The following is a 72,089-nucleotide window of genomic DNA, read 5'->3' as shown; positions in this document are numbered from 1 at the left end:
ATAAGGTTATGATCCCCTTGTTTTGTGCCTCCTCTGCTATCTCTGAACATGAGCCACCTGTGCCAAATCCTAACCCGAACTTATTAATAGGGATTTTAGGGTGTGCCCCCCCCTCTGTAAGGTCTAGCAGTATTTTGATCCTCTTTATAATCGAGTCCTTTCTTTGCTCCAACTTGAAATCATCATCTATAACTTTTGTTTGCTATGTAGGGCTTTAATCGATTTTGCACCCTATCTATTCATAGAGCTAATTTAGCCCTACATTTATGAGTCACGCCACTCTCTGGTCCATCCCAGCCATGTCACTTCTAGTATTCAGTTCACTATATCTTCAATTTTCTTTAAACCTCTTTCATATTGACACTTCTTTGGCACAGGCCAAAATGCTCATTTACAAAAGGGGATGGCAGGGCCAACTGTAAAAACTAGAGCAAAGCAACTTATTATTTTAAAAGAAATGCAACCTCTCCTTAGTTATATTGGATGCAAGACCTTGTGCCTCAAAATGCTGAAATATCCGCACTCTAAAAATCTACATCGGTACCCAACATGGAGAGGTTGGTACGTGACAAGAATGGATAGATAGATTCTCTTTTGCTGCACTGCTTTAAAAAAAAAACAGTTTTGCACTATGCAGATGTGTGTGGTTAGTGGAATCACTCAATGATAAGCAATTTTAATATTTAATGCAGTCACAATGCACAAAGGGATGTGTGTACTTAAAGGAGAACTAAACCCTATAAATGAATATGGCTAGAAATGCCATATTTTATATACTAAACTGATTGAACTCAGCCAAAGTCCAACATGCACTATACAGGCGAGCAGATTATCTACTGTATATGTCACAGGGATACAGGGAGGTAAAACAAATATTGGAGGTCATGTAGCTGTAGCTAATATTAAGGTGGGTATGGGACGAAGACTGTGGCAACTTTGAATGTTGGCTTTAAACATAAAGGATTAGAAAGAGTGTTGATAACTGGAGCTTTTTCTGGTTGGACCAATGTTGTTAGTGTTATATTGAACCCCAGGGGTCTACTCTTGACTGAAATACACAATTGACTACTGGTGACCAGTGGTTGCCATTTAACCCATATGCAGGAATAGCGATTAAGGTCTCTATAAAGTGTCAACATGATAAAAAGGCACTGGCCTATACATTTTTATAAATATACTATAAGCTTTAGAACTAGGAGAAAATTAGAATGAAAATCACATTTCTCTAGTCTATAAATAGGGCCAGGATGGTTTCTTGTTGAGCTCACTTGCAAATGCTCACGCCAAGAGGTGAGTAAAGCTTCTTCTCCAGTGACAATACTGGAGAGCTGCACTCATGGCTGACTTCACCTACAACATTTTGGACCCTGAAAATTCTGAGAGATCTAGGAATATCTTATTCCATGTTAGACAATTAAGGAAAGTATAGCTTTGTTATAGCCAGGGGTCAGGGCAGGTAATTAATCCATGTCCAGGCAAGGGAAGGGCTTTTGCAGGGTCTAACATAAAAAAGGAAATAAACTCAAGGGATGAAAACATAATTATGACTCTTTATAGGTCCCTGGTGAGGCCTCATCTGGAGTATGCAGTGCAGTTTTGGACTCCAGTCCTTAAGAGGGATATAAATGAGCTGGAGAGAGTGCAGAGATTAAGTGCAACTAAATTGGTTAGAGGGAGGGAAGACTTAAATTATGAGCGGAGACTGTCAAGGTTGGGGTTGTTTTCTGTGGAAAAAAGGCGCTTGCGAGGGGACATGATTACACTTTACAAGTACATTAGAGGACATTATAGACAAATAGCAGGGGACCTTTTTACCCATAAAGTGGATCACCGTACCTTTAGACTAGAAGAAAAGAACTTTCATTTGAAGCAACGTAGAGGGTTCTTCACAGTCAGGACACTGAGGTTGTGGAATGCACTGCCGGGTGATGTTGTGATGCTGATTCAGTTAATGCCTTTAAGAATGGCTTGGATGATTTCTTGGACAGACATAATATCAAAGACTATTGTGATACTAAACTCTATAGTTAGTATAGATATGGGTATATAGAATTTATGTGAAAGTAAGGAGGGGTGTGTGTATGGATGCTGGGTTTTATTTGGAGGGGTTGAACTTCATGGACTTTGGTCGTTTTTCAACCAGATTTAAATATGTAACTATGTAACTGTGCAGGGTCACCACAAATGTGAATGCCAGCATTGGTATGAGATTGTCAGGGTGGTCCATGCATAGGATTTGACAAGAGACCTGGATCTTGGGGTTGCAAAGGTTGTGATTAATGTTAACTTCATTTTGGTAAAGTATGTGATGCAGAACATCTGAGAATGTTACTGACTTGTACTGTTTGATTGAGTGGTGATTAATGGAGCATTTTCTTGTTAGTTTCTGATGTTGTTAGTGTTGCGTTGTACCTCAGAGAAATTACCTTGAGGTTGGCATTATAAGCAACGAGTACTCCAGTAAGCATAATACAGATGTGCCTGCCATCTTGGCAGGAAATTATACTCCTTGAAACAGTTTTGCCAAGTTGGGCTGCGTTATAGGTTGATAGAAGACAGGACAGTGAAGCAGAGTCGCAGGAATGCTAACAGGTTTGTGCAGTAAGTTCAGGCAGCAGGCATAAACATAGTCAGTTTAATGCAATAGACTGGGGCGTTTAGCAGGCAGCACATTAGGTCAGAAAGAGAGTTTGGTCAGCAAAAAGTAAATAAAAAGCAAATCAAGACTTTGGCCTACAATCAAGCACTGAATGCATCATTTTAACCTTATTTCACACAATATACTGTACTGGAAGTGCATCAGGAGAGTTATTAATGTGCACGAAAGAATGGTCTGATCAGGGTAGTACTGCCCTAGCTGTGCTTTAAAACCCAGTGGATGAGATTTAGCCTTGCATCCCATCTTTAGCCAAATCTTAGTAGCAATCTAGAACCATTTTCCCAGAATTCATTTTGCTTTGCAAGTTTTGATGAATCATGTCACACCAAGTCACACCACAAAGTAACTCTTGATTGATCAATTTACTAAGCATGTGTAATTTTATATATATATATATATATATATATCTGAGCTATTTCAAGCAGTGTTAAAAAAGTTGTGTAACACTAAGGCAGCACCCTGATATTTATATGTCATAAACTAAAAGATTGTTACGTTCGGTATCCAAAACCCAGAACTAACTCCAAGGTTCCAGTCTCAGCTTGCTCTTCTGCCGTTAGCAGCCGCTTTTAGCTTTGGGTGGAGCCCTCTGCTACTTGGATGCTGCCAGGTCTTAATGCAGGAGAACAAGGGAGAGATTTCTGGGCAAGCAAGGGAACCAAATGTGAAGTATTGGAACGGAGAATAGGGAACGTAGACAGGGTCACAGGCGAGGTCAATACCTGTAGGACAGCAGTACAGAATTGTGAGATAAGAGGATAGTCGAGGTCACAGGCCAAGTTCAAACACACAAAAACACAGTACAAATAGAGTCAGAATAGGCAGCAATCAGGACAAGAATCAGTGTCAGGCAGGGTCAAACACGGATTATTAACAAGAATTGGCACCCAGGAAACTATCAAAATAGACATACGTTGGGCAATGAATTTCAGGACAAGGACCCTTTAAATATTTGAATTTTCATGCCATGCTTGATGACATCAGACACACTGCTGTCAGAAACCCAGACGAATGTGGACACGCAGAAAGGCGCATATTGGCGCACAAAGAGAGAGGCGGGCGTCCCTGCCGGGCATCCCCGACAGCCCCCCACTAGACCACCAGGGGTGAGTTTACTTACAAAGATAACCTAAACCCAAACATTTTAAAACATATACTGCAGTTTATTGTGAACTTTTAATGTTAAAAACCAGTGGGTTCATCTGAAAATTACAAAATGAGGTTTGTAATGTTGTAGTGTAAATGTATAAAGCAACTTCCCGTTTAGCTGGTTGGCAATGGAGCGGTCACAGAGAGACAAGATCTATATCTGTCTATTATCAGCTGAACATTTCCTTATATAGTATAAACAAAGAAATGACAGACAGTAAAGACACATCAAGTGCCTGCTATAGCCATGTAACCACACTGCTCCTTTTCTCACCATTACTGCCTGAATTTACAGAAGTGGCTTTTCTTTCCTAGTTAGATGTCTCAAGCTAATTAAGTCATCTTTCTACAAAAAGGTTTATTTTCACATGATCACTCAGATATTTGTGAAGGTTCATTGGAGAACTTGCTGTGTTTTGAGGAAGTATTTGGTAGTTAATAATTGGCAGCAAACTTGTATGGGAGACAGATGTCTTGAAACAAAATTAATTCATGCAGTCAATGTCTATAATGTCATTCATGCAGTCAATGTCTATAATGTCTACAGTGATGCCATGCCACATACCCTTCTATTTTATATAGTTTTATAAATGCTTTGATCAAGACAATTCTACAAATTTATGGGTAGAAGATTTCTTGCCAGTAGAATGCACAGAGCAGTTGGCAGGTAGTTCATTCCTTACTTGGACATTATAAGAATTGTGGTTTTTCAAACAATTGTTGATATAAAGAACATTTCTTGAGTCCACTAGAGATGATTCTTACTTGCTCAGTGATCTATATTTCAGTAGCAGGCTAATGTAAAGGTTAATGTAAATAGAAGATGATGCATTTGGGACTTAAACGTTTGCATTAAACGTGCACCCCAAGAATATTTACTATATAGGCACTCATGGACCTATTCCTAGGGTGGCAACTATAGTGGGGTGGACTTGGATGCCTACTGTATATAGTTGGGGGAAAAAATATTTTCCCTGCTACTGAATGTGGCTGCAGAGGAGAGGGGTCAACTCAGCGGCGTGCAACAGAAGTGACGTCACATATACACACATTGTACAGTGACATCACTTCCTCTAGCATCAAATGTGGGTGCTTGCAGGTCTGGTGCTTAGGACAGCACCGGATCTAAATAGGCTCTCAAACGTTTGTCTTGTACCATACATGGTTTTATCATTGTATGTGTGTAGAGTCTTGTACCGTACATACAATTATTCATTATCTGTCCATTTATTTATTATTATCAACTATCTTATCTTATGTATTACCTATATATCTTCATCAGCTTGTATGTCTATTTATTTATGTTTATTATCTGTTTATTACACTAAACATATAATATCTGTTTATTACAGTACCTAAAAGAACTTAGGTTACACTTTAACAATAGCAAAGGTTCTTTACATTATGGAATGCTTTTGTCTTTAGGTTTAGGTTGTTGTTTTAGACGCACCAGATAGTAGAGTGGTTTTGAAACCTTTTTAAACAGCCAGGATCTACAAAGCTACAGGTAGGATGGGTAAGTTGACCAAGAGAAATGTATCATTGCAAATTATCTGGATCCGTAAAAAGGATTAAATATATAAGAAAACTTGACCTTTTATATTGTTACTGCTTACACTAATATCATAATTCTGTAGGGCTGTGCAATAAGGAGAGAAGTATAAGGACACATCAACCCAATAAACGGCTTACCCCATTGATGCTGTGGGTTAAATCAACCTGCTTCCTGAATAGCAAAAAGGTCCTGGTCTTCACACATATAAATATGCCTGTTCTTATCTCCTTAATGCCAAGGTTTGCCTTTAATGTAAGAAGAACTGTGGTGCTGTAGAGGATAAGTGCATTTATGGTGCCCTAGGTTTGTACTGTATGTATGTATATATGCTCAGAGCAAATCAGGACCTATATTTTCTAATGGAAGAAACGCACCCAGGTGCCGGATATGCACAGACTACTGAGAAAAGAGGCATGAGCTGGTTTGGTACAAATCTGTTAAGGGAAAGTTAAAGAAACAAAACAAATTAAGAAAAAGAGTGAACAGAGCAAGACTGAAAACGAAAAGTGTGAAGAGTGAAGAGTGAAGAAAAAACCTTGGGAAAAAGAGGACAGAAAAGGATAAGTAAATGAAAGTGAAAGAGAACTAGAGGCAACAGAACAAGTCTGACAGGAAAATTGAATGGTGTTAGAATAATAGTGGGCAAAAGCAAAGTAACAGCAAAGTCAAGACTTAGAAAATAAAGACCAGAGTGAAAATAAAAGAGAAAGGAGGGTCTATAAAAAAAAGAAAGCAATGGGAAAAATAGTATCATGCACTTTGAGGGCAAAGGGTTAATTCTTCATCTCCAGGTGTTATTACAGCTCCAACTCTATCTGCTATCTACAGTAGTTTGTTTGGAGTGGCTGGTGTACATAACTATCTTCTGAGAAAACATTTCACTCCTAATTGTGGCCCACACTGTTTTCTAAAATACGTGAAATGTGGGCACAACAGCAGATCATCTGGTACACCAGCAGGCCAGTCCAGTGTTCATACTTTAACATTGCCCAACCCTTTCATTTCTTTCATAAGAAAGAAACTTGTAAATATTGAACCGTTGTATTTTCCTTACGAGCAAAGAGGGAGTAATTGCTCACGGCAGCAGAGATTAGAATAATACTCATATATGTATGGATAACTACAGATACTTTAAGAGAAGTAGATATGTTTTATGGGTTATCATGGAAACATTATTAAATCACTGGTATGGAATTTGAAGAGTTTATTTGCTAGCTATTAGCCCTTTGCACATCTTCACAATACCACATTAGGAGCTCTGGAGTGGCACATAAAGACCCAAAATCAAATATACAGCTACTAGAGTCCATGACAATGGGGGTCATTTATAAACACTGGGCAAATTTGCACCTGGGCAGTAACCCATGGCAACCAATCCGATGATTGTTTTCAATGCTCAACCTGCAGCTGTCTGAAAAAGCTAATCACTGATTGGTTGTCATGGGTTATTGCCCATGTGCAAATTTGCCCAGTGCTTATAAATGAGACCCAATGTGCCTTATTCCAATCTTTGGGATAAACCTTAAAACCAGTTTGATAAAGCTCTAGAACTGTAGAACAAAGGAATACATATACAGTGCATAGGCAGGGAAGCTCCAGCTCTCAGATACTTATAAAAGGATACTTTTGCATATCGCTAAGGGATGGAATTGGGCTGATAGATACTAGGGAATATTCCTCCAGAAAGAACAAAGCAATATATGGAAGTTACCCAATATTGAGCCAGATTCAATTCAGTAAGGAAAAAGGTTTATCACGTGAAAACTCATGAACGAGATTCAATTCGAGTAACAATTCAATTGAGAAAAACGTATTTCACAGCGTATCATGTGAAAACTCTATTGAAGTCTATGGGGGATAAAATGGAACTGAATTTTGAGAAAAGTTTTTTCTCCTTGAATTGAATCTCGTCCATGTGATAAACCATGAGATAACTTTTTCTCACTGAGCTGAATCTGGCCCATTGAGTTTGGATTCATCATAACATGGAAATGAACATTTCCATCAAAACAGAAGCAAATATAAGAAAATTTGAATTCTGGGAAGAACTGCTTGGCAGCATGCAAACCAGCACAGGCTTGGATCAATGGTTCTATTCACATTAGAAAACAAATCGTAAGTAAGCAGTTTAGAGTTATGAGCTAAGAAGAGAATGCATCTATACCATTAATGATCTTGTTACACAATAAATGTAACTGTAATTGTAACTGTAGGAACTCTGCAACACATTGTGACTTCCTAAATATATATTTAGCCATCTTCCAAGGTGCCATGGTTATGCCTTTATATAGGAAGGGTGATAGAGTACAAAGACAGATACTTTATCAATATCAGGGGTCCCAAACTTTTTTTTTCCATGAGCCACACTCAAAATTAAACAGAGATGAGGAGCAACACAAGCATGAAAAATGTTCCTGGGTGGTACCAAATAGGGCTGTGATTGGCTATTTGTTAGTCTTTATGTAAACTGGCAGCCTCCAAGCCTGGGATTCAAAAATAAGCACCTGCTTTGAGGCTACAGGGAGCAACATCCAAGGGGTTAGTGAGCAACATTTTGCTTGTGAGTCACTGGTTGGGCATCACTGATCAAGATCAACTGATATTGTATAACCATATAAATGCACAAAAGTGGATTATGGTAGCTTTTTAATATGGAGTAGTGGACATAGGTACAAAGCATACAAGTAGGTAATAGTGGACATAACAGATGGTTTCTGGTCTTGTGCTGAGAGCAGACCTGGATTTGTAGCAAGGCAACAAAGGCCTGGGCCTAAGATGGCAGGATTTCAGGGGCGGCATCCCGCCCAGCTTATCTTCTTCCTAACACACTAAGGACTGGATGCACAACAAATTTCTAATTTTCTTAAGGTGGCCATACACGGCCAAATTAAAGCTGCCGATATCGGTCCTTTAGATCGGCAACTTGTCTGCCCGTGTATGGGGCTTCAGACGTATCTTCTCTAGGGCCGAACGTTTGGAATATAGCCCTGCATTGGTGGGCATATTGGGGAAAGATAGTGTATAGTGTATGGCCAGCTTTAAAAACCTGGGATGGAGTGGGCAGACAATGGCCAGCATAGGGGTGCCAGAAATAGAAATCCGATTTTTTGTGACCAGGGTTGAACCTCACATGAGAAGACACACTTCCCTGAATTTGTCCCTACCTTTTATGTTGCTTTTCACATTTTTTTCCTGCAAGTCCCGCTGTGCGCACTGGGTTTTATCCATTTTACTGAAACTGAATTATGTTTCATAGGATCCCCCTTATCTGGTATGAACTGATTATCTGCATGACAAATATGTGAATTTTTGACTTAAAATAACTAAATATACTGTATTTAAAGCACGTGGAGCCAAATATTTGGAAATCACAAGAGAAAGGGAAGCAATGAGCAATTCTGTTAAAATTCACAAAGAATTGTTCTCCATAGTTTCTGAGAATTAATTTACTTAGCATGAGAAACCTGGTTTAAGAAGAAATCATAGCACACAATAAGTATTGTACATAAAAATACACAATGATGGACAAATCCAAAACTTGATGCTAGTATAAAAATTATTCTCAAAGACATTCCTAGTAAAGCAAACAAACTCAAGGCAGCTCAGTCATGTAAGGCACAAGGTTTCCCAAACACTATAGTAGGATTAGTAGCAGTATAAAAAATAATAAATTGGAGAGTGCAGATTATAATGAAACAGGATAATATTGATTCCAATCAAATACACTCACAAACTAAGCAGTATAACCCACATACTTTTTTTGTTTCATTTAGTAGTTAGATGGATACTAGTCTGTGCCAAAACATTAAAGCAATGTTAGCATTTAGCATAGACTGTCAGTAATACTTTGCGGTATTATTGTTATTAACATTCCATTGCACTTAATCTTCTTTTCATTAGTTCCTGTTCGACCTCTTCTTGTGGGATTCCCCTGCTGTACCCACCGGTTTCCATGAACATTTTCCATAGCAATGTTTGCATGAAGTATTAATAACAAAAGTTCATTGTTCTCACTTCAATGAATAAGAAAAGATGAGCAACGTGAGACACAGTGGGAGGAGGCTACACCTAGAATTAAAGTGTAAAATGTCAGATAAAGAGTTTTTTTTTGCCAGGAGGGGGGTTCCTTTTATATAAAGCTTGTTTTATTCTATTTGGTTTTAAATAATTGTTACTTTATGCCCGGAAGCCTTCCATGACCATGGCCCTTTACTTGCCTTTTTTGTTTGTCTTACTATAGGCTGATCCTCCTTTTGTAGTGTAAAGGGTATGGAATGATGTACCGTAATTGATGTATAGGATTTACTGTTCAACTCTATGGCAGTGAATATTCATGCCTCTACACATTTCTGTGAATTTCAGCCGGTGGCATTGCATATGCCTAATGTGCTTTGGAGTTCTGTGCCCTGAGAATGCTTAGAGATGCCATAGCTGGGGACCCAAGCAAATACATGGGCAGTATAACCTCTTGTTCAACATGTGTGCAATAAATATGACTTGAGTCAAACATACTTTTTGCCTATTGTTTTCATTACAAAAGATGTATGGTTTTCTATGGTCGAACTTAACAGGGTAAATAGGAAAATTAAAGTTTTTCCACTGAAGCTTGTTAAATGGGACTGACTCTTACAACAATGGAACCTGAGTCAATTCTCCTCTCCATGGAGATTTAGATTTACTAAAGGGCGAAAATTCGCAAGAATTCCCATCCGCAGGGACATTGCCAATTTACTAACAGGCGTAGGGGACAATCCACGTCCTATAGCCAGGTGAATTTTCGCTCAGGCGAACAATCTCTACTCTGCAAATTCACTGAAGTGCGAATTTTACAGAACGTTATCTCTTTTGCCAGAGTTTCCTTCATCAGCTTAGACCTGGCGAACTGATAAGATAAAGCTACATCCTCCTCAATCTTATGGCAGTGATGTCATATCCTGTATGCCGAAGAGTTATACATTTTTTTTTCTTTTAAAACTTTTTTATTAGACAACATTACAGCATTCATTTTCGTCATAGTTGTTTTTTGTACATTTTTACTTTCAGATGAGTTATACATTTTTTTTAAAAAACGAGTTTTTTTTGTATTTTAAAGTGGGATTGTGATTAAAATTTGTAACTGTTAAAAATGTTTGTTTTAACATTTTTTAACCATTTGAGGGGCATGCCACATTTGTTTTAGGGTGGGCTCATGTCTAGGGCATTAGAGGATCTCTTTTATCTTTATTTTGCTTCCTTGAACGTTTTTAATAAGAGGCCACTTCAAGCATTTACACCAACTTCTCTAATATATATATATGACCTACTGTATATGTACCCGCTCTATTCAAACTGACCTAAGTATAAGTGTACTAACGAAGTTCCATTAGGCAAAAATTAATGTTGGTGAAATTTTAATGAATTAGCACAGTTGTAGCAAATTAACAGGTGGCAAAGTGTGGCAAAGCCTTCACAGTCGAAAATGTGCTTTTATGTGATTTTGCCCCATATTTTAATCAGGTTTAATACGCTGGATTACAGCATTTTTTCAAGAGTCAGAGGCAATAGTGCAGAGAATTCAAACAGACATATACTGTTTTTATTAAAATTTACATTACAAATAACTTAAAAAACGGAAAACGTTTCTTTTGGTTGGGTGATCTGTTTTTAAAGATGAAAAAAAACTGAACAGGAAGACAAAATGAATGAAGAAGGATTAAAGTTCTTTCTGTTTCTTATTAGACTTTCCTACATGCCCTCTGCTCTTGCAAATACTCACTGGCAGTGGATGACTTACCAGCAAAGCAAAACAGCATTAGAAATGTAACCACATCTGTCAACTTGATGAAGTTTTAAACCATAATAAATCAAAGTGCTTTAAATCCTTAGTTTGCTATTTTACTAATCTGGGTTGCAATTAGATCAAACAGGTAAAACCTGATATAAACTATAGGGTTGGGGGCGAAGTGAATATTTTGTCTTTTAAAGGAACAGGGTTGCAAGATCATCCCTCAAAAAAACCTTAGACCAGGGGCTCACTCAGTACTAGTTTTCGTCCTCTCCTGGCTCACCCTCTGTTCTATTCTCTTTTCTTTACATACTATAAACTATTTATTGCATCTATTTAGCCTCTTTGTTCTCATAGAAATAGCGAATGGCCATGAAATAGGTAAAATGTTTTGAAGCAGGAGGGCCATTGACACCAGGGCCCACTGGGAGTTTTGCTGGTATTCCGATGGGCCAGTCCAACACTGCTAGTGAAACCTATGAAGGTATTCTTGCAAGAATCCAAAAAGGGGTGTGGTGTAGCAGTTGGGTGGTGTCATCTCATTTCATGGAGAGTGTGCCTATCAAAAAAAGGCCTTTGAAAAGCCCCTACATTTTTTCATATGCTGATTCAGAGACAAATACAGGTAGAACTATACCAGCACTTGCAGACATACTCAAAAACTCAGTATAATTCAGTGTCCCTTAAAGCAACAGCACATACCATTTCAAATATACTGTATCCAGTCCTGCATATTACTATATATCATTTTTTTTCTTTCTTTTCTGCTGAGAAATGTTTCTGTATATTTCACAATAAGTCAAGTGTAAAAGTAGAATAATTCATTGTTGACACAGCGAGGCGGATGCAAAATGTTGCTATTACAAATCCAGTTGCTTTTACAATGACTTGACATGAAATATGAATTTAAGCTCTTAAATCAAGCATGCAGAACTGGGTCTGAATACTCATTGTACTCAACAAACAGGTAAAAGCCTGTCTAGTGAATGTTTACTGTAAGGAACCAAAGCATTACAGAACCCCCGGAATGATGGGGTTAAGGTTGTTCATCGGGCCCTTCCCTGAAGGCAGTTGTAGCCAATCGGAATGCAGGACAGTGGTAACTAGCAGACAACAATGTGTTAGTGCTGCACCTCACTCCTGAACTACATTGAAGATGAGGACGGTCGCAGCCTTTATATTTCTGGCAGCAATCACCCTATGTCACTGCTGGACACCTGAAAGCCAGGACAGTGCAGGTAAATGGCACACGCTGTGGCCATATATGATAATTGTTATAGGGATTATTGGAATTTTTAGTTCACAAATGGACAGTGGGGTAATGTCATAACAGGAGCAAAGTTTGTTCCAGTTCTAGTAACTCCCACCAGCAGCTAATTGTCAGGCATCATATGCTGATCTGCTGTTTGAATACAAATATTTGATTGGTTGCCATGGGTTACCAGAACTGCAACAAACATTGATTATATTATGACCTTCTATAAAGTTGTCTAAAATAAGTGCAGTACAAAATGATTAAGGGGTAAATGTACTGCTGGATGAAGAAGAAAGTGAAAGTAATCTCTCCCCATACAGCCAACATTATGGCTAGACAACAGTGTTGCCAGGCAATTGCTGGGTAGGACAGTACAGGCAGTAGAGACACCTATGACCATATATTGAAATGGACAGAGGAGTGATAAAACAATATGATAATGATAAAACAATATATCTAAAAATGACATAAGTACTTACAATAAATGAGCAATGTTAATACTTGACATTATTTTTGGAATTACAGCATGTCATGAATATATAATATTGCGCCCTGCATGTATACTCAGCACCTTTGCAATAAAAGAAAAGGTGTAAATCACTGAATGTTGACAGTAGTATGAGAGGTATGCTGGGGAACTAGAACACCTGGAGAAATTACTTATTTTCATTTAAAAGCAAAAGAGTATAAAGCAAAGGGTTGGGTAGTGTGTGAGCATGCATTCATGCTGGTGGTGGGAAGTTTCTTCAGTGACAGAGTTAGAGGAGTCGGGCTGTTATTAGGAACCCAATTGGCCCTCTTTGGTCACAATGGTGAAAATTTATTTTCGTGGCCCAGTTATGATGGGCCCCATAGACTTTGACCTCTATGTCAGTGACCTCACCTGCTTAGGGAAAGGCATGCCATGAAACATGGTCAATGAATGCATTAAATAAGGCTGTTACGCCAGCCCATAGGTACAGCCCCTTTTCATAGATAATTATCTCAACTGTTATTGGTATTGAGAATGTGCAAGTGCCAACAACTATACCCTGTGCATGGTTAATGACGTTGCCATCAGGGCAGTGACTCTTGCCGTCTTTGTGATTCAGTGACAGTCAATAATAGATTTGTAAATATAGGCAAGGCAAGGGCAAAAACTATTCAGGTTGTAATTTGAACATTAGCATTCACCATTGTAAAAGAGGGAAGGACTTGCAATACAAATAATAGTCCAAGACTACATATAAGAGGAAACTAGGACCTTTCCTGTATGCCCAGGAAAACATTTACCAAATAAGTAAATTCAAGTATTTTTCAGATTTTAAAACACTTTGAATTTGATTTGTGTAAAACCATGAAAACCATGAAAACAAAAACAACTCAAATACAGTGAAATCATATTTCACCCTTCATGTTCAATGAATTCAACTAAAAAACCCAGATTAAAAATTACAGTAGTTTGGATAAAGAATTTACAACTTCCAATGACTTCTACATGAACTTCCCAGCTTTTAGGTGGCAATGTATATTATTGGAGTATTCTAGTTTTTTGTGCTTAATGAAATCTTTAATAATTACATTTTGGAAATGCACAATTTTGGCCTCCAAAAAAAAACAAATTGGGTTAAAAAGTTGAAATTTAAATGTTGCTGAATCTGACTGTATGTTGCAAGGTTGCAGTTTTATAGAATTCTTTGTTCCAGGTGCAGAATGCAATTGTATTGTTTTATTTTTGCAGGGAGGACTGATGAAGACAGATCTCTGCCCAAGAGGAGTGTGCGCAAAGGTAATGCTACAGGGAAAAAGAAGAAGTCCTGCTTAATGGGGAATAAAAACATGTTTGACTTGGTTGAACTCATTGTACTTCTATTTTCTTGCAGCTTTGAGAGAGAGACAGTATATCAAAATAAACAGTGTTTAGCTGAAAAAATATTTACATGCTTAAGTGAATGAAAAAAAAATCTGAATTGCTTTAAAAAAAGTTATAGCTACTTTTCTGCTTTAATATTTTATGCTATACATGGGTTTAACAAATTTCTTTTTGTCGTGTGATTCTAGTTCAGTCCTTTTCAGAAAAGAGTCAGTGGTCTTAACACAAGAAAAGTGGTAATTTACACAATAAAAGAGAAAGAAAGAAAGAAAGAAAGAAAGAAAGAAAGAAAGAAAGAAAGAAAGAAAGAAAAGAAAGAAAGAAAGAAAAGCAGAAAAAGCCCTTAAATTGTTGAGATTGCTTTTTAAAATGAACTTGAGCACATGACTAACTTAAAATCACAAGCCACTATTTGTTGATGTACACCATATTAAATTATATAATAACAATGGAAATGGCTGCATATGATAATTGAAACCCCTTATCCATTTTTTAAATAAATTTAAATTCGTTTTTTTTAAAAATTATTGTAATACAGGTATAGGACCTGTTATCCCGAATGCTCAGGACTCAAGGGTTTTCCGGATAACGGATCTTTCTGTAATTTATATTGCCATACCATAGTTCTAAAAATCATTTAAACATAAATAAACCAAATAGGATTGTTTTGCCTCCAAAATGTAACTTAGTTACCATCAAGTACAAGCAACTGTTTTATTATTAAAGAGAAAACAACCATTTCTAAAGGTTAAAATTGTTTGATTAAGATATAGTGAATGCTAGATGAACTTCCTGTAATTCTAATTCTGGATAATGGGTTTGTGGATAAGAGATTACAAACTACATACAATATTAATTAACCAAAGAATCGCATTAAAGAAAGAGAAACATGGAGGACTTTTTACAGATTTTGGAATTCTCCAGTTTTATTCAGTTTCAAAACAACTCAAATTAACTTCACTGTGGTTAATTCTTGATCACACAAAAAAAACCCCAGAAAATTGCCTTTGTTTCATTAATTTTAATGAGTCTTTAACATTGGAAATTGTTTAAAAAAATTTCAAATAAAATAACTGGACATTGGAAACTACAACTCACCAGTGTTTAGTTGCCAAATTTTTAGATTTGAGTTTGATTGATAAATCTCAAAAATTAAAGACTGGAAAGCTCTAATTTGGAAAAAAATGTAATTCTTGTTTTTCTTGTTGAGAAATTCTCAAACCATGACCTCAGATTTTAGAAAATCAGCCCCCAAAAGAATGAAAAATCCCTGTTTATTTTCTAAAAAACAAATCGAATGAACTGTTGTGTTATGTAGACGAGAGGAAAAGTCCTATGACATAAAGTCTTTTTTTAAAGCAAAAATAAAATATTTATCTTAATTTTTTTGACAAATTAACATTTTTCTAAAAAGTTAGAGGTGCAGCTATTCTCACTTGTTTTTGTTCTAACATTAAGGAGGGTCATAGCCAGCTTATATTGCAGTATTATAAAGGGGTCTGATACCATTGGTTTAACCAGCTAAATAGTGCCATGCAGAGAAACCACTCACTAAGGGTATAACCGTTTTAAACTTTGCTCAAATGTAGTAACTTAAAAAAACTAATTAAAAGTGTATTTTATCTTATTCAGATGCTCTGGGATCACCAAATCGTCCTGAAAGACACCACCTGAAATGTTGTGAAAGGCTGAGACCTCAGCACCCACAACGTAAGATTTATTTGTGTTAAAAGCGGTAAACATTGTAGCCTTTCAAATTGAACTTTTCTTGAAAGAGGTGGTTCACCTTTAAGTAAACTTTTGGTATGTTATAGAATGGCATCTAAGAAACTAAGCAATTGGTCTTCATTATTTAGTTTGTATAGTATTTTAATTATTTGCCTTTTTCTTCGTAGACTTTTCAGCTTTCAAATGGGGGTCACTGACCCCATCTAAAAAACAAATGCTCTGTAAGGCTACATATGAATTGTTATTGCTACTTTTTATTACTCATCTTTCTAGTTTGGCCCTCTCCTATTCCTAATCCAGTCTCTTTTTTAAATCAATTCATAAATGCTAGGGTAATTTGGACCCAAGCAACCATATAGCCAAAGTTGCACACTTGAGAAATGCTGAATAAAAAGCTAAATAACTCAAAAACTACAAATAATAAAAAATGAAAACCAATTGCACATTGTCTCAGAATATCATTCTCTATATCATGCTAAACGTTAACTCAAAGGTGAACAACCCCTTTTACAGCATTTTGTGTTAATGACTGGTTGGTTGGTCTTCTTCTGAAAAACTAGCTTTAATGCTGGAGGAAGAGTGGCATTAAGTGAGGGTTGGCTTGGTGAGGCCAATATTCAGAGTTTCATACACAAGTGTTGCTAAATAATAAAAATATACAGACACATACAGTATTTAAACTCTAGATTAGATTATGTGTGCTGGGAAGGCACAATATACTTGCATTCGTACAGTTAGTACTAGCAATGATACCATTAAGTAACAAATGCAATAAAATATGGTTGAGGGAAAAAAAGAGATTGGAAGCAATTTTGAGTCGTAAGGTAGGTAGGCATATACCCATTAAATATTGTCCATCCAACCAATTAGAGGCTTGAGAATACATTGAGATAAACAGTGTCATATAATACATTAGTATAAGCAACAAAAATGTTCCCTGTTTCCATGGGTTGCTTTCTTCAAAGTAACAAAAAGTTCCCATTTGTTATGCAAGCTAGGTTAATGGAATGTTCTCTCTGGTTTCTGGCTGAATATCGCTAGAGAATCCCTGACCAACATAACATAGAATAACATAAGACAATGATGATACAGGTATGGGATCTGTTATCTGGAAACCTATTATCCTTCCAGAAAGCTCCAGATTACAGAAAGGCTGTTTCCCATAGACTCCATTAAAATCAAATAATCCAATTTTTAAAAATTGATTTCCTATTTCTCTGTAATAATAAAACAGTAGCTTGTACTTGATCCCAACTAAGATATAATTAATCCTTATTGGAAGCAAAACCAGCCTATTGGGTTTATTTAAAGTTTACTTGATTTTCTAACAGACCTAAGGTATGAAGATCCAAATTATGGAAAGATCCATTATACAGAAAACCCCAGGTCCAAAGTATTTTGGATAAAAAGTCCCATACCTGTATAGCAAATTAGAAGATGGATGTTGCATTTGTGGGAATAAGGAAGGTATTTATTAAAGGATCACATGGTAAAATTAGGAAATGATATACCAATTAAACATAAGAAGGTACAGATCATATAATAATACTTACCTTGTTAAATCTCAACCTTTAGCTGCACCATTACAGGCTTTTGACAGGGACAAACCTCAAGGAGATAAATGGCATACAATGCTTTCATAATAATATGGGTATTAGCACAATAATATCCAAACCCCACACACTTTTAAGTCTTTGAATGCAATGGAGTAATGTGGCCCTAGTTTATCATCACATAGATTTGTAATTCATCATTATGATTTTCAGAGTCTTGGGGACAGATTTATCAAGGGGCGAATTTCGAAGTGCTAAAAACATCGAAATTCGACCGTCGATTGGGTTAATTCGATATTTGAAGCCACATTCGTAGGAATTTTTGCATCCTACGATCATACTCCGATCATATGATCGTACTCCGATCGTACTTCGAATCGTACGATTCGAACGATTTTATGGTACGATCATACGATTTTACTTCAATTTCTAAAGACTTGGAAAAATGTTGCCAATAGGTTGTAGAAGGTCCCCATAGGCTAACATAGCAATTCAACAGGTTTAAGTTGGTGAAGTATTGAAGTCAAAGTTTTTTAAAGAGACAGTACTTTGATGGTTGAAGTTGAATGATTTTACTTTGAATCGAAGTCAAAGTCATAGTAGCCTATTCGATGGTCGAAGTACCCAAAAAATTACTTTGAATTTCTAATTTTTTTACTTTGAAAATTCCATCTAATTCACTTCGACCTTTGATAAATCTGCCCCTAAATTTACAATGTACTAAATAGTCCCTTATTGCATTTTGAAGGACCTCACTTAAAATTAAGAGCAGTGTGCTATGTTCTTGTACATGTATCCGGAATGCTTGGGACCCAATAATAATAAATAACCAATCTTTCCATAATTTGGATCTTCACATGCTAAGTCTAATAGAAACGCATATAAACATTAAATAAACCCAATAGGCTGGTTTTGCTTCCAATAAGGATTAATTATATCTTAGTTTGGATCAAGTACAAGCTACTGTTTTATTATTACATAGAAAAAGGAAATCATTTTAAAAAATTTAGATTATTTGATTTAAATGGAGTATATGGAATATACTTTCCATAATTGGGAGCTTTCTGCACTACAAGTTTCCAGACAGACTCCATACGTGTACTATCAATTTGCCTTTGACCAGAAGCTCAGCATAGGACAATTGCACCTCTTTGATCCTTGTATTCCTTTATTTTTCATATGAAGTGGTAAGAATTATTGCATTATTTTGCAACCACCTCCATTTGCACCGAGGTTGCCCAAAAGCACAAGGGAGCCCTGTGCTTTATGCCGGCCCTTGAGCAAACATAAAAAGCCACACACTTTTTTTGTGTGTGTTCTATCTCAATTAACAATAGAACATATGCAACTCGTATGCTAAAAAAATCTAACTCCATGTATACCACCAGCTCCAACACCAAGCAAACACATACAAACTTCTCTCCTAAGAGAATGTACCTGTTTACTGTATGCTAATTATTGCTTGACTGTGTTGTGCTCATGTTACAGGAAAGAGACGTCATATGAAAGCACCAAGGGCACAATCAATTCATCATCGCCGTCGATGCAACACTCTTTGCAGAGGCAAAAAGCCCCCGAAAGTCATGGTCTCCCTTCCACTTTCATAAGGCAGAGTTTGGACACACAGTGATCACTGAGACCAGATTGTAACTATACAGTAATTGATATCTAAGACCTGACCATCATTACAGTATATACTTTATATTTTTGTACTTTATCTCAATTCTAGATTTTTTTTCTGTGCTCTAACTTTTCCAAATACAAGCTTATCAAAAAGTCATATAAAATTAAGCTGCATTAATGTTGTTTGTCTGACAATATTGCTTTTTTGTTGTATGTTATTATGATTATGATTATAGGACACATTTTTAATAAAATTGTACCCTGTGAGATATATGTCTCTCAAGGCTCCCAACAATATACAGGGCAAATATATTATCTGCCAACAAACAATTTGTTGATGTGGTGGTTGTACAGACCCTCATTCCTTAAAGGACATGTAAAGCCTACATTTTCCGACCATGGGGTAAATTTATCAAAGAGTGAAGTTCCGCCACTAGAGTGAAATTCCGCAGCTCTCAATTCATTTCTATGGGATTTTGAAAGGCGTATTTATCAATGGGTGAAAGTGAAAGTTCACCCTTTGATAAATACGCCTATAAAAATCCCATAGAAATGAGAGTGGCGGAATTTCGCTCTAGTGGTGGAACTTTACTATTAACTTCACTCTTTGATAAATATACCCCTATATATATATGTTGGGCATTTATTCCCCACTCAAGCCACATCAGTTGTACTGCATATAGCCCCTCCATTTGCCAGCGCCATCACATTTTCCTAAAACCAATAGCATTTTTCATCTGGCGGCCATTTTCCCTCTGACATCATCAGTAACATTGACATGTGAAAACAGGACATGAATGCTGTAAAGTTCATGCAATGCAGAATGCAGGTTTGCACAGGCATAACATACTTTGATCAAAAAAGTTCTGCTGGGGTGAAGCACTGTAATGGTTAAGCTGAGCACAAGAGAGGTGGTTAAGAGAAAAAAATAGGATCAGACAGGTAGAGTTTGTATGGGAACCAGCAATGTTATATCTTCATTGGCTGTTAGACTGGAGGGTGTGTTTAGTAATCTGAGCTGAGAAGAACTGAGCATGCTCATGAGCCAACAGCCAAAGCAAATTAGAGGATTGGGTTAGAGTAGTAGAAGTGATCATGGGGATGCTGCAGCCTTACTGTTAACCTTAAACAACCAGAGTGGCAAGTATCTTAAAATTTCAAAGAGGCTGTTCACTGTCCACTTTTTGTGGGGCTGGTTTACATGTCCTTTAAAGGGGTTTTCACCTTCAAAACACTTCTTTCAGTTTATTTGGTTTCAGATATATCACCAAATATAAAGACTTTATCCAATTGCTTTCTATTTTTTCCAAAATTTAAAGTTTTATGTTCCTGTCTCTGGTGTTTTTCCATCTGGCACATCAGTAACTCAGGTGCAGACTCTGAACTGTTGAAATTTGCTCCATAAGAAGGTGAAAAATGAAACGTTACACTTGAATATAAGAACATCAATCACAAAAAAAGATACAAAGCAATTGAAAAAAGCCTTTATTTATCTAAAACCAACTGAACTGAAAAAAAAGTGTTGGAAGGTGGACAATAAATTTAAAGGCTCTTAAAGGGCATATAAAGAGAATACAGTTAACTACAAATAAAGTAACTTGACAAACAAACAAGCAATTGGAAGGAGCATTTTTGCTGGTGAAAAAACACAGTGTGGTATTACAGCCTACCTGGCTTTGAAACTGCTCAGGTACTTCCAGGTGTCATGGAAGGACCCAAATGTAATAAATTGAGGAATTATTTTTAATAGATATAAATATTGAAATATTTACACAAAATCAGAATAGTAGATCGAATTTAATTACTTGTCCCTTAAACCTTCAGCTAAGTGCTCGAGTTACTGTGCAGAATAGGTTCTCCTATCAGTAACACAGACACAACAACATTTTGGGGTACTGTAATAAAAGTTGGAAGGTTTGCACAGTAATTATCCTATAGCTGTAATGTTGTCCAAACGCTGGTTGATAATACCAGTTCTTGGTCAGTCTATAGGACAAATTTTCCCCATCAGGTATGTGCCAAATCAGACCCGGTCACTGTCAGACCAATGACATGCCATAACTTAATTATATGATGCCAAATCAGAACCACATTAATAGACTAGATGACTGTTAATCAATCAGCATACAATATAAAACTAAAAAAAAAAAACAGAATTTTTATAACACACTGCCGGCACAATTAAAAGAAAACCTAACCCATACAACTTAAGGCAATACAGGTTTTTCTCTTTTTTCCCAGTTCTGTTGTAAAGGTTTATTGTTGTAGGTCCACAGATCAATGATATGATAATGTAACCTGTTAAACAACTGTTGACTTCATGCCAAGTTGTATTCACTTCTACACACTGAAAAAGTATCATTCCTAATAGCTTATACAGTAAATACTGTAAATGGTCTATGTAACTGATTTTCTTACTGACTTGGCTGCTGTGGAGTTATCCTGCCTGTTGGGCAGCTTGAGGACAGGCTTGGAAAAGAGTTCAACACAATAACATCCATCAAAACAAATCTGTTTACATTAAATGTACTGTTTTATTTCAAGACATTGATATGGACCAAAACACAGCTTTTATGTCATACAGAAAATGCAAATGACCAAAAATTGGTTAAACCCCTGAGGATGGGAAAAGTACAGTATCTTTGAACTGAATAACAAGATTAGCGAAAACTTCATTTACAGATCATCACTTTAAACATCAAATATTTCTAAAATTTTACAAAATGATGACAACATTTTGAATTGAAGAATTTACTGTTCCCTTCATAGCAAATGTATGTAGGGTTAGTTCACACGAGGAGATTTGGGGAGAAATTGTCGCCTGGCGACTAATCGCCTCGACTTCTGGGCGACAATCCCCCCGAACTGCCTCCACGTCTCTTCCCATCCGCTATAATGAAAAGTCGCCTGCACTAAAGCACATGCAGCGCAGCGTTTTCCAAAGTCCCCCGAAGTTTCCTCGTGAGGCGACAAAATCTCCCTGAATCTCCTCGTGTGAACTAACTATTAAAGCACAGTGTTACAGTATGTGGAGCAAGCTTCTGACCAATACTAATCAATCAGCAATTAAATAGACTTTTAAGCTTTCCTTTCTTCATTGTCTATGTCTCAGGCTAACAGATAAGAAGTTCAAAACTCAAGGGAGCTATAACTTAAATAAATGCCATCATCTACTCTAATAATTGTTCTGAAGAAGCAAGAATGTCAGACTGATTGTAAGAAAGTGTTCTTAAACTGTATATTGCTGCACTATTCAGTCCAAAAAATGAACAGTCAAAATACATTTTAATACACCCCCTATTTGTGTTGTATCGTGCCCCTGTTACACCAGGATGGAATCTCTGTGCTCTTATTGCTGAACAGTTGTTACAAGGGTCATTAACAGCGACTGAACCACCGGGGGAGCAGGGGGTGCGAGCGGGCCAGGGCCCGCACCCCCTCATGGCCCCCCCGGCAGCTCGCACGCTACTGTAATCCGGCCTGAAAATCACATACGGAGGGGGGCGGGGGGCCCGGCTGCGAGTCACACACCAGGGCCCGTACCCCTCTAGTTATGTTACTGGTCATTAATAAATTATAGAAGCAGAATGAATGATGAAAGTGGAAATCTACAGGACAGGAGCTCTGGTGTTCCGCTCTTTATATTGTGTGTTGTATAAGGTACCAATGTATCATACCAACACAGAGTCATACTGTATATACATTAGAAAAATACCCAAGGCTTAATATAAAAGTTGGAAACTTTACATTTTGGGGGTTATCTCCCTGTTTCCTTAAATCTATGTCATGGACACTACACTGACACCAAAGGCCCATGGTCTGCAGTACACCCCCAGATCACTGTACCTTCAAGTATTGCCCGCTGATGCATGGTTTCATTGCTCATATCTAGTGATGGGGCGAATAAATTCGCGAAACGCCAGCGAAAATTCGCGGAAAACAAGACGCCGGCGCCGTTTCGCGAATTTTTCGCCCATCACTACTCATATCACAAATAAAATGATTGTCACAGTGACACACCTTGACAAATTTGCCTTAATGATTATCTAAATATAGTAAGGCTTTATGAAGATCACCAGAGATTTCTCTGTAATTGCATACAAAGGCTATTTTACTCATTAACTAAGCAGGGCAAGGAGCAAAGTACATTTAGTAATCACTATGTACAAGGCTCCCTTGTTCTTGTCTGCGCTCTCCCATGTGCTGGATTTACAGTCAGGTTAAAACATATAACCCAGTCTGCACTTGCTGCCGGTATAGGGGTTCCACGGCTTTGTGAATGGGCTCTATGGGGTGCCGTTGTGCCCTAGCACTTCAGTAAATGAAAAAAGCCATTGTCTTCATTAGTTTTTACTGGGAGGAACCTTGGCTGGCCTGAGAAATACAGTATATTAGCCATACTGTATATAATAATCATGGAGTATTCCCTGAGAGAATTTGTTATTCGCAGAAATGAACAGAGGCTGTTAAGAAAATATTTTTAATTAAAAAAATATTACTTTTCTATAAGCATTTTTTGCAAGAAAAGGAATGAATTCTGTAATTAGTTTTTTTGCCATATTAACAACACATAAATTACTTTTAACTGGATAGTGCCATAATTCATTTATTTTACTGTGAGCTCAACAAATTTGCACTTAGGATTTACTTGTCAATTTTTTTGTATACTTTAAAAACTCTTCGATTTTTGCAGTTAATATTTGATTCTGTACAGTATATAATGCAAGGTGGATGTAAATTTCAAAGTTATTCTGTACATGGGAGTATCACCAATGGAATACCTAGATCATGCTGGGCTCCCCTGCAAAATAATGTTTGTAGGGGCCCAGTGTGGACTGCCCATCCTTTCTGCTGCCTTCCCACTTGCTATCTCTCGAGCACTCAAAGCTTTTCAAAGATAGTGCTGTGAACTAGGTGATTTATTTAAAGCTATAGTGGAAGAAGACTACATAGTTTGGGTCCCCTATAAATGTGGGGTCTGCTTACTCTATAGTTACACCACTGAGTATAACAAAGCAGCAAAAAGTAATTTTAGTAGCCTGTGATTTGGCGCTGACCAATTACTATTGTGATCTTATTCGTCTTGCACAGTGGAAAGTTAATATAGGGACTATATTTTTGTTTTTAATAATAAAAAATAAGAGGCACTTGTATTTCCTATGTAAATAAATATTAGTTGTACAGTGTAGTCAAATGGTTTCTGTTAGTGCTTTTTAGCAAGGAGCTGTTACTCTTCTTGGATGATCTACACTTGATTTACACCATTTTAAGTACAATCAAAAAACAAATTATTCGAATTATTTAAATTTTTTGAGCAAAACTAAAATGTAGGTGATACTTTTTGTATTACTATTTCAAACCTGCAGTAGACATTGTTCATTATATTATTTCTGGAGATAAAAGAGCATATGATAAAATAGCAGATTAAGAAATGGAGTGATATGGGTTTCTAGACCCAAAACTAGGCCTTTAGCTGACAAAGAGTCTAAGGAACCAATAGCTTTATAATAACAAAAGGGATCCAATGCTTAAATATGTCTTTTTTTTCTCCCCATGAACACATCTTCTTTTCTTCGTCTATCTTTTCACAGTGCTGTACTCTGTCTCGGGAACTTGTTGAGTCTCTGCTTTGTTGGAAGGATTTGTGTTCTTAAACCTGAGATCTGCGTATTTAACATATTCCTGAAAGCATAAACCCATGCGTTATTGAGTTATAAAGAATAACTTCATGTATAACACTGTAGTTTCACAAAGGGAAATGAGTCCAGCAGTTGCTACTTGTAACATTGAAACCTTGTTCTAGCCAAGTAGCAGCTTCCTATCTCCAATGCAAGTGCATGGACTTAAAAACACGACAGCTCTCATATCCCAAGGGTTAAGTGCTATATTAGACATTCAGTGCATAGGTAGGGATGGGCGAATTTGAGCCGTTTCATTTCACCAAAAATTCTATGGGCGTAAGTCTATGGGCGTAATTTCCATGGCGAAACAAGGCGAAAAAATTGACCATCCCTATGCATAGGTCTATGCGGATCAAAACTCAGGTCATATTTCGATTTTGAACCTATAAATAAGGATATGTTGGTTCATTTCCTTGCAATTTGCTATGAATTAAAGAAGTTTAATCCACAAAATGCTATGATTAGTGATGGGCGAATAAATTCACCAGGCATGGATTCACAGCGAATTTCTGCGTTTCGACGGACGCAAATAAATTTGCAAAACTGCGGCAAAAATTCACTAGCGAAAAATCCGCTGCGTCAAAGAAAATTGACGCATGCATATAATTGTCCATTAAACTTAATACATTTGGACAAAATAATTGCACATATAAAAATTGTTGCTTGATTAATTTGACGCACGTCAAAATAATTTTGATGTCCATTGACTTGACAATGTGTTACGCAAATTTTTTACCAAATTTTCTTTGCCGTTTAGCGAAGCTAGAAAGATTCGCTCATCACTAGTTATGATTCCAACTGTAGCTGTGCATTGCCAATCTCAAGTGTCCCTTACCTCATCCTCTTGTTTCTTGTTTGGTACTTCTGTTAAAAATAAAAAATAAATCTATCATTAATTAACTACTTACATACATATACAAGCTCCATTTATAGGGATATATTTACTGGCTATACATGGCTCATTGTTTTTTTTATATATTATGAGGAGGTGGTGCTCTCTTTTAAATGCCTGCTCTCCCAACCACCGCTGAATGGTGTCTTTGGAAGAGATTATGCTAAATAAAGAGAAAAGCAGGTATGGTCTTTTCCCCCCAAAGATAATACTTTTTTCACTTAGATAGGACTGACACATGGACACTGCCTTGACGGGGCGCATCAGCCAGAGCCGGCCAACCCGGCCAGGCACCCTAGGCAACCTGCCGGCCACGGCACCGGCTGACAGCTGGTTCCGTTGCGCATGCGCGAAACTGCACCTGAGCGCGCATGCACGAAATTGCGCTCATGAAGCACATTTACTCTCAGGAATTAAAGCAGTGGCCGGGAGAGACCTACACTGTGCTCGTGCGGACATGCGCAGCATCGCATTATGCACTAAAATTACAGCTGCGGCCGGGGAGAGACAGGACCGGACATGGGGTAGGCGACACAGCAGGTACATGCCTGGCGCCCCCCCAGCTTTGCGCCTAGGCACGTGTCTACTCTGCCTACCCCTAGTTCTAGCCCTGGCGTCAGCTTATGCATACTTTGTACAAACTTTGTAACTAAAAGTGTCTTTTTTTATTAGAGCTACAGTTCAGTTGTGCAAAACAGGTTTTCCCAGAGGGCTATATGTTGGAGTGCTGTGGTAAATTGTGTATATAATGGTCCAAAATCTATCGGTCAAGTACTAGGGCATACATAGTTTTTAAGTGTTTAAAGGGATGTGCTGGCAAGCCAATATGCAGTGTTTCAATTTACATACTATAGACTGGTTTAAAGGGGACCTTATTTTATCACATTAGTCAAGCAAAATGAACTTTAATTACACTATATAAATTATTTGAATCTTGTTTCCTTCAGTCTGGGATTTCAAGCAGGCAGGAGCCATTTTGTGGACACTGTTATTAAGACAAGCCTTGTATCATCTCAGAATCTTGTTTGTGCACCAGAATAGGGGACCTGATGTCCATCCCCATGTCCTGACTACACAATTAAATGGTGAAGAGAACTGGGGGAATGTGGGGAGAGCAGTGACATGTAGGAAGTGCTGAATGGAAAGTGAAAGTAGTTGTCTGCCCCGCCTCTATGCCACTGGCATAGAGGAGTGGCAGACAATATTTGATTGACAGCTGAGATTTTTAAATGAGCTTACAACAGCTATGAACGCTTTAATAAAAAATAGAAATTGGATTTCATGTTTAGTTTGAAAAGGACTTTTATTATACAGATTTTTGTGTCTGGGTGACAGGTCCACTTTAATTTCTTACCTGTCAGGTTCATCTGGGGATTTCTGTGGGGGAGAAAGCAAACGATAGTTAGATTGACTTGATCTTCACATAAGTACAGTGCAACTGTGGCTTCTGATTGGTATGCATATATATTATATATGTCCATGCCTGTAGCTATAGATGGGGAACTGGTTATTCCAAAAGATTTCTGGATTTCTTGGGATATCAAATAGTTATATTATATAACTGGCACAGGAAATGCTGCTGGCTAGAAACCCCCACCAGGCAAAAGAGGAATGTTTTATATATTTATATTCATTTTGATATCTTAACACTAGGGCCATTGGTGAAATTAGGATTGCCATGATGTATGACAGCAGCACTGTTTGAGGCAAGTTCTAAAACATGAATACTTGAGCCTCATTTAGGGAATCATAGTAAGCCATTTATTTGTGATATCTCATCACTGCTCAAGGGTATAATTCAAATCAGTTATCTCATGCTCATTTTCTGTGTCTAGTAAGTTAAAATATTGATTATATGTTGTGTGAGATTTAGCGGGGGGTCTATTTTTTAAGGACTGTCAGAGCTTTCGTATTTTCATGCTTTGTTATCTCTTTCTATAAAATAGTTGTTATTTAGCTTCTACAGGCCTCCAAAACATATTTTCCATTTTATTAAAGGAAAACTTTACCCCCAAAATGAATGCTTAATCAACAGTTTATATCAAATTAAGTGACATATTAAAGAGTCTTATTGCCTTGAACCACCATTTTGTGATGGTCTCTGAGACCCATTCTCCAGAAAGCTCAAAATTACAGGAAGGCCATCTCCCATAGACTCCCATTTTATCCAAAATAATCCAAATTTTTACAAATAATTTTCTTTTTTCTCTCTATTATAAAAAAGTACCTTGTTCTTGACCCATACAATTAATCCTTATTGGATGTAAAACCAGCCTATAGCTTTTATTTAATGTTTACATGATTTAAAGGAAAACTATACCCCCAACATGAATACTTAAGAAACAGATAGTTTATATAATATTAAGTGGCATATTCAAGAATCTTACCAAACTGGAATATATATTTAAGTAAACATTGCCCTTTTACATCTCTTGCCTTGAGCCACCATTTTGTGATGGTCTCTGTGCTGCCTCAGAGATCACCTGACCAGAAATATTACAGCCCTAACTGTAATAGGAAGAAGTGTGGAAGCAACATACAGAATGAATTGGCTCATGTGACCTAACATGTATGGTTTGTTGGTATGTTTGTGTGCACAGTGAATCATACGATCCCAGGGGGCGCCCCTTATTTTTAAAAATGGCAGTTTTCTATTTATGATTACCCAATGGCACATACTACTAAAAAAGTATATTCTTATGAAAATGGTTTATATACATGAAGCAGGATTTTACATATGAGCTGTTTTATGCAATATCTTTTTATAGAGACCTACATTGTTTGGGGGGTATAGGTTTCCTTCAGCAAATTAGTCATTTTGTATTTTTGCAAACAATTAACACTCACCCTGAGCTCCCATTCGTTTGTTTTTCTTCAAGATGCAGACAGGTGTTAGCAACAGGACACAAATGAAAATGGAAGAGAATTAATGAAAGCCAATAAGACCTACTGTATGCAATAAATGACCAAAAAACCCTCCTGTTCATCACACCTAGTCAAAACCTGTCACTGATTATGATTAATATCTATATATGAACAGCTTCAAGGTGAGAACTGTATATAATTTAATGGTTTTTCACCTTTGAGTTCAATTTTAGTATGATATAGAGAATGATATTCTGAGGCAGTTTGCAATAGGTTTTCACTTTATATTTGTGGGTTTTGAGTTATTTAGCTTTTTATTCAACAGCTCTCCAGTTTGCAATTTCAGCAATCTGGTTGTTAGGGTGCAATTTACCTTAGCAACCACACATTGATTTGACTAGGAGACTGGAATATCAATGGGAGAGGGTCTGAATAGAAAGATGTGTAACAAAAAGTAACAATAACAATTCATTTGCAGCCTTACACAGCGTTTGAAAGCTGGAAAGAGTCAGAAGAAGAAGGCAAATAATTCAAAAACTATACTAAAGAAAAAATAAAGGCTAGTTGAAACTTGCTTACAGTTAGCAATCTATAACATACTAAAATTTAACTTCAAGGCGAACCATTGCTTTAAAGGGATTCTGTCATGATTTTTATAGTGTCATTTTTATTCCTAAATTACACTGTTTACACTGCAAATAATTCACTGTACCGTAACAAATGTCATACCTAATCCAACAAGTATTTTATTTTAGTTGTTATATTGGTGTGTAGGAGCCATCTCAGGTCATTTTGCCTGGTCATGTGCTTTCAGAAAGAGCCAGCACTTTAGGATGGATCTGCTTTCTGGCAGGCTGTTGTTTCTACTACTCAATGTAACTGAATGTGTCCCAGTGGGACCTGGATTTTACTATTGAGTGCTGTTCTCATATCTACCAGGGAGCTGTTATCTTGTGTTAGGGAGCTGCTATCTGATTACCTTCCCATTGTTCTGTTGCTAGGCTGCTGCCGGGAAGGGAGGGGGTTGATATCACTCAAACTGAAGTATTTCAGGGCACAAGTCACATAACTGAGGGCACCTGGGAAACTAACAATATGTCCAGCCCCATGTCAGATTTTAAAATAAAATATAAAAAAATCAGTTTGCTCCTTTAAAAAATGGATTTCATTGCTAAAGCAGCTCTAATAACTGATGTGTTTTGAAAAAAACATGTTTTCACATGACAGTATCCCTTTAAGTACAAAGAAAAAGAAAAAATGAAGGCCAATTGAAAATTGCTTACAGTTAGCCATTCTATAACATACTAAAAGTTAACTTCAAGGCTAACCACCACTTAAGTACAAATTTAGGCAATGTCCTATTTCAACTGGGGATAAGGCATAATATCTCCACATCCCCTGTTTAATCATTGTGGTCCACTCAATTGATAATATGCTAGTAAGTTCATCTCTAATGCGTCGCCATATAGTAAATAATTACCTACTCTGCCTAACTGGCAGAGTGACAAGTCATTTGCCTGCATCTTACAAGCTTACTATGTCCATTTGGTTTTCAGCAAAAAAAAATTATAACTCCAGTTGTATGTGTTATACTTCACATTTGAACACTAACATACTACCCCTACAGCAGTGATTTTTAACCGATGGATTGAGATCCAAAATTAGGCCCCTGTGCTATTTGCTTTATGCATTTATTTAATAAAATAACATTTTAACAGCTGTCCACATTACTGCTTTTACATGCCATGTGCCTACATGTGCTAAAGGGTGCATAAGTATATGGGCATGGCCCACCCAATAGCCACACCTTACACAGTAAAAGCAACATGCTCCGGTTCTCTTGCTGTGAAGGACACAAACTTTTTATTTACAAATTAACATTTTACTAGTTGATTTCAATACCAAAATCACAGAAACCTGACTCATATATATCTGAGTCACAAGGTAATACAAAGACACAAATGCAAACAAGCACAGACATACAGAAGCTGACAGTATTTTTTTATCCAGACATCTACAGGAATACCCAAAACAAATTCACACAAAACATACTTTTTGTAGACTTTACGATAAAGAACACGGCAACTGCAATTAGAGCCACTCCAGCAAGTGATCCGATCACAATACCAGCAATTGCTCCTGCACTCAGTGGACTACCTCCACCTCCACCTTCAACTGAAGAAAAACAGTAATTATTTAACATTCAAATGTAAACCAGGCAATTTGTGATAAAAAAATGGCTATAAAAATGCATTGTAGACATAATATTTCGATTTGATAAAGTGATTTAGCTGAATGTTGAATCATCAATCTGAACAAAAATGTTTCAAAGATCAATGTCATCAGACTTGGTTTTGAGATGCACTAAGCTTTCAGCCAAACTTAAACCTTACCAGAATTACTAAGTTTCAGCCTATCGCCTGTTACATTTAATAAAGATCAGTAATGTATATTTGAAACTATTAGTTTTTTTTAGTATATTAATAGTATATAGATGCGGGTTGACAGTGTGGCTCCTTTAAATAATGGTGCCAGTAACAGATACAGAAAAGGCAAATGTGCTAAATCAGTTCTTTTATTTATTCAGTATACAGTAGAGGAGTCAGAGCTCCCAAACCCTCCTTGTAGCTTCGCTGTTGGCTCAGCCAGTCAGTGGCTGACTCAGGATATGGTTCATAACGCTTAACAAAAATTAATATGAACAAGGCGCTAGGGCCAGATGGAATACACCCTCGGGTTCTAAGAGAGCATAGTTCAGTTTTATACTGGTCCCTATTTCTGATTTTTTTTTTAATCGCATTATGAGCAGCAATCAGCATGGCTTTATGAAGGATAGGCCATGTCAGACAAATTTGATTGCTTTTTATGATGAGGTAAGTAAGATGCTGGACAGTGGGGTGGGGGGGCAGTAGATGTGATCTATTTGGATTTTGCCAAAGCTTTTGATACTATGCCCCACAAACAAAGTCGTTAGTACATAGATAGGAAACTGGCTACAGGATCGGGTACAGGAGTTGGTTGTTAATGGGACATTCTCTACTTGGAGTAAGGTTCTTAGTGGGGCATCTCAGGGCTCTGTATTGTGCCCACTTTTATTTAACTTGTTCATTAATGACTTAGGGGAGGGTGTTGTAAGTAATGTATCAGTGTTTGCAGATGACACAAAATTATCCAGCCCAATTAATTCCATCCAGGATGTGGCATCCTTGCAACATGATCTTGACAAACTGGCAATCTGGGCAGCTAAGTGGCAAATGAGATTCAATGTTGATAAATGTAAAGTCATGCACCTGGGATTTAAAAATTTCCAAGCCATTTATACACTTAATGGGACTGCACTAGGCAAATCCATTAATCCTTCTATAGTTACTTGCTGTCTATCCTATGCCTTTACTTTTTTTCAGATGCCCAATGGCTACACAGCAGTTTGTTTGAATAAACTATAGAAGAAGCAAACACACCAGTTGGTCCAGTACAGCACAACAGTACATTGTATTTTCCTTACTACAATAATAACATTTTTTGGTGTTACTTTTCCTTTAAGGGTAGATATGATAACTATGAATAAATATATAAGGAGATTGTACAATGATTTCTCTAAGGTTCTGTCTAAATATTTTTTTTAATGAGAGCTGTGAAGATGTGGAATTCTCTCCCTGAATCAGTGGTACAGGCTGATACATTAGATAGCTTTAAGAAGGGGTTGGATGGTGTTTAGCAAGTGAGGGAATACAGGGTTATGGGAGATAGCTCATAGTCCAAGTTGATCCAGGGACTAGTCCGATTGCCATTTTGGATTTAGGATTTTTTTTCCCCCTCTGAGGCAAATTGGAGAGGCTTCAGATGGGGTTTTTTGCCTTCCTCTGGATCAACTGGTAGTTAGGCAGGTTATATATAGACTGAAAAGGTTGAACTTGATGGACTTTGTATTTTTACAGCCTAACTTACTATGTTACTATATAATTTTACATGCAGAATTTGGCAGCCAAGGTATTATGCATACTGAGATACAAACACAATGTACTTAGTGATCTAACCACACACACACACATATGTACACACCTATTCCAGTATACATAACAATGTATGTACCCAAAGCTGTTTCTTTGCCCTTTAGAAGGAACTTCCTCACTCCTCACTTGCTCCTGTTGTTGGCAGATGCCATTTGCAAGTACAGGTATTATAATTGGCTCCTCAGTTTCCTTCATTTCAGATAGCATAGTAATACTATCACAAACAGAGCCAAGGAGTAGGTGTAGACACAACCAATACACATATCCCAAATGAGACCCAATTAAGAGAATAACACAGTGAGATTAGACTCAAAACTCAGGTGATATCACTATTTCTCAGAGGAAAATGGCAGAGAAGTAGCGATGAGCAAATTTTATTGCCACGTTTCGCAGCGAAAATGACACCCGTAGACTCCAAGGGGTGAAAAAAATTGTTGAGCGTCAAAAATATTTGGTTGCCTTTAGACTTCAATGCATTTTGGCGAATTTTCACCGTTTCTCAAATTCTCGGCAAAGCGAAACAGGTCAGCTTCACCATAGGCTGTGACTAGAGATAAGCCACCTTTCTTTGATTCCACTCCAGAGGTTCTTCTAACGCTACTGCATTACTTACCTTGCACTTTTAAATTTTCTCTATCTTATATGTTATTTTTATTTTGTCCTAGCTGATAGTTTGGAGATCATTATTCAAACTGATGATTTGGCTTTTCTGTCTATACGGTTGATTTCCCAGTTTCTCTGTGTATTTGTAGACCTCACCTTGTGGGACTTTCACTTCAAACTTGAATGTATAGTTTCCCATAATATTTGTAGCTACACATATAAAAGTTCCATTATCAATTGGTTTCAGTGAATGTATCTCCAGTTTAGAGGAAGAATCACTGGAGTTTATTGAATAACCGTCTACATTCGAAAGACTTTGCTCCCGAGGGTCAAACCAACTAAAAGTTGCAGGGAGGATATGGGTAGAAGAAGAAGCTCTCATTTTATTTGAATTCAAAGTTACTGACAGTATTGCAGGTCTTCCCTGCTCCAAAGCCTCAGGAGGTTTTGTTATGCCTTGTGGAACATCTAATGGGAATACATTAAAGAAAATATAATTAATCATCTGCATTTCTTAAATTCGTAGTTAAATTATTTTTACAATGTCAAAGAATGACATTTTAGTGAGATAAAACGTGAAATGTCAAAGTGATAAGAATAATGAACACCACTGAAATGTTTAGAACATCACTTAGGTTTGGAATTGCACTGGTAAAGCTGCCCATAGCAACCAATCAGAAATGACTTTGCTCAGTCTACTGCTAGGTAGAAAATAAAAGTAAAGGTCTGATTGTTTGCTATGTGCAAATGTATTGGCGCAATTGGAGAGTGTATGTGTGAGTTAGTTTTAAAAGAGTCTTAGGGGACTATTTGCTAACAATCGGATTTCGATTTTTTCCACAAATGTCTAAAAATTCATGGTTTTCCTATTTTTTTTTAAAAAAAATCAAAAAATCTGAGATTTATTAAGTGTAAACACCACGAAAATCACTAATACTAAACTTTGCCAGGTAAAAGTTGTTGAGGTCCTACAGAACTTGGACTATAAATTCATTTTCATAAATCAAATCAGACTTTTTTTTTGCTAGGAATTGCCTGAAAAACTAACATTTTTAGAGGTTTTCGAGGTATTCAGAATGATTGCTTTCATACTTTTTTTATTGAAATCTTTTAATAAATGTCATGGCATTCGTAGTTTTTGAGAGATAGGAGGTTATTTATTAAAGTCCGAATTAATCTCAATATTTTCTGCTACATATGAAATCCGCTCAGTTTTTTTATGCTTATTTGTTATTACATTTTCCCGGGCATTTGCTTTGCAGGAAAAAATCAGATTTTCACAATTTTTTTAAATTTTTTCATCCAATTTTCATGAATTTCCCGATTTTTTCAGAATTTTCACCCTAAAACTATAAAAACTTTGGGGTATAGCACGAAACCCAGCGCACATCAAAAAATCATTGGGACTTCTCCCATTGACTTATATGCAACCTCGACAGGTCTGAGATGCCGGATTTTAAGATTCAGACTTTTCTATCCTCAGGGTTTAATAAATTCCCAAAAATTCGTGATTTTTTAAAAGTCTGATTTTATAAAAAAAACAAATAAACAAACATTCGTGATTTTTGCATTCGGAGTTTAGTAAATAACCCCCTTAGAGTTTGTGAGTTTAGTTGTTGTTTCAAAAACCCTAAAACCAGTAAAATCCAACCTTCAATAAATAGACTTCCCCAGTGAGAGTTCCTCATTGAGGAATTCAGTTACATAATTCCAGAGGTAAGGAGAAGCTAAAGAAAAACTGTTTAGAGCAAAAACAAGCTTTACTTCACAAGAAGTGTAATTTACAAATATAAGTGCAAGTGTTGTTACACTAAATTGGACACAGTGGGTGCAGTTGGGGTAGTGCAATATCCCACACTAAGGGGCATATTTATCAAGGGTCGAATTTCTAATTGAAAAAACGTCGAAATTCTAATTCAAAAAGACCAACCAAAATGAAGTCGAAGTTTTTTTTGGTCGAATTGGTCCGTTTTCGATCGAATTGGTCCGTATTCGGCCGAATTCAGATCATACGATTCGAAGGAAAAGTGCATTCAACCGAATTCGATTTGAAGTTTTTCCCAAAAAAAACTTTGATTTTTCGAATCAAATTTGGACTATTCCCTAGTCGAAGTACACAAAAAATAGCACGAAATTCGAATTTTTTTAATTCGAAAATTCACGTTGCCCTTTGATAAATCTACCCTTAACTATCATGAAAGCTGAGGATCTCAAGATAAATGTTTGAACTATAGCCAAAACCTGCCAAACTGCAATCCCATTCCAGAAATAGAATTTGCATTTACCAAACATTCAGGGTGATGTGGCATAAAAACACAAACTGAACATAAGATGTGCTCAGAATAAAGGAGCTAAAGTTAAATGAGCATATGTTCTTGATATAAGGTGTCTGCAAAACAGAACACCCAGTACAGAGATTTGTGAACTTTGTAGAAAATCTACAAAGAAAGGGTAAGTTCACCATTGCTTCACTTTTTGATCTGATCTAATATGACTGGTCAACCAAGCAACATCCACCAAAACATTTAGGGCTATTCCACACGGGGAGATAGCCACGCGTTTGCGGTCGCGGCGACAAAGCGCGGCGCTTTGTCGCCGCGACCGCAAACGCGTGGCTATCTCCCCGTCGCCTGCGCGACCGGCGCAGGCGACAGTTTTGTATGGGCGCCTATGTAAAAACGCCTGTGCTAACCACACGAGGCGATGCGCTTTTCAACAGTCGCCTGAAAATGCCTCGCCAGGCTTTTTCAGGCGACTGTTGAAAAGCGCATCGCCTCGTGTGGTTAGCACAGGCGTTTTTACATAGGCGCCCATACAAAACTGTCGCCTGCGCCGGTCGCGGCGACTGGCGCGACGCTTTGTCGCCGCGACCGCAAACGCGTGGCTATCTCCCCGTGTGGACTAGCCCTTAGTCTCTTGCATCTCCTTAATAATCATTAATTTATCTGCAATTAATGGTCTGTGGACAAATCTGTCTCTTACCTAGTAACAGCATACAGAACTGATGTTCAAGCTGAGAGCCATTGCATAACATTGAATCAGTATTACTGACATTAGCTTCTGATACAATCTCAGAAACTTTCTCCAGTTCTGTTTTGTTAATGTTCTTAAATGCCAGGGTCACATGGGCAGCAGGTTTGCCTCCTTCCCAGGAACAGCTTAGAGTGACATTCTTATCTTTTTTATCTGCTATACATTGAATGTCTCCATCGGGGGTCCCTGTGAAAAGAAAGAGATAAGATGAGTTTAAAAACACTGGAAAATGAAATTATGTCGTTATAAGAAGCTAACTAATTTAATAATATTAAATAAAAATGGTAAGGCTGCATATTATAGAGAGGTGTTTCATTGCAGTCATTCATCTAAACATCTGCACCAATCACAGTAGGCCGCAAATTGCAAGCCTTCCCTAGCTAACCAAAACTGGATATTTTAATAATTACAAACAGATGATTTTGGGGCTGATTGATTACAGTTGGTGCAGGGCACTTGGCAGAGAGAAACATTATCTGACATGGAAACTATTCATTAAGCATTTTTCAGCATTTCTTCCAATAGTAAGGCATAGATTTTAGCAGGACAGGAGATGTAACTCTTAAATTCCCAACTGGGCAGATAATCCAGCACTTTATTGGGATAATACCAATAGAGTGCCACCATTGGCTGCCCAGACTCCTACAACATAGTCAGTACTGGGTCTCTTCAGTTGCATGGCAATTATGGGCTTCAGCTACACAGTTTGAATAGCGCTAAGCCTTAAGATATCTGCCAACTGTTTGGGAAGGAAAAATTTCTTGGCCCTCCCAGCCCAACACTATGGGTACTACTCCATTACATTCAGTGCTATCTTAAGGTGGTACCACTGTTATAGGAACACTCAGTTATGATTGGCTTGACTGCTGTATTTCTGTTCCTCAGGTTGTTGTTGTATAATGGCCCATGGAATAAAGAATGTTGCTGAGCTGTAACTGTAGCTGTAACTGTGTCATTTAAAACATTCACTTCCCTGTGCCAGATGCATTGGGCTTATGAAAAAGCTACTGTAGGTGTTGCTCTTACAATGCAGCAACTGTCTGCTAGTGTTTCTTCTATTTTAAGTTATAAAAGGTGCATTCTAACATCAGAACACTGATCATTGAAACCTTAAACTTGTGAAGGCAAAGCAAGTGTGGGAGCTACTAAGCGAGTGTTGCATGTGATCTAAGTGTTGCATGTGAATTAAGTGTTAAGCAGCGTTAAAAACCTTAAGGCGTTGGTGTTTGCTGTGCATGCTGGGAGTGCTGGGTGCAAGGAGGGAGTAAGTGCAAATAACTGACTGCTGTGTGTTCTGTGAGTTATCTGACTGAGACAAACAGCTTTTTCTTTTCTCTCTTTGGGGTAAACTAGTTAATACATTAAGTGCATTTATTTTCTTTTTGTGTTTTAGCTTTAGAGATCTAAGGGGAACATTTTTTTTTAAAAAAAGTTAATAAACGGTTGTTTTACTGCTGGTAGCAAATAGCATTTTTTTTTCTCCTTTCCCTCTTTCTTCTAATTAAGGGGGAGAGGTTAATCAGGTAAATTCTGAACAGGCTTTGTGTGCTCTGGTTGAAACCTTAAACTTGTGAAGGCAAAGCAAGTGTGGGAGCTGCTAAGCGAGTGTTGCATGTGATCTAAGTGTTGCATGTGAATTAAGTGTTAAGCAGCGTTAAAAACCTTAAGGCATTTAAAATCAAAAAGGCGTTTGTGAGGAATTACATTTGGGAGCCTGTAAGTACCCAGTGTAAATATGAGTGGGTTTGCTGGTATTACTCAGTGTGTGTCTTGTCACATGTATGTGGTGTTGGAGCAGCAGTTCCATGCAGTATTTACATGTGAGAGATGTCGGTGGGTTTTCATGTTGGAATCTGAGCTGCAGACTGAGTCTAAGGGGTGAACACTGAGAGCAGCGGCAAACGAGGGGAATGACAGGAGGCTCACAGAGCAACCACTGGCAGGGGCTAGAGGAGTGGAGAGGAGAAGGGGCAGTGGAGGCTAATGAGGGAGGAAGGTTTGTGACAGTCAAGAGGGGAAGTAAGGGACAGAAGAGTAGGGGGGCTGGTCCACAGCTTGTCCAAAACAGCAAATTCGCCATTTTGGCTGAAGATGCTGGGGAGGAAAACTCTGAACTGGTGCGTATGGAGCCGGCTGACTCTTGGAGCATCCCGGGAGGCAGTGGCTCTAATACGAGTGGTGGGGGGAGTGCAAGGAAGGAAAGGCAGGTTCTAGTTATAGGCGATTCAATTATTAGAAAGGTGGATATTGTAATCTGTCGCAAGGCCCCTACATGCCGAATAGTCTGCTGCTTGCCTGGTGCTAGGGTTCGGCATGTGGTGGAATGAGTGGACAGATTATTGGGAGGGGCTGGGGAAGACCCAGCAGTCTTGGTACACATAGGTACCAATGACAAAGTTAGAGGAGGTGGTGAAGTCCTCAAAAATTATTTAAAAAAAACTAGGTGCAAAGCTGAGGGCGAGGACTTCCAAGGTTATTTTCTCAGAGATATTACCTGAGCCACGAGCAACACTAAGGAGACAGCTGGAGCGTAGGGAGAGTAATGAGTGGCTGAGAGATTGGTGTAGGGAGGAGGGTTTTGGGTTTTTGGAGAACTGGGCTGATTTCTCAGTCGGCTACAGGCTCTTTGCTAGGGATGGGCTGCACCTCAATGATGATGGGGCAGCTGTTTTGGGAGAGAAGATGGCTAGAGGGTTGGAGGAGATTTTAAACTAGGTGTGGGGGAGGGAGGGTTCAGTATAAGATTCAGTGGAAGACAGGTTAGATGAGAGAGTGTACAAAGAAAGGGAAAATGGGGGAGGAGATTTGGCTGGGGATACTGTTAACGATAGGGAGGAACACATGTCATTAGTGATGGGCGAATTTGCGCCGTTTCGCTTCGCCGGAAAATTTGCGAATTTCGCGCGAAACGGCGAAAAATTCGCGATATGACACGATAATTTTTGCCGCGAATTTTCGCGGGCATTTTGCGAATTTATTCGCTGACGGCGAAACGCGCAAATTCGCCGCGAATTCGCTCCTGGCGAATAAATTCGCCCATCACTACATGTCATATGTTCAATATGGTACCAGTATTAAATGTATGTTTACAAATGCAAGAAGTCTGACTGGTAAAATGGGAAAGCTGGAGCTGCTGGTGTTGGAAGGAAAATATGATGTGATTGGTGTGGCCGAAACATGGCTGAATGAGTCGCATGACTGGGCAGTAAATATCAGTGGCTATACTTTGTTTCGGAGGGACAGAGGCAATAGAAAAGGAGGAGGGGTATGTCTGTATGTTAGGCAGGATTTAAAGCTCATATAAAGGAGGTTATTTTAGAAAATGAGGGGGCAGAAGTCGTATGGGTGGAGTTCTTCACCAATTGTAAAGAAACCAGCAAATTAATTGTAGGCGTATGCTATAGACCCCCTAATGTAAGTGAGGAGGAAGAGACAAAGCTCCCAATGCAAATAGAAAAGGCTGCTAGTTTAGGTAAAGTAATGATAATGGGGGATTTCAATTACCGTACCCAGATATTGACTGGAGCAATGGTACTGCTAGATCAGTTTATAAACTTATTGCACGACAATTTTTTAGCACAGGTTGTTGCGGAGCCTACCAGAAAAAATGCTATTCTTGATTTAGTGATCTCAAATGACCTGGAACTTATAGCAAATGTGCAAGTCATAGAACCCCTGGGTAATAGTGACCATAATGTTATATCTTTTAATGTCTGGTGCAAAAAACAAAAATATACTGGGGCAACAAAAACTATGAATTTTGGAAAAGCTAATTTTAGTGCCTTGAGGGCTGCCCTACAGAGCATTGATTGGGGCATTAGGTTTTCAGATAAAAACACAGAACAAAAATGGTTGTCCTTTAAGGGTAAGGCCACACTAGGCGATAGCGCAGCGATTTGACTCGCGGCGACTTTTCGCGGCGACTTTTAATCCGCAATCGCTGTGGAAACTTTGGCGCTGGCGTCTATGGGGAATCGCGTCAAATCGCCAGCGTAAAAACCTAGCGAGGCGATTTCGAGCGACAATAGAAAAAAGATCGCCGCGTGTGTTTTTACGCTCGCGATTCCCCATAGACGCCAGCGCCAAAGTTTCCACAGCGATTGCGGATTAAAAGTCGCGGCGAAAAGTCGCCGCGAGTCAAATCGCGGCGCTATCGCCTAGTGTGCCCTTAGCCTAAAATGATCTTAAATCATTACTGTTCTCAATTTATTCCCTTAAGGACTAAACGTAGAAGCTCTAAGAATCATCCTGTGTGGCTTAATACAGAAGTAAAGAAGTTAATGGCAAAGAAGAGAAAGGCATTTAAAAACTACAAATCTGTAGGGACAGAAGCTGCATTTAATGAATATAAACATTGTAATAAATGTTGTAAATCAGCAATCTGGAAGGCTAAGAAAAGAAATGAAGAGTTAATTGCGGTGGAGGTGAAAAGTAACCCTAAAAAGTTTTTTAAATATATTAATAGTAAAAAGATGCAGGTTGAGAGTGTTGCTCCATTAAATAATGGTACCAATATGGTTGTAACAGATACAGATAAGGCAAATGTGTTAAATCAGTTATTTTCTTCAGTGTATACAATAGAGGAGTCTGGGTTTACAGGCTCACTTAATAACTGCACGAATGGTTCAGCTCAATCTAGTCAGTGGCTGACTCAGGATAGGATTCAAAAAGATTTAATACAAATTAATGTAAACAAGGCTCCAGGGCCTGATGACATACACCCCCGGGTTCTAAGAGAGCTTAGTTCAGTTTTAGACCAGCCCTTATTTTTGATTTTCTCAGATTCACTGTCTGAATATGGTGTGGTATGGTGCCTATGGATTGGAGAAAAGCTGATTTTATTCCAATATTTAAAAAGGGATTACGATCTCAGCCTGGCAATTATAGGCCAGTAAGCTTGACATCTGTGGTGGGCAAATTATTTGAAGGCTTGTTAAGGGATCACATTCAAAATTTTGTCCTAATGAATGGCATTATGAGCAACAATCAGCATGGCTTTATGAAGGATAGGTCATGTCAGATGAATTTGATTGCATTCTATGATGTGGTAAGTAATATTCTGGACAGTGGGGGGGTAGTAGATATGATCTATTTGCATTTTGCCAAAGCGTTTGATACTGTGCCCCACAAACGACTGCTTTCTAAACTAAGGTCTGTTGGGCTTAATGAAGTAGTTTGCACATGGATAGGAAACTGGCTACAGGATCGGGTACAGAGGGTGGTTGATAATGGGACATTCTCTACTTGGAGTAAGGTTCTTAGTGGGGTCCCCCACGGCTCAGTATTGGGTTCACTTTTATTTAACTTGTTCATTAATGACTTAGGGGAGGGTGTTGTAAGTAATGTATCAGTGTTTGCAGATGACACAAAATTATCCAGCCTAATTAATTCCATCCAGGATGTGGCATCCTTGCAACACGATCTTGATAAACTGGCAATCTGGGCAGCTAAGTGGCAAATGAGATTCAATGTTGATAAATGTAAAGTCATGCACCTGGGATGTAAAAATATCCAAGCCACTTATCCTTAATGGGACTGCACTAGGCAAATCCATTACGGAAAAGGACCTTGGAGTCCTTGTAGATGATAAACTTGGCTGTAGCAAGCAATGCCAGTCAGCAGCATCAAGGGCAAATAAGGTCTTGAGATGTATTAAAAGGGGAATAGAGTCACGGGAGGAGGGGGTCATTCTTCCACTGTATAGAGCACTTGTAAGGCCCCATCTAGAATATGCCGTACAGTTTTGGTCTTCATCATTCAAACAGGACATTATTGTATTAGAGAGGGTACAGAGAAGGGCAACTAAGCTGGTAAAAGGTATTGAAAATCTTAGCTATGAGGAAAGACTGGCCAAATTGGGGATGTTCACGCTGGAGAAGAGGCGCTTAAGGGGTGATATGATAACTATGTATAAATATATCAGGGGATCATATAATAATCTCTCTAATGCTTTATTTACCAGTAGGTCTTTCCAGCTGACACAAGGTCACCCATTCCGATTAGAAGAAAAGAGGTTCCGCCTAAATATTCGGAAGGGGTTTTTTACAATGAGAGCTGTGAAGATGTGGAATTCTCTCCCTGAATCAGTGGTACAGGCTGATACATTAGATAGCTTTAAGAAGGGGTTGGATGGCTTTTTAGCAAGTGAGGGAATACAGGGCTATGGAAGATAGCTCATGGTCCAAGTTGATCCAGGGACTAGTCCGATTGCCATTTTGGAGTCAGGAAGGAATTTTTCCCCCTCTAAGGCAAATTGGAGAGGCTTCAGATGGATTTTTTGCCTTCCTCTGGATCAACTGGCAGATAGGTAGTTAATAAAAAAAAAAAAAAAAAAAGGTTGAACTTGATGGACATGTCTTTTTTCAACCTTACTTACTATGTTACTATGTTACTATGTTACTATGTTACTATGTTATAAGAATACCATAACAAGATGGTGCAAAGTAAAAGGCTATCTTGACATTGTATTCATATGCAATAATGTAAATAAGATCAAAACCTTTACATTTAAAGGAGAATTCAACCCCTTCAGCGATAAAATCCCTCCCCCCTCTGGCATTTGGTGGCGCATGCGCAGTAGAGGGATTTATCTACTGCGCATGCGCCGAAAGTCCCAAAGTCTCCAATTTCTTTTTTGGTGGCATGCGCCACCAAATGCGGCTAATACAGGAAGAAGAGCACACGGGTGAACATGGCTGCCATGAACTCAACAGGAGAGGAATTGCATGGAGGGGTCAGTAACAAGTTAGGGGCATTTGCCCAGGGGGAGGAGGGAGGGGGCAACAAAGGGGAGGGGGGAGGGATTTTAGCACTGAAGGGGTTGAATTCTCCTTTAAAACATTTGTGGGGGGCTACTGATGGTCATTGTTCTCTATTAGTTGAAGTTTCCTCTTGTAATGACAGTTGGTCTTGTTTAGTATATGTCACATTGTATTCTGCCATGCATTGTCACACATCTTATTACTTTACTTACAGGTAAGGTTCAGATTCAGAGGTTTACTGGTGTCATTATTCACAAAGTTGGAACCTATGCAGGTGAATGATCCATTGTCTGTCCTCTCCACAGGGCTGATAATGAGGCTGGAGTTGGAATTCATTAAGTGATATCTGGGGTTTGGAGGTAATGGTGCTCCATCCAGGTACCAGGAGAAGGTGACATTAATGCCAAGAGATGAACATGTTAGATTCACTGAATCCTTCCCTGCCCGCAGCAGCCCTGAAGATGCATTACTGCTCAGTGTCACTGATACACGCCCTGCCAACCAGAGAACAAGATAATGGTCACATAACATATAACAATATATAATAATAATGCTATATCAGAAAGTACCTCAGTCCTTACAGATACAGTATATTGTAGCATATACCAATTGCCACACTTACAAATTCACAGGTAGAACGCTCAGTGAATGTACATATATTTAACTAGTTTCCTCTGCATTGTACAACAACATACCTATGACTGTTAGACTGAGCGGCTGGCTGGTGTTACTGCCGACAGGGTTCTCTATTTTACAGGTGTATCTCCCGGTGTCACTCATCGTGATTGGCTGGAAGTACAGGAAGTCTTTGTCGCAGGTCACCTGGGGCTGGGAGCAGGCAGTTATGTTTTCATCTTTGTAAAAAATGTAATTAACCACATTCTGGCCCCCAGAGTCACATTGGAGGGTCACGTTGGTGTCATTAACAAGATAAGGATTGCCATTAGTGGGATTGGTCACGGTGAGGTTTGGAGGGGTAAGTGGACCTAAATGAGAAGATAAATAAATATATTACATAAATAAAAAGTTTGACAATGTTTTATTACACGAAAAATATTTTTTAGTTTTTAAATTTAATAAATCTTGAATTTTTAGAGTTTTAAAGAAATATCAAATAACTACAAATTTTTACAAATTCCTGAAAAAAAAAGATTGATTGTTGGTAAATAGGCCCATAGACTTTACAATATTATGTTTTCTGTCTGATGCATAAGGACATGAATGAGGAATGAGTGAGGTAAGAGTGAGAGGAATTTGACCTATACAATAATCAGAATGCAATGTCTTGCTTACCAAACTTAAAAGTTGGGAAGCAAAAGGGCCTTAGAACATCAAGGGGCCGATGTATTAAAAGAAAAATTGAGATGTGGAAGCCCATTTATCAAAGGTCAAATTTTAGATTTAATGATTAAACTCATTTTCTCTACAAATGCCATGAAAGTTATTAAAACACCCATATATAAATAGAATGAATAAAAAAAGCTGAACCATTAGCTAACAAATAGGAATACCTTAAAAACCTCTAAAAATTACTAGCGAAAAAATATAAGAAAACCTCTAAAAATCTAAATTGATTAAAATGAGTTGTAAAGAAATGTAGAAAAAACCCCACAAATTTTGAGAGGTTCAAGAAAAAAAAGAAATTCAAATGATAATAAAAAAGCAACCAAGGGAAAGTTGTGCTCACCACTAATATTTAAAACCATTAGGCAGGTGTGCAATGAGGCTGTGACCACAAAATACATATAGTCAAACACTAGAGTCCTCTGCACTCAACCCATTATCAATATATATAAGACGGCGACATTTTGTGCATACTGCTACTGAAAAATGCCTTACCCTTTAAACAAAACAGGGATTGTTTGTCCATATATTGCAATATATTTAAGCTGGCCAACTACATCAAAGTCATCCCATATCTGGCCAGTCCTACGCTCAATTTTCATCTGATTCATTAAGAATTCTATGGTTTAATTATACATTTTACAAAGGGACTTAGTTTTACCTGCAACTTACTTGCTGCTTTCAAAGTAAAACTCCCAAACTTGGCTGCCCTTTTATTAGACACCAGTGGGATCACCTGACTATAGTTGGGAAGGGTGGAAGCTACATAAGCCCCTATTCAACTGGAGATTTAAATTAAGAAAAAAACCTTTGTATCTTTCTAAAGTATTACTAAATATTTGAATGAGATAAAAAACAGATACCTTTGTTGCCCCTTTAAGGGCAGAGACAGACAGAGATTCGGGGAGATTTAGTCGCCTGACGACAAATCGCCTCTTCTTCGGGCGACTAATCTCCATGAACTGCCTCCCCCTCAGCTAGAATGTAAATCGCTGGTGAGATGGCACTCGGAGCTCTTAGTTTTCCAAAGTCGCCCGAAGTTGAAACTTCAGGCAACTTCGGAAAATTAAGCAATCTGCAGGCGATTTAGATTTAAGTATGATAAATCTCGAAAATCGAATTTGAATAACTCCCTAGTCGAATTTGACAGTTTTGAACATAAAAAAACAAAAAACTCGAATTTTGTATTCAAATTTTCAATTCAACCCTTGATAAATCTGCCCCTACAAGTCATTCTTCCTGATCCTACATTGCCCACTGCTACATTATTCACTCCCACTAAAACTTAAGAGGGGTGGTTCACCTTTACCTTAAATTTATTCTGTTATAGAAAGGCTAATTATAATCAACTTTTCAACTGGCCTTTATTTTTTATAGTGTTTCAATTATTTGCCTTTTTCTTCTGACTCTTTCCATCTTTAGAAGGAGGGCCAATGACCCCATCTAAAAGACAAATGTTCTGTAAGGCTACAAATCTATTTGGTGCTACTTTTTATTACTCATCTAATAAAATACCAAAGTTAATTTAAAGGTGAACAAACCCTTTAAAGGCATACATTTTTTACTCAGTATTGAATGTTTTCAAGTAATAATTTGTTTCCAGCGTAGTTTATATTTTTTTATGAAGCTATTCATGAAGTAATAGGTGTAACCAGTTCTGCTTAGAGTAAAGTACATGCCCCACATTTCCAGTAGCTGCATTGCGATTCTTAGTTTTTCCATGTAAGCTACTAAAATAATACCCATTTGTTTTACTGGAGTGTCTGTATTTGCAAATATTTTCCCTTTGTATCATTGTGGATTTAAGGATCTGATTTGCATTTGCTGCAGGGTGGTATTCAGAAAAAATCTCTTTGTGAAATGTGATGTTTCTAGTCTGTAGTATCAGAAAAATACAAAATGTAAACAAATACATTGATAGGCGGGTTTCTGAATGTGAAAAGATCAAATAAACGTTTGGTTAATATGATTGTAAATGGGAAGGTACAGTACCAATGCATCTCTTAAGTGAACTTTGCAGGTTCCCTTTAATATTGGAAAGTTTGAATTGACCCTGAACACCACTCACATACGAGTTCACTATCCAACGGAGGGCTGCTTCTGATTTCTACCAACTGTTATTTCTAAATCTAAATGTGGGCAGGATGTCCGATTTTATCATAATCATATAAGTATACTATAATGCTGCCTTGCTTCCCGTAGGTGTCCCTGCTTGCTGTTACTGCCAAAAACCAGATAATTATCAGTAATAATACATTTAGTAATCACATTCTGTATATTATTGTCTCTAAAAATTCTTGGTAAGATGTTAATTTAACCTGATTTGGAATTTCAGAATATAAAGGTTATGGGTCATATTTATCAAATAGTGAAGTCAGAGATCGCCACAGTCCGCTAGAGTGAAATTCCGCCACTCTCCATTCATTTCTATGGGATTTTGAAAGGTGTATTTATCAATGAGTGAACTTTCACTTTCATCCATTGATAAAAAAAACGTATAAAAATTCCATAAAAATGAATGTAGAGTGGCAGAATTTCACTCTAATGGACTGTAGCGATCTCTAACTTCACTATTTGATAAATATGTCCATAGTGTTTAGGAGCTAGTACATGGGGAGGGTTATTTACTTAAATCAGAATTTCAATAAAAATGTTATTAATATTTTTATTTAAAAAATCCAGCCAAACTACAATCCACGATTTGACTTCATTTATAATTTGATTCATAAAAAAAATCAAAAAGTTCAGGGTTTTAGGACAAAACTCAGCGCAGACCATGAATCTGATATCTTCAAATTTGAAAGGGGACCTCTGCGATTGACTTCTATAGGATCACAATAGGTTGGAGATGGAGTATTTTCAGATTCAGACTTTTAGCAGCCTTGGGTATAATACATCTTGAAAAATTTTAGTTTTTTTCCTCTAAAAATTCAAATTCAAGTTTTTTTTGCATTTGGACTTTAAAATACAACCCATTAGATGTATATATCTACTTGGACAACCATACTTTGTTGTCAAAAGAGTACTGAAGAAATGTACTTCACTGTTTATCAGCAAAAGTATTCTGTGAGATGAAAGATTTCATCAGATTAACCTTAGCAACAGGTGATGTTTTCAGTGGCATCAGGGATGTAGAAAAATAAACATAATTCCATAAAATAATTCCACCCAGGGAATTCTAGCACAACCATAAATAAAAAAAAAAAAAATATATATATATATATATATATATATATATATATATATATATATAGTGAATAAAGTACCCCCTCTTGTAAAATATAAGGATATTATAAGTTACAGAGGAGTTTCATGACCATATAAAAACACGAGGCCGAAGGCCGAGTGTTTTTAAACAGGTCATGGAACTCCGAGGTAACTTCTAATATCCTCATATTTTACAACTGGGGGTACTTTATTTATTATAATACACAAGTTTTAGGGAGTCATGTGACAGAAATGACATCAGAACTCACCGTTTATAACTGATGACATCAGAACTCACCGTTATAAGGATATAATTTACAAGATATTCATGGCTTTTGTGTATTATATATATATATATATATATATATATATATATATATATATATATATATATATATATATATATATATATATATATATATACACACACACACACACAATAAAAGTTTGATTTCCAAGGATTGGAAGAATATTCTCTTTAGAATTTAGAGACAAAATCGAAGGCCCTGACAGAAGTAATCTCCAAAGGTAAACAGAATAGATGCTCAACAACTGCCACAGCACTACAGCTGATGGACAATAAGGTCAGTTCCGAATTCATTTCCTGCTATTCAGTCCTTTTCTGCTATCCAGTCCTCCTGTTACCCAGCCCCCAGTCTGATCTTATCTACGCCAGCAACGTTCTGTCCCATCCAGTCTGTTCCTGTTCTACTCCTGCTCCATCCTGTTCCTATCCAGTCTGCTCCTGTCCTGACTCATTGCCCTCTTCGTCCAGTCCAGTTCTGATGTTTGCCCTCTCCTTCCTGTTCCGCTCTGCACCTGTTCCACCCTGACAGACTACACCCTCGTCACCCTGCTCCTGCCCTTTTCCTTTCTGTGCCTGTGGGTTCAGCAAGCTCTTGCCTAAAGGACTCCCATTCTTCCTCTTTCTTTTTTTTAGGACATTTAATTTGAAAACTATTAGGAGAAACAAAAGCCAGACAAACTGAAGTGCCATTAGGAAAATTTGTTTCCCAGAAGATCCCTAAGAACTCATGTAAGACAGCAAGACATTGCATAAGCTAAAGGGCTTCAGAGGTGCTGAAGGCCATCTTCCATTAATTTGCCCAAATAATGCATAATAAAGCCCACAGAAATTAAGATTATTGAAAACCCTTGATTTTTATGTAAATCAAAGAGTCCTGATATGAGAGGAAAGGTTGAGCTTCCTTCATTGTATTTCTGTTGACACCACTATAATATTTACAGGACTAATATTCTCCATCCACAGAAATACACCATGTCCAACAGGATAAGAGGAAGGCTGGATAAAAAAGCGTATAGTTTTTTTAAGAATAGTATAACTTTCTGTACATTTATATGTTACCAAGAAGTTTAATGCTAGATCACAGTTTTGTAATACAGCAAATTACTTTTGCTTTGATCTGCCATATAAGTACTTAACATTAGAAGCACAAGTTGCAACTAGGTTTAGGAATATGGTTTTAAAGCTGACATCTTTTTACTGTAAATTACTATGCCTGATACAAACATTGATTGCAACTTTTATTACCAATGGGCCTTAAATTGTGTTTGTTAAATTAATGAAATCACCTATAAGCTCCTAGCATGGGCCATCAACATTCCTGATATTCCATCAACATTTATTTTATTTCATGAACTCTAGCTTGCACACATGCCTTGGAAATCATCATCCCTTTCCTTTCAAGGTGCTGATTGGAAAGCAAACAAAACAAGCTGGAGTACTGGTTCATTATTCATTTTGCACACATAGGCTGTTAAACCTGGCTACACTACATTGTAGCTGACTCTTTTGGGAATGTAACATCCTGCCTGGAGTTCAACCAGGAACCTGCTGCTTCTGTGCCACTGCTCCATGTGAGCAGTGAGCTAAGGCTCTGGTTCACTCCTATTCTTTTAATTGAATTTAGGCATGGCTTGTTTCACCTGTTGCTAGTCTGACCAGAAGTGATCCGTGTAAGCCATTAGTCTGCCTATAAAACCACCTACTTTGCACTGACTCATTGTCCAACTAGGATCCATTTCCTGATAGTTACAGGGTGTAATTTCTGTCTGAATAACCTGTCCTTGACCCTGCCTGTTCCTGACCTTCCCTAGTTTGCTGCCTGTCCTGGCTTTTGCCTATTTTCTGACTACTTGGATCCTGTTACTTTTATTGGTGTTATTGACCCGGCCTGTGACCTAGACTACTTTCTTGTATCCTGAATTTGTACTGCTCTGCTGAATGGTATTGACTCTGCCTGCCCCTTGACCACACTCCTATTTCCCTGTTCCTTCTGTAAACATTTGGTTCTCTTGTCTGTCTAGAACTCTCTCCTTGTCCTCTCACTTTAAGACTTGGTGGCATCCGAGTACTGGAGGGCTCCTTCCGAATCAAAAGGTGGCTGTTATAGTCAGAAGAGCAAAAAAAAGGACCGCAAACTGCTCACCGCTCTCCCCTCTGGCCAGGTGCTCAGTCAGACAGTGTCCCCACTGTACACACAACAAAACTCGAAAGGTAGACGGCACTTCTGAAAATGGGGTTTATTGGAGTTCCTGCTGGAAAGACCTAACGTGTTTCGGGAGTTATCCCTTAGTCATAGGTTAGCTAACCTATGACTAAGGGATAACTCCCGAAACGTGTTAGGTCTTTCCAGCAGGAACTCCAATAAACCCCATTTTCAGAAGTGCCGTCTACCTTTCGAGTTCTGTTATAGTCAGAAGTGTGAGTCGTGGCTGGGACCATGGGTTTTATTCTGGGTTTGGGATACCTTACATAACAGTGACACTACTTAAAATGAGCAGAAGTGGTTATACCTGCCTATAAGAAATCAGAGGTCTAACAATTATGCTGAGCACATGCTGTTAACCCCTAAAATCTGCATTTTTTTGCTCACAAAGAAAATTCAGAGATTCTGCTGGAGTTTAAGGTTTATAGAAGCTTTAACACAGTTGTGCCAATATTACTCACAATGTTACACTGTTAATAACATTTTTCTTATCTTGTGTAACATAAAAAACTGATTTGTTACCTTTATATATTACTGTGTTGGCAGTTGACTCGTTCACTTCATCTCTTTTCTTATACAATTTGACTTCTTACACTCTCCTCCCTGCTGTCTTGTACTTTGTGTATTAAAGACCTTCTTTTGATGCAGCTTCTCACTTATAACAGAAATCCACCTTAAAGAAAGTCAGCCTCCACCGTTCATTCTCAAAGAAACCAAAATATTGTTTCTAAGTTTTTCTGAAGCATGCTCCATTTTTCAAAAATAGAAGTTTCTTTTTTCAGCTCAGTCTATTTGTCCTGCAGTCATCTCAGTTTTAACAGGACTGTTGCAAGTTAGGCAATTCAAGACTCCTTGGAATATAAGTTTAGGCAGAATTCTTTTTATACTTTCCTTTATAGACATTTGGTCCTTGCGTTCTATTTGCTGTTTCCATCATTTCAATGTCAATTGTTGTTCAGGAAATCTGCGCTTTCCTTTTCTGATCATTTGTCCTGCTTTAATTTGAGTATGTTACAGTCATCCTTTACTATCTGAGTATCTATATAGTTATTGGGTGCGTTGTTATGCAATAAACATCCTGTTATTACAGTCATTTGGCCTATTGCCAATGTAGCACAACAAATAGCAAGATGTTAATTGCTGCAATTAGATCTGTTTTAATTGAGCACTATTTTTTCATACTTATTCATTCTTTAAAAATACTAACATAAGTTGCACATGTTATAACAGCTATATGATAAAAAGACAAGAAAAATAAAACTGCATGCTTTTACAGTGATAGGGAAACACTTACCAAACTGAGAAATTGTTATATTTTGTACACAGCTTCAGTGCAATGGCACATAGTTTTTTTTATCATCATTAACTTAACTCAGGTTTTTCATTTTCTCACTGAGATTTGTTTTTGGTCAGTGATTGGGCATGCTATGGGCTGAAACCCTTACTAATTTCACCTTACTTTCAGATTGCAATAACCCATCATTCTTCACTCTGGGAACTGGCATAAGGCTCTACCCCCCCCCCCCACCACAAATTATATGGGGGTTGGTAAAATAAATCTTGTCTCCTAACTGCTTTCACATTCTATTCTGCTCTTTCTTGATGTCACTGCGCCCTTTACATTCCTCTTCCTTCTCACTGTCTATATTTTGTGGTTATGGGCATCAGGTTTCCCTGATTTTGGTATGGTACAAAGCTTGCCTGTATAACAGTATCCACAAAATGGCATTTGCCATTTGATGTGATTGTGGATTTCCAGACTGAAGGAAACAAAATGTTAATAATTTATATTTTGTGTAAGTAAAGTTTATTATGCTTGCTTAATACAATAGAAAAGAATCTGAAATTATTTCTTAGGGTGACAGTTCCTCTTTAACTTTTAGTATGTTATAGAATGGCTAATTCTAAGCAACTTTTCAATTGGCCTTCATTTTTGCTTTTTTTTTTTATATATAGTTTTTGAAATATTTTCCTTTTTCCAGCTTTAAAATGGGGGTCACTGACCTCATCTAATTACAGTTTCTCTGTAAAGCTACAAATGTATTGCTAAACGGCTAAATAATGCAAAAACCACAAATAATAAAAAAAATTAAACTAAATGCATATTGTCTCAGAATATCACTCAGATACTCTCATATATCATACTAAAAGTTAATCCAATTATGAACAACCCCTTTAAGCTGTGTCGGACTGGGACACCAGGGGCCCACTAAAAACCCTTAGACCAGGGGCCCACTGTCAGTACTATTATTCTTCCTCTCCTCACTCAATCTTTATTCTCCTAGTCTCTTTTCTTTACATACTATAATCAATTATTCCATCTATTTAGCCTCTTTATTCTCATAGAAATAGGGAATGGCCATAAAATAAGCCAAATGTTTAGAAGCACGAGGGCCCACTGACACTTTGGCCCACCGGGAGTTTTCCTGGTATCCCTGTGGGCCAGTCCGACACTGCCTTTAAGATTTTAAGGGCATGGCCTGATAACATCATAAATGTGACATCACTGCGCGTGTGCAGAAGTCCCTCTGGCATAACTGAGTGTAATGCACATAGGCCCTTCCATATCACTGAATGTATATTGCTTTGTGCACCACAGCAAAATGTGGGCGTGGCATATTGACCGATTGTTCATGCACAGTCCTTCAGACGTCATTGAATGCTCATTGTGTATACACACACACATGCCCTTCTGTGTCCTGAATGTTTACTGATTTGCATGCTGCTGAAAAATATGGCACGGCGTAGTGACATCACATAATGAGATGTCATTGCACATGCGCAGACAAGGGTTGCAAAATAAATAGGAATATTAGAGGTCCCTGAGCTCTTTTGCAGTTTCCATAAATGTTCGATTTAGCAGTTAGCAGTTTTAACAGTTTTATACAGCCAGGTTTTTAGTTCACCAGCTGTCTTTGAAGGGCAGAATGTAAGTGACCCTAAGGAGTCTGTTTATCATGCTGTGTAAAAAGTGGAGTGAAGCATTACTGGTGATGTTGCCCAGAGCAACCAATCAGCAATTAGATTTCAACAGATCGAAAACAAAAGCAAAGATCTGATTGGTTGATATGAGCAACATCACCGGTAATAATTCACTCCACTTTTTACACAGCATGATAAAGAGACTCCTTACTGTATATACACTTCCTGTATCATCATCATCATCATCATCATTTATTTATATAGCGCTGTCAAGTATCAGTTAAAGCTAGAATCTTCAGAGAGAGTTGATCCAAACATGTTTATATTATAAAATTGTTAATATTACAGAATTTTTGGGGGTTTAGACAAAACTTGACCTGAGGTTCCTTGAAGAATATTACAAATATCCTCAGCAGTTTTTACCAGCATATCAGCCCTGACACTGACAACATATTAGGCACAGGACCTACATCTCAAATTCCCTATAGTTCTCATATTTTATCAAATTGATGTTATCAGCATTCCCCATTTAGGTATTTAAAATATTGCCAAAAAATGTTTACAGCAAAAGTTTTTCTGATTGTCAGCAAAATTCTGTGTTCATTGCATCCCTATATGCTTTAGTATAATGTAGAAAACTGTGGCCCCTCACATGAATGTCTGCCCGCTGTGTCTGATTACCTGTGTGTAAAGTGTCAGTACTGAGATTAACTGGCCCCTGAATTAACACCTCAAATTCAGACAGTAAAATACTGTATTGTTCACACCTTTAATTCCTCTGCATTGTTTACTCCTGTAACACCTCTATAGTTCACATTTGTAAAACCCTGTACTGTTCACACCTGAGACCCAGACTGAAACTGCCCACATTGTTCACCTTAGGCCCGTAAGGTGTTTAAATGTGCAGTGGGGGTTGCTGTGTTATCCACAGGGGAGGAGGAGGCATATGGATTTAAGTGTTTGTTTTAATATGACATAAAACATTTTTCACATATGAGTGATAAGTGATATCCCTGCAGTGAACACCAACCATTTGGTTTTTTTGGTGTGCTACCACCATTAATGTGGAAGTTCTTGTGGTTTAAAGTGGTTGTGAACAGGGAGTGGTCAACACTGGCTTTCATTATTGGCCCTCCAAATGTAGGCCATAAAAATTCCAGCCCATGGTACCTTCAGAAGTTGGACAGCACTGATGTAGAACCACAAATGTGACATACTGAGCAAGGCAGCTTTATTCAAAATACTGTAAAAACATTAATGTAAGCAACTGCAATTAATTGGCAAGAATCATGAGCATACTGAGAAAACATATATTTGATCAGAAAACATGAAAACACTTACTGAGAAACCTCAATTTGACAAACACTGATTTTAAGTTTTGCTAAATTTGACACCATTTTTGTGGACCCACCAATATATAATGCATTTCCCTCATTTTACATTTTCCCTCATTTTACACCATTTTTTTCTGGTCCTCCACTAATTAAGCAATATCTGACCACTAAAGTAATCAACGTATTTTGTAGTGGTACAGCAGTTATTATACCCAACTAAGGTATAATTCTCATTTCAACAGTGCAAACATAGCCAGTAATTGAACGAACAGAAAACTGAAGTGTCAGTGGCACAGTGCTATTAGATATCATTTTTCATGCAACTCAAGTTCACTATGTATCATTAATAACAAGTCACTATATCTGCTATTTGGAGCTGCCAGGAAACACCCCAAAATTACTAAATACCAACTTGTATAAGAAAAAAGCAGAGAGGCAAAATAATAAATTTAAGCATGTTGTTTGATTGTAGAGTTCCAAAGTCACATGAACCTGTGGGATAGAGCAATATTAGTTGATAAGGTTATATACAGAAATTGAGCAAGTCATAATTTTAATTAGTTATGCTACAAAAGGCACTAGTGGGCAGATTTATCAAAGGTCGAATTTCTTTTTGATGTGATTTTTTTACTTTAATAAATTCGAAAGTACTTAAAACTCGAATTGGAGGTTATTAATGAAAACGTCTAAAATTCGATCGAATGGGAACGATCTGAAAATTTTTTCATATTTTCCTCCAAAAAAACGTCAGGAAGGCTTATAACATATTCAAATGGGTCAATGGACCTCTGCCATTGATTTGTAAATTAATTAGGCAGGTTTTAGGTGCGAATTAGAACTGTTTCCATGATCGAGGTGTGATAAATCTCACATTCAAATTTACATTACAATTGGGGGGATTAAAATTCAAATGTGTGAATTTTGACTCCAACATTTTTTTAAAAAATCTAATTTACTATTCAGCCCTTAATAAATCTGCCCCCAAGGGTCATTTAAGACTGCATGTATGGGCTGGAATGCTGGTGATTTGCACTTCTTAGAATGTGACTGGGCGGCATGCCACCCTACAGTCTAGCTGCCCTAGGCAGCCTCATCACAAATCCAGGCCTGAGCATAACGATACATAAGTTCCACCAGCACCCTATGACACAAGTTCCTTTAATAAATGGGGTTTTATCAACAACTGAACACAAGGAAATTTGCACAAATGCAACTTTAGTAATGGAACTAAATGACCCCTACTAACTTTGGTCAGGTGCAGTAACCCATAAAAACCAACTGGCAAATAGCATTCACTATTCATCTGTTTAAAAGCAGACATCTTATTGGTCAGTATGGATTTCCCCAGGATATAAGGTGCTGGTAACTACTATCCCTGGTAATGCAGCAAACAAGTACAATGCCCCAGAAGACCTCAGTATATAGGGAAGCCCCAAAATAACAGGGAGATATGCTAACATGGCACAATTTTTATTGCACAGAAATGTTGGCCATCAGAAGTGGCCCAGCAGCCCAGTACTCTAAAGCTATTTTAAAAAGCAACTGTTTCATTGGAGTATGAAGTAAGTGGAAATCACATTCACTGCGTCTCAGTAAAAAGTAGTAATTCTGTATCCTCTCCCTTATGCCGAGGAGTTAGCTGTTGAGTGTATACTTTTGAAAGTATGATTATGACATCTTTTGAGGGCTAATGTAATAAATTAACTTAAATGTGCTACTTGTTTAGTTAACAAACAGCAACCAATCAGTAGTAGCTAGAATTTACTAGTCAGCTGTTTTGAAACATCTGATTGGTTACTCTGAGTTACTTATAGGGGTTGTTCACCTTCCAACACTTTTCCAGTTCAGTTGATTTCAGATAGATAGCCAGAAATAAAGACTTTTTCCAATTACTTTCTATTTTCTATCTGTGACTGTTTTTCTAATACTGAAGTGTAATTTTTCACTTTCTAAAGCAGCTTGCGGGGGGGGGGTTGCCGACTCTCTAAATTGTTCTAAATTGATACATTTATTTGATACATTTCTTATCTTTGTCCCTGCTGAGCTGAATCCCTTCATTAAAGGCAACTGTTAGAATTGATACAATAGTTACTGTTAGGGGCAGATTTATCAAGGGTCGAATTTCGAGGGGTTAAATCCCTCGAAATTTGACTAGGGAATAGAATCAAATAGGGAATTTGGGCGAATTTACGCGCCGGCGAATAGTCGAATGGGCGAATATTCGAGCGATCGAATATTCGATCGAAGGATTTTCATTCGATCGAATGATCGATCGAATGCCTTTTTCTTCGCCTATGGGACTCTCTAAAGCAATTCGGTAGGTTTTAGGTGGCGAAGTAGGGGGTCGAAATATTTTTAAGAGACAGTACTTCGACTATCGAATGGGCGAATAGTCGCAGCGTTTTTGCGCTCGATCTATTCGAATCGTTCTACTCGATAGTCGAGGAGCACAAAAACACCTCGAAATTCAAAGTTTTTTTCATTCGAATCCTTCACTCGAGCTTAGTAAATCTGCCCCTTAATGTTATTGAAATACAATTATTCCCTTTAGCAAATATTTCCCAATAACATTAGCCACTAACAGCTCAGAACATATAATCTCGCCATTAATTGGTCCAAGGCCACCAAACCATTTGCCTAATGGAAATCATGGGGTATCAATAAAATTCATGAGGTTGGATTCACGAATAACATGAAAGAGGGAAAGATGCTAAAGGTATGGAGAAAGGGTGAAATAAGGAAGATTTGTGAGGGAGTTGAGAGCAGATCTAACAGAGAGGTGGAGAAACAGCTGTCCGGTTTAAAAATGCCCAGTTTTCAAAAATCTGAAAAAAGAGCAGGCTTGTCCCCTTACTAATGCACGATTTGGCCATTCACAGGCTGCCACACAGTAGTCATGTTTCCACACATCAATGACCCACTTCCAACATTACCAGCACCACCCCCTTGCCCAATCTGCAAAGACAAAAAAGGTGGCAACCATAGCGTGGGCATCTACTTTATTTTGAAGATTTTACATGGCAGACAGAGAACCCTCCATAGAGGGTTGTGCACACATGGGCACTCAATATTAATATATAAAACCATGCACAGTTCACATGTATTAATAACCATTCGCATGCATAGTTTAGCTATATTCCATGGTGCTAAGAAACCCTCCAGGAGCTAATATTGCACATGCAAATTGATGAAAATTTTATATAGATAAGGATAATATTTAACTGTCTTCCATTATGTGCCAAGTGTTAATAAAGTTGCAAATCAGACTCTCAACCTTTGAGCTTACACTCTATGTGGGTAAACAAGTAACAGGCAAAAATTGGATATCCTGGAATAATCCTGGAACACAGATAGTCCCCCACACCAGCCTGTGCCATGATCACAGATCAGGAATCACATCACTGCTTCTCAGGTGTTACAGAGACTGACACAAGTGTAAGATTAGTATGATCTGTATCTAAAATAAGGATGGACTACATAGTAAACTGCGGAACCCCTGGCTTCCCTATAATATAGATTATATGGATCTATATAATCAACTTCAATATAGATAGGGAAATGACACAGGAGGATAGCCTCTGTCAGCCCCTTCCTCTCCCACACCCCTCCCACTTGTCTGCCTTAAAGGAATTGTTTAGTGTAAAAATAAAAACTGGGTAAATAAATAGGCTGTGCAAAATAAAAAATGTTTCTAATATATTTAATTAGCCAAAAATGTAATGTATCAAGGCTGGAGTGATTTGCTTTTCAGCTCTCTTGGTTTACACTGACTGGTTACCCTGGCTACCAGGCAGTAACCAATCAGAGACTTGGGGGGGGCCACATGAGTCAGATGAGGGGGGGCCACATGGGTCATATCTGTTGCTTTTGAATCTGAGCTGAATGCGGAGGATCAATTACAAACTCACTGAACAGAAATGTCCCATGTGGCCCCCCTTCAAGTCGCTGACTAACTCAGAGTTATAGAGCTGAAAAGCAGGAAGTTGGATTCTGGCTGTTTTATTAGAAATCTGTTCACTCCAGCCTTTATATATTACATTTTTGGCTAACTAACTATATTAGAAACATTTTTTATTTTGCACAGTTTTTATTTTCACACTGAACTATTCCTTTAAGGGAAGCAGGAAAGTCTTTGTATAAAATTGTTTTTTGTTGCCCCTTTCCCCAAAAATTACACAAAGTAGGTCAACATTATCTGTCTAGATACTATAGAGCTGTCAGCTGTGGTAATAACTTGGCTGGGGGAGAAATTCTGCGACCAGGAAGTGACGTCAGCGGAAATGGTGCCATGTGCATGTGAACAACCCATTCTAAAGCTACAGATTCTGTGCTTTGCATGCGCACAACACTCTACTGACATCACTGCACACGCACACATCTGATGTTCACCTGCAAATCTATGCGGAAAATCAACAGAAATCAGGGGAACTCAGAAGAGTGACAGGAGTGGTACCTCACAAAGAAATGGTGTGGGGGGGTGACACTTCTGATACTATGGTATTTTGAAATGTGCCTTGCTTTCTATTTTTGATTATTTCACTGGCAGCAGCACAGATATCATAATTAAAATTGAGGTGCATTCCAACAACTGCCAGCAGTGTATAAACATCTTTGACAACAGTTCTATTTATGGGTGCGCATACTCACATGCTGCAGACACTGGTTTATCTTGAAGAAGGTGCTTGTATACAAATGTGCACATTCATTCGATGTGGCCATGCGCAATCACAATTTTCTCAGCTCAACTTAGAAGCCTGCATAGAGGGTTATTGCGCAAGTGTGACAAGACCAAAATCTCTATTTTAATACAGTTGAACCCACATTTAACATTTTTAAGGAGACCAGTAAAAACAATTCAAATAATCAACACTTTTTTTAACAGTACTGTATCTGTAAAGATACCGCATTTCAAAAAATGCAAACATATAATCAGCAGGGTCATATTGCTGTAAGGGCACCTGTGGGCCTGGCCTTAGCCAGCAGTTTAAGGGGCAGCCCTTGGGTCTGGACCCCTTTCTTTCCAGCGCAGAGAGACATACAGTACGTACAGAATATAACATTACAATACAAGGCTGATTAGTAATTAATTGGGATTAATTGAGATCCATGTTACATGGCAGCTCTGATACCAGTGATATTAAAAAGCAGACTAACCTCATTTTCTGCTTGACAGCTTTGAAGGCCTGTATTATTACTGTTATAGAAGAAATTTTAAAAACTATTTTATCTCCTGCAAATCCCCAGTGCTTCTGAATCATTGTGGGTGTGGTTGGGCAGCATACCTCCCCCCTAAAATTCTGCCACCCTAGGCACGGGCCTTTGTGGCCTTTCCACAAATCCAGGTCTGTTAGGGATGCACAGAATCCAAAATTATTGGATTCATCTTATTGAAGAAACTTCCACAAGAAACTAATTTGAATAACAAACTAATCCAAACCCTAATCTCAATATTCAGATAGATCTATGAAGCTAAAAATGCATTTAAATGTAGGCAGACAGTTGAATATCTGGGTATACTCTATGTGATTTCTTATCTGTGACTTCTTTATAGGACATATACAGGTATCTACGGTTTTCTACAGCACAGGTAATTGCTTGCTATTGGGCTCAGTCTCCAATTCTTTTGGCTGCCCTCCTGTGGTAGATATCTTGTAAAGGTCTATATAATGTCCAGGAACAGCAGTAGAATACAAATGACCATGGTTTCAATCACTTTAGAACTGGTGTAATGTGGTGATGGGGCTTATCTTTTAGTATCCCACAGATAACCATAACCAAAACAGTTATGCAACTTTCTCAATAAAATGTACAAATGGATGTAATACTCTGTTATATTTTTACAAATTAGGAAGAATCAATTAAAAGTAACTTGGGCAGCAGTGTGAATTTGATTGCCAAAATAAGTTCCCATCCAAGTGGCTGAGCACTGCTCCTTGTGTCCTGATCTTGAACTGACAATTCTGAGAACCATTCATTACATCCACCTTCTGTTTCCCATGAGATTCCCATAACATTTATGATCAAATCAGTGCATCCAAGATTTTTTGTGTGGCCTGTTGGCCAAATTACTAGATTGCACAGGGATCAGCCCACTTTTTTGTCAGTTCAGGTGCACATACAAGGACCAATACAATTGTATCCAACCTAATGGACCGCAGAAGAAAAGGAAAGATACTTTATGAGGGGCCTTATATGGCCACCTTTTTATTGAAATGGCTGTTTGAGCTAACTCCTCAGATATTTGGAACTATAGCTCCCATTCACTTCCTCAGCTGCCAACGCATCATCTAATTGACCAACCTGTATCAGCAGATCAAAATCTCCCACAAAAGCCTGCCTGATTGATGATCTGTGTAGTATTTGTGGTACTTGGAAATCAGCAGTGTTGGACTGGCCCACAGGGATACCAGGAAAAGTCCTGGTGGGCCCAGGTGTCAGTGGCTCTCATGCTGCTGAACATTTAGCCTATTTCATGGCCATTCCCTATTTCTATGAGAACAAAGTGGAATAATAGATTATAGTATGTAAAGAAAAGGAGAATAGATGAGGAGAGGAATAATAATAGTACTAAGAATGGGTCCCTGGTCTAAGATTAATTGGTGGGCCCCTAGTCAAAGGTTTTTGGGTGGGCCCTGGTGTCCCAGTCCTACACTGGAAATCAGGAAGGATCAAATAAGCAGTATACATGTTACCTGGATATTGTATAAACATTTGTTTCATAAGGTTCAATTTTGGTTGGACTAAATAATGTGTAATGTAAATGTTCAGTGAAAGAAATGAAGAGTAAAGTAAAATAAACTTCAGAATACTCGTTAATGGAATACTAGATCGTTTCACTGCGGTACTTACCGTAAACCGTGAGATGAAACTGTTCTGTTTGTTGCACAGTAGTGTCTATGTTGGTTACAGTGAGTGTATAGTTCCCTGTATCTGCACGAGTGACATTGTCCAGCTGGAGACTAGCGTTTCCATACAGGGAGCATCTGTCTGTGCAGCTGTTACTATAAGTCGGAGTGTTACCCTGTATTGCAGTTGCAATCGTACTGGTACCAAACCTCCATGTTACCAACCGCTGATTCTGTGCAGGTAAATTCAGCTTCACTGTGAAAATTACAGATTCACTCTCATTCCTTGATACATTCTGTAGGCACGATACCGAGCCTGCGGGGGGAACATAAGACACATTATTAGGTCGTGATCGTGAAGCGTCCCTAAATTTACGAACATCGATCTCTGCCCTCTCTCTTCAGAAGTAGCCCTTACCTATAGCGGTCACCAGCAGCAGCAGCAGGTTACAGGGTCCCATCAGTTCGGTGTCGGTGCAGGTGTGAGACAGTGAAGTGTCTTTGCGTCTCACTCGCTCTGATCTAACTGTCACCCTCGCCCTGTACTTTCCTCTCTGTCCGCTATAAGGAAGTCACACTGAACTGATAGCCGCGCCAGGCCGTGATTAATATGCAAAGTGATTGTCATCAGCAACTTTGGCAGGATATTAAAAGTAAAGCTTTTCGCTTTTCTGAAAACTGTAAGTACAATGACATCAGTGCACAGAAGCCTGGGAAAACATGAATGAGTCTGCTCTGCTGCCCAGAATCCATATTAACGTGTACATACTAATTTAGCGCTGCTGTGGAGGTAGAAACACTGTATGTCCCGTGAGACCTATAAATAAAATATATATGAAAACTCAGGTGCAAATACTGTCAGACTTTAGATAATGAATAATGCGCCATAGTGACGTCATCGGTGTCCTTACACCTTCGTGTTTGTTTTAAAAACATCTACAGTATGTGCAATTTTTCAATTACTCAAAATGTTGCTTACACTACATAAATCTCATTAGTGTTAAAAATGCTGAATTTGAGTGAAGTAATTGTTTTAAGTAAGTGAATAAATTCGATATGAGTTGTGCAGCAACTCCCAACTCAATTATTTTAAAATTAAATAATAAAAGCAGGTGCCTTAATATGAATTTAACAAATTTGATAGTTTAAAAGAGGTCATCCAAATGCTAAATATTTAATAAAAAAAATGAATTTGGAATAATATATAATTAAATTTGTGTAAATTATAGCAACTGTGAAGTTTTTCAATACCCAACCTATTATGCTTATTTCAAAGACTTATCATAGTTAGACCATATTTTATAGGTTTTTCACAAACATATTTTCTAGACAAAACACGGAACATCAAAACGTAAATTTAAACCCTTCGGTAGTCGTGTGTCTAGTGTGAAAATCCAGAAGGCTTCTCTATGTTACAGTAATGATGCTTAATCCCCTCCTCTCGAAGTGGAGAGTATTCTCTCAATCCCTTGATTTTGAGATATGCACTGTTCCCATCACTGCAATCCAAAAAATGCCTAGATACAACAGAACTCGAATTTCTGGATACAATCTGGTTAATATGTTTATGCATACGCACTTCAATTTTCTTGTGGTGCAACCTACGTACTGGATGCTACATTTTTTGCAGGTAAGCAAATAAATTACAAACATTGTGTTGCACTTACAATTTCTAAAGTTCTTTATCTTAAAGAGCTTTCCAGTGTATTCAATTTCCATATATTTGCACGTAATGCATTAGGTTGCACCACAACCATATAGGAACCTATGGTGTTTATCCAAGATGCTGTACTACACTTTCCGCTAACATCGATTGGGGATAAAATGTTTCCCAGGGTTTTTGCACGTCACATGACAAACTTACAACCATGCTGTAAAACTTTTCTTAATTTTTCATCTCCATTAAAATAGGGAGGTATTTCTAGACTATGCTTTTGATCTTATAATATTGTTCACTATATGAAGTGATGAATAGTGGCATATTTCCTGTATCCTTTTTTTTTGTTGGTATCCTTAGGTTTGTATAACAAATCTGATCTATTACTCCTAAGGGCCCTCAGGAACACCACCTTTAAAGGTTGTAATGGATATCCACAGACTAAAAACTGATCTCGCAAACTAATAGATTGGAATATGTACTCTTCAGTGGTATTACAATTAAGCCTCAAATGTTGGAATTGTCCTATGGGCACTGCTTTAAAGACATGGTTGGGATGGCAGGAATCTGCCCTTAATAGGAAATTACCAGCTGTTTTCTTTCTAACAGTGCTCTTGATTAGACACTGATCACGAGAGTTTTAAATATAGAAAGTCAATTGTGGTGTGATTGAACAAATGAGTAAAACCTAGGTTGTAATCATTATGGTTCAGCTCTTTAGCCAATTCAGTGAAATTTGCTTCTGTCCCTTACCATATAAACAAGAGATCATCCACATAACGTTTATACAGTTCATTGTGTTCAACTCCATGTACCTTACCCCCAAAACTGTAGACCTCCTCTAAGTAGATTGTGGTTGTAGGGGATCCAGTTATTAGTGGATGGGTAATCTGTTAACCGGATCGCTACAATCAATTAGTTTGCTGTCTACCTGGTGCCAGGGTTCGCATGTGATTGATCGAGTAGACACATTATTGGGTAGGACTGGGCATGACCCAACTGTCTTAGTACATATCGGTACTAATGACAAAATAAATGGTAGATAGAAGACCTTAAAGAGTGAGTTCAAGGATCTAGGCTCTAAAATCAAAGGAAGGTCTTCCAATGTCATTTTTTCTGAAATTTTGCCCCTGCCACGTGCAAGTTTAGGAAGACAATGGGAGCTTAGGGAGCTAAATGCATGGCTCAAGTCTTGGTGTAGGAAGCTAGGGTAGATGGGGCAGTGGGGTTAGTAAAGGGTCATGGGGGAGGAGAGAGGGGTCATGGGGGAGGAGGGAGGGGGGGTATACAGTTTACCAGCTGAGGAGGTCCCTCTGTTACAAGGAAAACAGATTAATACTAACTTAACATATTATTCCCCACTAAGTAATGCAAATTGAAAAAGTAAAAGTAGTAACCTCCGCTGTATGCTGGCAAATGCACGGAGTTTGTCAGGTAAAATGGGAGACCTAGAATTAATTGCATGCTCTAAAAATTATTATATAATTGGTATCAATGAGACCTGGTGGGATGAAACATGTGACTGGATTGTGAATTTAAATGGTTACACCCTTTTTAGGAGGGACAGAGGGATTAAAAATGGTGGAGGAGTGTGTTTGTTTGTAAAGCCTGAATTAAAGCCATGCACTAAATAAATACCAATAGCTGGCACTGGTGAGGGTGTAGAATCCCTCTGGGTAGAGATTTTGACTGAGCAAAAGGTTACAAAGAGAATTATCATTGGTGTATGCTATAAACCACCTCGTATAAGTGTCGAGTATGTAGCCCAGCTACTCTTAAAAATAGAAGTGGCTTCACAACTAGGTCAAGTTATTACTATGGGTGACTTCAATTATCCAGACATTGACTGGGGTAATGGGGTTGCCAAAACAGACAAAGCTAGTAGGTTGGTAAATATGCTGAATGACAACTTTTTATTCCAGCTCGTTCAAGAACCTACCAGGAATAACTCACTTTTGGACCTTGTAATAACTAATAATACTAAACTCATCTCTAACATTTGTGTGGGTGAGCATTTAGGGAATAGTGATCATAACATTGTCTCCTTTGAGATTCTGTTGCAGAAGCAATTCTATAAGGGAGTAACTAAAACACTAAATTTCAGACGTGCAAACTTTGATTCAGTATTTGATTGATCGGTATAAGGGCATCTCTGCAACATAATAAGTGGGAAATGCTTTTCACAGGGTTAAATACAGGAAGTCTTTAAGATGCTGCTTAATAAATATACATGTTAGTATAGTCCCCTTGTAAGCAAGGAACGATGTTGCAAAGCAAAACCTTTTTGGTTCAATAGAAGTGTTGATGTTTAGGTGGGCAAGACAAGATGTGCTTTTAAGGCTTTCAAGTTAGTTGGGACAGCCAAATCATTTATAAGGTACAAGGAGGCCAATAAATCATGCAAAAATGCTATAAGGCAAGCTAAAATCAATATGGAAAAGGATATTGCAGCAAGCAGTTAAAATAATCCAAAATTATTTTTTAAATATATTGATAGTAAAAAAAATGAAGCAGGAAGGGGTGGGACCTTTAATATCAGAGGGGAGTCAGCTGGTTGATGAAAACAAAAAAGCACAGATTCTGAACTCGTATTTTTCATCTGTCTACACAAATGAGGAACCAGTTAATGAAGGTTTCGTTCTTAATAGTCCTTATTCTGGTAATACAACTAATGATGCATGGTTTACACATGAGGAAATTCAAAAGAGACTAGAACATGTTAAGATAAACAAAGGTTCAGGGCCAAATGGTATGCATCCCAGGGTACTTAGCGAGCTTAGCTTTGTGATTGCCAAACCTCTTTACTTAATTTTTCAGGATTCATTGAGCTCTGGCATAGTGTCGAGAGACTGACAAATTGCTATTGTGGTGTGTTCTCAGCCTCAAAACTATAGGCCAGTTAGTCTGACGAAGGGTTAATTGACTACATAGCAAATCATAATACTATGAATGTGTGCCATCAATGATGTGGAAAGATAACTCCTCAAAATGCATATTATCAGTACACATGGTTAATACCATAGATTTTTGGGTTACCAGCCCTGACCTAAGTAGGCTCTTATCAATTGCCAAAATTCTCATAGGAGGTATAAGGGGAATAAGGGGAAAGTTATACCTTACTGCGAAGGCAGCATCCAAGAAATTCCCCACTGCCCCAGAATCCACAAAGGCAGAGATTTTAACAGAACCCCCAGGCCAGGACAAAATGACAGGTACCAGAATCCTAGAGGTTGATTGGGGAGAGGAATCTTCTTGACCCCTTCTCCATTTAGGCTTTGAAGTTTCCCGGCCTCTTAGGACACTGGTTAAGAAAATGCCTTTATCCCCACAGTATAAACATGGACCATGGGATCGCCTTCGAGCCTTTTCCTCAGGGGACAGATGAGTGACTCCCAATTGCATGGGTTCTTCCTGAGGAATAGGCAATGAAGGAATGGGTGTTTTGTCAACACTACATGCTGAAGGTAAATATATACCTCTTTCAGCCTGCCTTTCCCTTTGTCTCCTATTAATCTGGATGGCCAACCTCATAAGGTCACCCAGAGTGGACGGAGGAGGATAAATAGTCAAACTGTCCTTGTCAGAATCAGTAAGCCCTATGAAGAGAAGTGTCATTCCACCCTGTCTCAACAGACCAGCTGCGAAATTCCATAGAGTACTCCTCTATTACCCTTTTCCCCTGGCGAGTTTACAAATGGCAGTATCGGCAGAGGTACAGAGGTCATTGTACAATATTGCCAAGGTACTATGAAATACCTCTAGGGAAAAGCCGGCAGGGTCAGAGGGGGTTAACCTTAGTGCCCATACCTCTAGGGAAAAGCGGGCAGGGTCAGGGGGGGTTAACCTTAGTGCCCAAATTTGTGGATCACCTTGTAATAAGGTCATCATGAACCTTACTTTTTCCTCTCCGATAGCAAAGGAATGAGGGAAAAAGCTAAGGTACAATTTACATGCCTCTTGAAAAAAAAAGAATTTTCTCTTAACCCCACTAAATTTATCAGGGAAGGAAATCTTTGGTTCATGGGTATTATCCCTATTACACAAGCAGCAGAAGGAGAAGGACTCACAGGAACTGCAACAGGAGGTTGAACTACAGGATTAGGCATCTGTTGAACAGCTTCCTACCTTAGAGAAAGATTATGGAGGCCTTGAACCATAAAATCTTGTTTCCTCTCCCGTTCCTCCAAGCGCTAGAGTAGAGAGGAGTGCTTCAGTGGTAAGAGGAACAGTGGTAGCATGACCTTCAGCATCCATTTTCTGGCCCGTTGTATTGATCACGATCGGCTCCCTAAATCCAGAACAGGTGCTAGGCTTCCTGGTCATGGCTCTGCTTCCACCTGTAGCAGCTGCCTTTGGCTATGGGAGGAGCCCTCATCTACTCAGATGCCGCCAGGTCTTAATAAGAGAGGAGCAAAGCAAGAGTTCTGGACAGGCAAAGGGGCATGGTCGTTACCGAAGTTTTGGACGGAAGGCAACAGTTCAGGGAATAGGCAGAAGAAGAAGACAGTCGGGCCGGGTCGGTACAGGCAGAGTACAAGTGGGGTCAGACAGGCAGTGGACGGTTCAGGTGAAGTTCTAGAAAGGACAATCAGGCCGGGGTCGGTACTTGCAGCATTCAAAGGATAGTCAGGCAGGCCAGGGTCAATATCGGCAGACTTCAGAATAGTCCGGCAGGCAAAGGTCAGGATTGGCAGAGTTCATAGTAGTCAAACAGACAAGGGTCAGAAATGGCAGAGTTTCAATTAGAGAAACATGACTCCATGGGGTGATCATATAAATCTAAAGTGTAGTATTTATTCTACCACCTATTTTGTAGATGAACATCAAGGAAGTCAACTAACGTGTCACTGAAAGAAAGAGTACATTTTACAGGTAGAGAGAAGGAATTGAGCAGAGTCCCCAAATCTGTCAATTCCAAAAGGGGACCCTTGCCAAATAATAAATAGGTTGTCTTCAAAGCATTTGAATAGAAACAACTTTTTTGCATAATATGGAAACATATTCATATTATTCATGAGCACATTAGCAAAATAAGGTACCACATTAGATTCCATGGCAGTATCAGAGATACATAAATAATATTTTTGTAAATAAATAATAAAAGACTCATCTCAAAAGTTCCATAAGTAACTCTTAAGTCCCTCTGGTGGATGATTAGTATAGTGCATATAAAACAACCTCAATCCTGTTCATCTGCCAGTGAACAATTTTTAGGCAATAAGGGTAAATCAAGGATAATCAAAGATCAGATGTATGGCATATTGTATATAGGTCCACATAGATAACGGTGAAAGTTGGAGAAGATGTTAAAGGGCAAGTTAAACCCAAATAAAAATAATTCTAAGCAACTTTCCAATATACATTTATTAAAAAAATGCAGTGCTTTTAAAGTTATTTGCGAGAACAATTGCTATTGAAACAGTATTTGCTTAACTCCTGGTTGTTAATTTTTAAACATTTTTGCAAAAGTCTTAGTTCCCCAGCACAGATAGGTCTGTTAATCAGCTGCCTTGTCTTACATTGTATCGACAGTCTGATCCACCAGTGCAGAGAATAGAAAGAGACAAACACTGCTTTCAATAGCAATACATATATGCAGATAACTTAAAAACCATAGGAAATGTGTAATTAATTTATAATGCAAAGTTGCTTAGAATTATGTGTTCTTTTATTGGGCTTTTTTTTTTTGTGTGGTTGACTTGACCTTTAAGGTATTGCACGTCCAGCTTTCAAAATTAATCCATAGTTGTGACCCAAAGGGGCTGACGTGTATGTAAAATCTGCTGTAGTTATGTATTGGGATTCTGTATGGTATTCTGATAACTGTGTTAGTAGTTTTGAGTGGTAGTAAGACTTATCAATAAGAGCAATTTCTCTTCTTTTGTCAGCTTTTCTGATGATAAGATCAAGATCTGTGAATAGCCTCTCTTTATTTATTAATGACATTAAAATAGTAATGCTCAAAAAAAAAATTTTATGCACACATTTTAAACTTTTAAAAACTGTTTGCTCAGGCCAAAATTAATCAAAAATTTTGCCTTTTCGCAGAAAATTCTTTGTGCACACCGCAACTTCAAAATTTGTTAAGGTGTGCTTTAGCATACACCTTAGAGGAAACATTGCTTTTGTGGTTGCTCAGGATCAGCCTATTGCTGGTTAAAGAGAAAATATACCTTCCTTTTAAAAACACCGTCTGACCTTCCAGATATGTTTCAGCACAAACATACCCAGTACCATAGATTGAAGGGAAACCATGATATCTATATCTGTTCACAGGCACCAATTCCCTCCCCCTATGGTTGCCACCTTTTAAAATGTACATCACAGCCGGGGGGTGATAGAAGGGGGAGTCCATGAAATAAAGAAGCGGGGGCTCCAGGAAAGCTTACTGTATGATTTGAGGAAGAGAAAATGCAAGATTGTGATAGATCAAGGGCTTATGTGGGCAGGCCATGGACTCAATTTCAGGGAATCACAATTCACCAGTAACTAAATTGCCACTAATCTTAAAATAGTGGCCCAGCCTTTGCTGGTGTATTAACAGCTAGGCTAGTAAAATGCGGGCCAGGTGGCATACCTATTTATCACAATTAAGCCTCACTCATAATGCAACATGTTTCATTGTGAAGTGATGGATTATGTTAGCTATATTTAGTTATATCATTTAGGGGCAGATTTATCAAAGGTCACGATGAATTTTCAAATAAAAAAAATTTAAATTTCGAGCTATTTTTTGTGTACTTCGACTAGGGAATAGTCCAAATTCGATTTGAATTTGAAAACATTTATCATGTACTCTCTCTTTAAAAATTCGACTTCGACCATTTGCCATCTAAAACCTGCTGAATTGTTGTTTTAGCCTATGGGGGACCTCCTAGAAACAATTGAAGTCAATTGGTGGACTTTGAAAAATCAAAGTTTTTTTGGGAAAAACTTCGAATAGAATTCGATCAAATTCCTTCGATTTGTACGATTCAAATTCTGCCCAATACGGACCTATTCGATCGAAAACTGACCTATTCGACCAAAAAAACTTCAACATAATTTCGGTTGGTCTTTTTGAATTCAAATTTCGAAGTTTTTTCAATTCTAAATTTGACCCTTGATAAATATGCCCCTATGTCATGATTTCACATAACACATGTCCATTATCATATTTTGCAGACACTAAGGTACAAATTAAAAAAAAAAATTCAAATTCGAAATGAATTTGGACTAATCCCTCGTCGAAGTACACAAAAAATATTCGAATTTTTTCCATTAAAAAATTCACCTTGACCTTTTATAAATCTGCCCCTTATTATTTACTCAGTAATAACACTAATTCCACTATTTAGTCCTGGCTTACTTACTTTCTAATTGCTTCTATATACTTTAACAGCATATGTCATATTTTGGCATTGCATTATATTTATAGTGTCTTTTCCTTTATCTATTTGTAGGTAACAATTTGAAGGTCATTTGCAAATATTTATGTGCAATTTGCAGCTCACTGCAATAAAGAAGATAGACACAGCAACACAATATTTAAAGTGATACTGACACTGAAAAACTACTTTTCAAAATATGAACGTACATTAAAAGCTACCTATAGGTCCTGCTGATTGCTTTTCACTGTGACATAGAATATAATTCTATGTATGCAGATTCCCCCAGAAGCCCCAATGATTTTGAATGATTCTGTTCTAGAGCTAGTCTTGGTTATTAGTACCTTGACCTTGAAGAAGAACCATCTCATTGGTTATATGAGCGGTTATTTGTTTTTCTGTGTTGTGAAGTTATATCTCTATGCTCTTCAAACGGCAACTCCGTTTTACATTTCCAAGTCTATAAAAACAAGGTGATTCCTTTTTTGGGTTCCAACTCTTTGTGGGTTAAAAATCCATGGATCTCATGTCCTATAAACTTTATTTTATTTAACCATTTTTTACCTCAAGTGATCTCCAGTAGTTGAAATTCCATGACTGCTTTTCTAAGTAATTGTTACTTAAGTTCCTAAACCTGACTGTTTTGCCAACCCGACTGTCCCTTCTCAACTAGTCAGAATTTCAAATGCTAAAGGACTACTGCTGAACAAATATGGCAGCCCCCTCATAGAGGGAAAGTGGGGAGCTCGATAGGCAGTGTAGAAGCATCAAGCAAATACTTTTATGGCAAAATTATAAATAGCATGCAAAGACAATGTTATGATAGATGTAAAAAAAGGTTTAATTTCTGGTGCTAGTATCTTAATAAGAGAGGAGCAAAGCAAGAGTTCTGGACAGGCAAAGGGGCATGGCCGTTACCGAAGTTTTGGATGGAAGGCAACAGTTCAGGGAATAGGCAGAATTGTAGACAGTCGGGCCGGGGTCGGTACAGGCAGAATTCAAAGGATAGTCAGGCAGGCCAGGGTCAATATCAGCAGAGTTCAGAATAGCCAGGCAGGCAAAGGTCAGGATTGGCAAAGTTCAGAGTAGTCAGACAGGCAAGGGTCAGAAATGGCAGAGATCAATTAGAGAAACATGATTCCATGGGGTGATCATATAAATCTAAAGTGTAGTATTTATTCTACCACCTATTTTGTAGATGAACATCAAGGAAGTCGACTACCATGTCACTGAAAGAAAGAGTACATTTTACAGGTAGAGAGAAGGAATTGAGCAGAGTCCCCAAATCTGTCAATTTCAAAAGGAGACCCTTGCCAAATAATAAATAGGTTGTCTTCAAAGCATTTGAATAGAAACAACTTTTTTTGCATAATATGGGAACATATTCATATTATTCATGAGCACATTAGCAAAATAAGGTACCACATTAGATTCCATGGCAGTATCAGAGATACATAAATAATATTTTTGTAAATAAATAATAAAAGACTCATCTCAAAAGTTCCATAAGTAACTCTTAAGTCCCTCTGGTGGATGATTAGTATAGTGCATATAAAACAACCTCAATCCTGTTCATCTGCCAGTGAACAATTTTTAGGCAATTAGGGTAAATCAAGGATAATTAAAGATCAGATGTATGGCATATTGTATAGAGGTAAAATACAAACACGAATCACCCCTTGATTTTTATCCTTCTAATTCCGGTGGAGGTCTGACTAAAGTCAGTATTCAAAAATTTCACAATATCCAAAGAATAGAAAAGAACCCCCACTAGAACAGACTAAACTCAGGCAGTCACAAAGTATTATTGACACACTTATTTATAGTTAGTTGAATAGACACTTGATTATGCCACTTATTAAATTATTATAAAGTGCTGTGCAATAAATTATAAAGTGCAGTGCAAGGATTATTAGT

General features: G+C 37.9%; 1 protein-coding gene across 1 annotated transcript; it reads right to left on the bottom strand.

The window, feature by feature from the left end:
- Positions 1-21,652: 21,652 nt before the first annotated feature.
- Positions 21,653-61,741, bottom strand: LOC108695893 (carcinoembryonic antigen-related cell adhesion molecule 1). The gene is made up of 11 exons (XM_041569571.1): positions 61,567-61,741; positions 61,153-61,464; positions 43,682-43,972; positions 43,199-43,480; positions 36,175-36,411; positions 33,349-33,660; positions 30,629-30,751; positions 28,559-28,583; positions 27,066-27,088; positions 25,655-25,683; positions 21,653-24,820 (listed from the first exon to the last, which is right to left on the bottom strand). Exons 1-11 carry the CDS (start codon positions 61,607-61,609, stop codon positions 24,716-24,718), a joined length of 1,782 nt encoding a protein of 593 aa, XP_041425505.1. The 5' UTR covers positions 61,610-61,741; the 3' UTR covers positions 21,653-24,715.
- Positions 61,742-72,089: the final 10,348 nt, after the last annotated feature.

This window comes from Xenopus laevis, chromosome 7L, assembly GCF_017654675.1.
Source record: "Xenopus laevis strain J_2021 chromosome 7L, Xenopus_laevis_v10.1, whole genome shotgun sequence".
In the NCBI taxonomy this organism is placed as follows: Eukaryota; Metazoa; Chordata; class Amphibia; order Anura; family Pipidae; genus Xenopus; species Xenopus laevis.
Note: the sequence above shows the minus strand (reverse complement) of the source record. Positions and strands in the feature narration are given on the sequence as shown.

Excerpts from the sequence above, each read along its gene's own strand:
- LOC108695893 (XM_041569571.1), bottom strand. The coding sequence starts at position 61,609 with ATGGGACCCTGTAACCTGCTGCTGCTGCTGGTGACCGCTATAG. Across the intron at positions 43,973-61,152 it reads GTTTCATCTCACGGTTTACG|GTCCACTTACCCCTCCAAAC; the intron begins GTAAGTACCGCA and ends CTTCTCATTTAG. Across the intron at positions 36,412-43,198 it reads TCTGAATCTGAACCTTACCT|GGACCCCCGATGGAGACATT; the intron begins GTAAGTAAAGTA and ends TTCTTTTCACAG.